The following is a 72089-nucleotide window of genomic DNA, read 5'->3' on the forward strand; positions in this document are numbered from 1 at the left end:
GCTCAAAGAGAACAGTTGAAAGACAAGCCTTCAGAGCCAGAATAAAAAATATTGAGGGTATCAAATCTGTTAGCACAGCTTAAAAGCAATCAAAAGACAATGACAATTTCAGCTAATCTGGAGAAGTCACAATCTGAGTGGAGCACATCAAGGGCACTTTTGCTAAAGTCCCATTCAATACGCCTGAGACAAATCTGCTGGTGATCCATATTCCTATGAACAACATCCCATGCTGGATCGCTTGCAAAGACTTTAGAATCTTGAAGCCGATGGTGGACAATTTGGTAATTAACACTCAGAAGCAACTATTGTTGCCCTACCAAACTTCTCTCATGGTGTATGAAATCGATCAGAGTAATCGCGACACAGTCACGATTGGACATGTCACCACAATTAAGGCCGAGTGGAACACCATCGTAAAAGCTATCAGCCAAATGATGCAAGTCCAAAATTCTACTCCAACCTTTGACTTGACTACTCATGAAGACAAAATTGGAACGATCACGATCCCAGACTAAAGGATATACAAAGGAGATGTTTTACCTAAAGAATCTGATTCTGAAACATCATGTACCGATAATGTCCATTCAACGAAGGAAGATCGATTCGTTGACGGTTCAGAATGCAGTTTTGGAAGGAGACAAAAAGAAAGCGCTCAACTCCAATAAGGCTTTGAGGGTCTTGCTCAATCAGAAGAAAGTTGTCTTTAACTCTCTCCGAGAAGTTCATAAAAGTATGAAGAAGTCCATTATGGACAAATAGTAGATATATCTTATCAAGATGGTAATCTGACTCTGAATCTAGAAGATTTGCCAAACCTTTTTGGTTCAATTAATTTTGATCTAGATGTTAAATCTGAGGCTGACACACTCGTAAATAAGGCATTAATGGAGTACCTAAAGACTCGAGATGATGATAATGATCTAGATGCTAAATCTAAGGTGTACACAACCACACTCATATATTAAGATTACCTAAAGACTCAAGATGATGATGATGCGGATGACGAAGACAAGGAGCAAGAGTAGGATGCGGGAGGTCTAAGCCATAGTGAAGGGGATGATGATGATGATAATAGTACACCCTCTCCTCTAGCACCTAGTTCGACAACGGGTGGTGTCAGCATACACAAATGAAAAGGGTGCAAAATCTAGGCATCAAACTAAGAATCAAGAGGATCAGACCTAGTAGTAGAATCAGCAAAGCACGCAACAAAGTGCTCAAGAGGTTCAGAAATTAGCAAAAGGTAAAAAAATTCTGATAGATTTGGATGTAGAGACAGATTTGGATTATTGTATTGAATTGTTGAGTTGAAACAAGCCCATGAGGAAGCAGAAGGCTACTCAAATCCAAGAATACTTGCATGGTGAAACTATCTACCGAGATTTAGAACGCTTTCAAATGCTTTATGTAGGGGCCATAAGAATGATACAGCAATGGCAATTGATAAGCTATCATGAACAAAACAATTGAAGATTATCACCTTATCCCAGTACCATTTAGTTGCTTGAGCTAGTTCCAGAATATATGCTCTCTTGATGATGTTGAAGTCAATCCCCAACAACAACAGTCTTGGGATTGCAAGTTGAAATTTTGCTAGGTAATCGACCATCGAATAGTTGCATGAAAGGTATTCAAGTTGAGATCAAAGCTATGTTGGTCAAGTTGCATATTGCCAAAATGTTTTGGATAGGTCAAAATGTTGCTAAAAAGCAATGCTGCCAGCAACAAAGGATCCAAAACCAGAATGAGCTTACAAGAGCAAGAGATGGCTTTGAAAAGTCTCTTTCATTTTTTTTTGAATTTTCATGAATTTATTGAGTTTCTACTTGATTCTCCTACTCTGTTGTAAGATTTGCCAATAAAGAATGAAGAATTGTCCAAAATTTTCCCTACTCTCTATCCCGAGTACAATGAACCAATTGATTAGCAAAATTACTTAAGGATGTTGATTAGCAAAAGTAATTAAGGATAGTTGACCAGCTCAAAGAGTGGTATGAGCACACCAAAGTAGATTAGGTCGCATGGAAGAATGTTCTCAACGACGCCAAACAGAGTGGCATTGTTTCTAGATTGAAGGATGATTTCCATCGTTTCAGAAGGAGGATGAATCAATGGTGAGATAGTTGACCAGCTCAAAGAGTGGTATGAGCACAACAAAGTAGATTGGGTCGCATGGAAGAATGTTCTCAACGACACCAAACAAAGTGGCATTGTTTCTAGATTGAAGGATGATTTCCATCGTTTCAAAAGGAGGATGAATTAATGGTGAGATCAAATCCGACAACAACTGATTCGACTAACTAACGCGCTCCTAACTATCAATTGAAGCTTCCAAAGTCCCAAAAAAGGAGCTGCCAATAAAGCAACATCAAAGCCACACTTTAAAGAGATGGTTGAGGTATTGTTTGAGGCATGTATCAAGGCAAATCAACCATTACCAGAAGGATGGATCCATGTTGTAACAAATTGGCCAGAGCTAAACTCACCAAGAAAAGGAGTACCTTGTATGATGTTCATACAAAGACCTCAAATGCTCTGACACCATACAATATGGAGATAATGACTCTTTGCAAGGAGTACATAAAGCAAGAAGCCATCTTTCGACTTATTCAAAAGGAGAATGTTGGTTCCAATGATCAAGGTACAGGTCAACCTCTAGCTCCACCTTATTCTATTCCTAAGCCCAAAAGGAAGGAGGCTCCAAATAAAAGGAAATGATGACACCCCAACCAATTCACAAGCATAGAGACTTGAGAGGACCAACCTCAACTAACAAGGGAAGGGAAGTGGGTGGATTTAGACCGTTCTCACATACAATAGCATACCTGAAAGTTTGGAAATATTCAAAAATTCAAAGAGGAAAAAAGAAAATACAGACATTGGGAAGAGACCCTAATCAACATTAAGAGCAATAGGAACTAGTGAGTAGGAACTAGTAATTACTGAGCCCAATTACCACCTTAATTGTACACGCACAATCAAACAAAGACCTAGTCCAACACCTATAAATAGGGCCCATTACTCATTCTGCAAGCTATCATTTTTGTGGTTGTCACTTGGGAGTCTAGTTCTATCCTCCTCCTCTTTTGACAATTACTTTGATGGTTGTACTCTTATTATTTGAGTATACATTCCAATCTCAATCTCTTGCTTCTATTTCCAATTCAATTATTGTCTGATCTTGTATCTGAAGTCTCTATGTGAAGTCTGCTTGATTGACACTTGACACTCCAACCTAGAATAGTTGCCAAAAGTGACCAGCTCATTCCATGGGAGACCTTGTTATTTTCATAGCCAACCAAATAAAGAAATCCCACTTCATATGGGGTAAGAAGAACCTCCGCATCAACACTACCTCTCTCGCAAGGCAAGGCCAACAAAGTAGGAAGTATAATTGGCAGCTCGTGGTTAGGTGTCTAGGTCAGTGTACACTTGGGCTCAGTTCAAAGCAACACTAAACTTCATCCCAACAAATTAGGGTTGAATGGTAGCTTAAAATTAATCATACCAAATTAATTGCTTATTAGCATCAGTCCATCTCAAGCATACCCAAAGATATTTTCGAAGTGCATAAGGTGCACACGACATTAAATATAGAAATAAAAACAAGGACGTGTATTTCCCAAACAAAATATGTATTCTAAAAGCTAACTAAGCCTCGACATTCATTGCCTCTTCCTGACAATTACCTAAATTGCTCTTAGAAAAGGAGCAAACTTTGCTGTTTTTCCTGAAAATTTTTAAGGCTAGGTGAAAACTCTTCTTGCTGTGTCTTATTCACACTGAAAATCACTTTCTGCTAGCACTTACAACATCTGCAATTTTCATATGCTCCTTCCACAGCTTGGACTGTCTACACTACAAGCAAAAATTACCAAAACTGAAAAGAGCACTTATTGGGCTCTTCACCAAAATGGTCCCAGAGGAAATCATGGAATTTGAGAAGGGAAACTCATCCTCTCCAACTTGAAGACAAACTGCCTTCTTGATACTTGTATGGGGGGGTCACGAGCTAAATGCGCACATGCTCAGTGAGATTTTTGTCACAAATAGCAACCCCTTCACTTTGGAAACCCTTTACCTTTCGACCCTACTCAAAAATAGAGATCTTAGCCCATCTCATGGCTTCCCTCACAACTTGACAGCACCGCATCAGCCCAAGACCGATCCCTCCCAATGTCAGAATTTCCTTCAATGTTTTATAGATGGACAGTCTATTTATTTGGCCCCTCCTTTCCATTGCTCGAGCTTTTGAAGCAAAACCAGTGACCTACTCTCTACCTCCGAGTCTGACGAACCCTGCGAGAGCGACTTGAGTAAACCTTCAGCTCCTGTTGCATGCAGTGCTTCAACTGCCACCTCTTTTGACACCAGAAAAAGCGAAACAAACAAAACATATAAGAAGGAAAGCCCAATGTTACAAATATGCCTTACAAAATGAAGAAGCCATACCACATTCACATAGTGATACAAGGGCTTTTACAGCTTCTCGACGAGTTTTATCATCAGGAGCAGACTCTAGCATCTTTGCCAGCTCAACGACTCCTCCAACTTCAACAAAATTTTTTCTCCTCCTATCTGTAAGCAAAATACGGTCTATAAGTAAGCTTTTCAAAAAATGAGGAAAAAAAATTCCCCCTCATATCTGTAAGCAAATTACAGTATGAGTGAGCCCTTAAAACTTAAGGTATGAATATAATATATTTATTTTTGAAAAAAAACTAGTGGATGTTTGCACAGTATTTTCAACAACATATTAACCATTTGTCGCAATCATAGTTATCCTCGAAGCACCGCTTCGCTTCATAAAGGGATCATTCGAGCGCACAAGAGCAACTGATTGCCAGATCAAGCTATCACCTGAAAACAGGCAATCAAAACTCCAACTCACAATGCAGCAGTTACATCTCACTGGCCATCATAGACAAGATAAGCTAGAAGGAAGCAGAGCAGATGAAAGAGTTTCTCCCTACCCATGATGGGAAACGCGTTGAAGCTGACATACGTGATCGTCACAGCTGCCAAAATTTTGAGCAGCCAGCCCGCTTTTCTCCTCAATTCTGATTCGATTGGCACATTTTCTGCGTCCAAACAGTCATAACAATATGTTTCTTCTGCTCTTCCAAAATATGTTAACTTATTTCTTTACTTGATAAATCAGCAGTACAAGAAGTACAGGTTAAATCTTTATATTGCATCCCCTCTTAACACTTTTAGCATAGCAAGATCCACAGCATCCGTGGCACAAAGGTAAGCTAGCCTCATCTATTCTTGCGAAGAACTATGCTAAGAACAGCGTTATAAGAAAGCATAATTCAAAAAGACATTAATTGAGGAGGAAAAAAGGAAACCCTTCCAAAAAACATAAGTAGAACACTTAAAAATGTGTGCCGAGTAACAGAAGCTGGTCTGTCTAATTAAAGAATACTAAAAACTTTGAGAATGATTCACAGCAGAAGCAATGTCACAGCAAGTTATGGCTAGTGAGTTCATGCCTGCTCTTTATGAATTTCAGAGGGTCTTTGAGTCTTACCATCCTCAGCTTCTGGTTGAGCAGAATAAAGTCTCTGCAACACAAAGTTGTGACCTCTCCAACGTGAAATCTGCATGAAACGAAAATTGTAAAATCTTAAGCTGATGACATTTGAAACACTTAAGTAATTTATGGAGTGTAGAGCATTGCTTCAAGCGGAGAAACTGTCAAGTGACAAATCCAACCCTATGTGTCCGTGGACAAGCTACAGCATGGCCAGGGTTCAGTTCAATCAAGTCAGTCTAGAATAGGAAGTGATCTGGCACTTTTGTGAGTCTGTTCGCAGACCGTGCATGTCCAGACACTTAGATTAGATGCATATCCTCTGGTTGCACACACCATGACCATCAGATTCCAGTCAGATCCCATCTGTAGCATTTTTACAGTGCATAGACCTATTTTCCCTATTTTTGACATTTTTCACTTATTATTTTTAAGTGACTTTTGTTCGAAACTGGGCAGGGCAATTTTGCTAAGATAATATATAAGCAAACCAAAGTTAGCGCTTTCTGGCAGAAGAGGCAGCAGGAGCACCTTGCTCAACAGGCAACTTCTCAGCAAGACCAACCCCCGCGACAACTCTGGCGTTTTCTCTCACCAGAAGGCCTAGCGTTTTTGCACCAGATCAGCCAGCGTTTTTGCACTTGCAGATTCCCGGCGACAATAGACAGCAGATCAGCCCTAGCATTAGCAGATTTCCCCGAAACAGTAGATCAGCCCTAGCGTTTTTGGTTTGCAGATCAACCTCAGCGTTTTTGCAGATCTTCATGACGGAATCAGCCCTAGACTCAGCGTTTTCAGTTTTCAGCAGTCAGTACCCGCAGTAGAACCCCCGAACCTCGCAGATCTCACCTTCCCGCAGCAGATCCTCGCCGCACGATCAGATCCCGCGAAGTTTGCAGTTTCAACCCGGAAAACACAGATTTCAGCATCTGCGTTTTCAGCGCGTCGTGTCGTATCCTCGTCATCGACATTGTCACCGACATAGAGTCAAAATTCAGCAGATAAAGGTTTGCAGATTTTAGCCCTTAGCATTTTCAGATTTCAGCCCGTCTCGTCGTCGTCCTCATCGTCCTCAACATCATCGGCGAGTCCAAGCATTGTAGAGATTTGTGCAATCATAAGTAGACCGCTCTCGCCATAGAGGGTGGGGCCTTCGGAGGAGGGTTTTGCGACGTCTCTGGTGTCGTATTCTCTTCTCTATCTCTCAGTCTCATACACTTTGATTCACAGTGTCATTCACTTTGTGTGTCCATTGCACTCTCTCACTAAAGGAACGGAAGGCTCTCCCTTCCGTAAGTAAAAGGAACCCTTGAGCACAATTCGGAGCACTCATCTTGAGCGAAGTTCAAACATTCATTCCGCTGCACCTTACATTGGTATCAGAGCTTTGGCAGTGTTCTGTATCACTCAAGGAAAGAACCACAAGAATCACAAGAATTTTTTTTGCTTGTTGCAATCGCACGAACCCAAGTTTGCTTGGGCGTGTCGATTCCTAATCGTGTTTTTGAAGAGTGACAGGAATCCCAGGAAAGAAGGGCTTGTCCAGCCTCCCCTTGTGTCTCTTTTCACTCATTGAGAGCGGACCGTGCACTTAGCGGCCGGCCAATCGACGTGAGGTGGGAAAAAACAACCTTAGTGTGAGCGCAAAGCCGCTAAGGGGTGCGCCCGCGGAAAAGAGCAGAACTCAGGTGAAGAGAAGATCCTTCTCTAACATAGATTGCAAGCGAAAGAAGAACCTCAAGAACTCAAGAACCTCAAGAACCCCAAGAACCCAAGAACCCAAGACCCATAAGAACCCAAGTTCCTCGTGAACTTAAGAACCCAAGACTTCAGTAGATGGTCATCACCCGAAGCGGTATGGCTACTTTGCATGAAGGTGGTGAGCATGGGAGTAGCGAAGAAGAATTTTCCCCACCGGGAGGTTTTTCTGACCCTCCCCCTTCCCTATCTACGCCAAGGATTCCACCAGATCTATGGAGGCTTGGTGCAAGACGATGATGGACATGATGACAACGTGGCACGAAGTAAGAATGGCAGTCATGGAGTGTGAGCGCAAGCAATTACGCTTGGAGGCCAAAGAATTTGATCGCAAGATGCAGAAAGAAAAACAGAATTGGATCGCAAGAACGTTGTTCATTCTTCCTCTCTCATTTCTAATGTGCAAGCGAAGATTGAAGAGATTCGGGAAAAGGAGACTCTCTTAGTCTCTTCTTCTCCCAAGCATGACACACAAGAACTGCACAATTATAATAAGCATGATGAATTGCAGGATAATGATGAGCATGATGATTTGGATGATAAGGATGAGTTTGCATGATGATCAAGATGTGATTTCTCACGAGCATGATGATTTGCATGAAGATGATGAGATTGTTCACAAGGATGATGCGTTAGTGGATACTTTTTCTAGCGAAGCTAACTTCGTTTCAGATTCGATCAATCACGAAGAATCGATCTTGACTTTCGAGTCGAGGTCCACAACAACCCCCCAAGCAGATTCGATCAAACACGACGAACAGATCTTGGCTCTCGAGCCTAGGTCCAAAGAACCCTTACAGGAAGTATTATGTGTTCGCATGATTAGTCAACACGCACTGTACGAGTGTTTCATTCGTGATCGTTTCTTGTATTTTAATCAGCGTCTTTATGTGATCCCTTGTCCTAGGCATGACATATTGTACGTTGAGCACGTTTCACTCATGAATGAGCACGAATGTATGCGGATTGTTCATGAAAAGTTGAAAAGTATGCATTCAAGGAAGTCACATTTCATGTCTCTTCCTTGGCACGACACAGTTGTAGAAAGAGCACATGAAAGTATGAGCACCAAGCATGGGCATTTCTGTTGTGCATTGCCACAGTTGATTGCTTTAGACCAAAAGAGAAAGATTCGATCTCATTGTTTGCGAGTGTGTGGTGAACTGTTTGGCACTCCGTTTCTTTGTTCATCTACATTGCATGCACAGTCTTTGCGAAAGACAAGATTTTTTCCAATCACTTTACATGGAATAGATATGTTAATTTTTTTGTGTTGGAAGTGGTTTCAGGAATTTTCAGCCATGGAGATTCTTGAAGCAGAAAGAAGCATGACTCTAGACGAAATTGAAGCATCGAAGGAGCCACAGAAGACTTTGTGTCGATTTCGGCACGGCCCAAAGAAGGAAGCGTTGCAGACCTTTATGAAGTTCAAGTACCGCACGACCCACACATCAGAGTGGGCCGGCGAAGAGTCCCTTCCAGGATTTAGGATGCTATTGGCGATCTCCCTCGACGCCATACAGTTCGGTACCAATACCTCACTTTGAAAAGGAGGGGATGTCAGTGACACATCCAACGAATATGAAAGAGATGTCATCATGGCTTTGCATCATTTGAGAATTACTAAGAAAGATACATTGGATGACTATTGCTAGAGGGTTTAGGATACTTATTTGCCAGTGTCTTCGTTTCGGAAGATTACTTTGAGGGACCAGATTGAGCAGTTTTGTTGTGGATTGCCAAAAGAGATTTGGGAGTATTGTCTAGAACAGAAGTTTGACTCCATTCAGAGACTTATGGGACATGCTAACCAAGGATTTGGAATGCATGCCAGGCTCCAGCTCATTAACTTATCCTATGGATAGGGTAGTACCCATCTCACCAAGGTAAGAGTCTTCCAGTGAAGAGAATGAATCAAGGGAACCGGATGACAACTCATCACAGGATTCTGGAGCAGAAAGAGAATCAGATGGTAGCGCATCCGAGGGTTCCGACGAACTAAGGGAACCAGATGCAAGTTCATCAAAGAATCCCGGAGAAGAAAGGGGATCACTTGATAGTGCGTCTCAAGGTTCCGATGATTGAGACCGACATTCCAATGAAGGTGCGCCCTCAACGTTGGCGATTGATACCATGTGATGCCTGAGCTCTGATACCATGTGAGTGCACGTGTGCAGAAGCGTGAGAGAGAGAGAGAGAGAGAGAGAGAGAGAGAGAGAGAGAGAGAGAGAGAGAGAGAGAGAGAGAGAGAGAGAGAGAGAGAGAGAGAGAGAGAGAGAGAGAGAGAGAGAGAGAGCGATCAGCCCCCCACCGACTCCCAGAGCAAGAGACCCAATACAACAACCAGATAGTGGTTACCCCCTTGGCCCTATAAATAGGTGCCCAAGGGGAGGTAGGGCAAGGCCTGATAAAATCCCCCACGACCCATTAAGAAAAGAAATATATAGGAAATATATGAGGGCGCCCGGACAAGGTGGACGGCCAAACAGTGCAGTCTAAATGCATATGCAAAGGGTGGCCAGCCCGGAGGCACAGTAGCCGTACATGTATGCCTTAGACCTGTGAAGCAGCATAGTGGTGTAAGTCTAACAAGGTTGCCACGAGTTGGTCGGGCAGTCGGCACTGAAATCTGAGCAGTAAAGTATGTCTAAGCTCAGTTCAAAGTCATTTAGGCCCCACGCAGCACTTTATAAGTTTGTGGGTACTAGGATATTTAACTCAAAAGAGGCAACCTGGACACATGGCGACACCAGAGCTCATCTGCACGCCACCTCAGGTCTAGGGGCGCCAAAATTTGAGAGAAGAGATCGATTGGGGTTGCTCCTTCTTCATTGAGTCATCCCCGTCGAAGAGTGGATCGTGTTATTGTAGGAAAATTCCACCAAGGGCAAAAAAAATTCCCATTGAGTCTTATGATCAGATATGTAAGACTTCAATAAATCCAGTACGATTGAATTTGCAATCTCAGATTGCCCATCTATCTGCCGGTGGAAAGATGATGAGAACTGCAATCGTGTGCCAATGTTCTCCCAAATAGCCTTCCAAAACAAACTCATGAAGCGGGAATCTCTGTCAGAGACTATTGTCTCAGACATGCCATGTAATCTAAATATCCGGGCAATGAACAATCTCGCGAAATGGTCCGGCTTGATTGTTTTCTTCACTGGAATGAAATGAGCTTGCTTGCTAAATCTGTCAATAACAATCTAGATACCATCGTGCCCACTCTGTGTCTTCCGGACATAAAAAATGAGATCCATTGCAATACTTTCCCAGGGGCGGGTGGAAATGGGTAAAGGCTGTAACAATCCCTGTGCTTTATGCCTGTCAAACTTGACCTTCTTGCATACCAAGCAACTGCGTACAAAATCGTCCACATCCTTCTTGAGTCTCGGCCAAAAGAAGTATCGCTCCACACCTTTCAAGGTGGTATCAATGCCGCGGTGACCCGTAAATGGTGGACAATGGCATTTGGTTAGAACACACAACATTGTTTTCTTCGTCATGTAAGGTGCAGCGGAAGTGAATGTTGAACTTTGCTCAAGATGAGTGTTCCGAACTGTGCTCAAGGGGTTCTTTTACTTACCGAAGGGAGAGCCTTCCGTTCCTTTAGTGAGAGAGTGCAAATGATCACAAACAAAGTGGTAAACATTGTGAATGAAGGTGTTGAAACTGAGAGATAGAGAGAGAAGAATATACACCAAAATGTTGTCAAACCCTCCTCCGAAGGCCCCACTCTCTATGGCGAGAGCGGTCTACTATTGATTGCACATGTCATGATTGTGACTATGTTAACAACAATACATCTACTCCTAGTTGCGAAGTGCCATGCCAAGGAGGACCCTGCGCTTGGATGGTCACACCCCTTCGCCCAAAGGACGTGTCTCTTCGCCAAAAGCCACACTCCTTCGACGACTGGTCACACCCCTTCGCTCTACGGCTGCGACTCTTCGCCCAATGGTTGCAGCTCTTCGCCGAAAGGATGTGTCTTTACGTCTAAAGTCATGTCTCTTCACCAAGAGACGTGTCTTTTCATTTGTGTCTATTCGTCTCCTATATAAGGAGCCCTTGTATCACACATTTCAATGAATCAAACATAGAGTCTTCTAAGTCTTGTCTCGAGTACAGTTCAAGTTTCTTAAGTCTTAATCATGAGTTTAAGTACTTAATTAAGGATTAGCACCTAGAATCCTCAGAGTGGTATCAGAGCAAAAAAAAATCCCGGGACCCTACGGTTGTGAGCCTCTCACCCTTGACGCTACACTCTACACCCCCTTCCCGGTGTTGTATGGAATCTGAAGAACGGTGGCCTACGCACACATCTCGACATGAGGTAACATAAATTACTTCTGTTCTCGTATAAAAAAACATAATACAATCAACCAGAAGCAGCAGCATGGCTGTGTGCATACGTGATTCTCGTGTTGTTGCATGGGTACAAGCAGAAGTGTGTGGCTTTTCAAGTGATAAGGTGTACCTGTGAGTACCCCTTCGTGTGAGTACCCCTTGGCGGACTTCCTGCACCGACGGGCTGAATTTTATGCGGGCTGCTTTGCACCTCTTCGCCGGTGTCTCTTCGTTGGTGACCCTCCGCATGCTACATCCAACCCAAAAGGCACCCTTCTCAAGGGGCATAATCAGCGCAGCCAGCCAACGATGGCAACCTTTCGTCAAAAATATGCTACGCAAGGCAATAAGCAGAGCTGCGTTAAATCTACTGCCCAACCAACATTTTTTTTTAAAAGTCCAGCGCTGAAGTTATTACACATTGGCCACCCCTTAAAATTTTAAGGGAATTGGCCGGGCGCCCAATAAATTTAAAAGGGTACCCATTGGGTACCAAACATTTTTAAAAAAAACACAAACTAAAAGACCAGCAGTGTAAAACAACAGATGGTGCAACTTATGCATTTAGCCCCTCCTCTCTCTCCCGCGTGGTGGAATTCCCCTTCTGGCGCTGTCAATTTGCTCGCATCGGCTTCACGCACGCGATGGATGGCGATCAATTTTGGATTCCCGTGCCCTATTACTCGTACATAGACGAGATTCCCGACGCAATTTTTCCGACGCACCCGCTCCCGGCACCAGAGGTAATTCTTATTTCGGATACTCCAGAGCCCGAACAATTGGCCTTACCCGCACCAGAGCTCATTATTATTCTAGAATCCGTTCCAGAAACCGTCCCAGAACCTGTTCATATAACTTACACGTGTTCGAGTTCCTTTTGAGGCGTAACCATGCCAAATTCTCAAAATGGAGGTGGTCAATCTGACGATGCCCTTACTCTTATCAAGGAGCAGATGGCCACACTTTCCATAAGTCTCGCTTCACTTCACATTCGCTTGGATGAGATGCACACGGAAAACACTTCTCGAAGTCGACCTATTGCTTCTCGGACTACCCATGCTGATTTGACACCTTCTTTCGAAGCTTCAGTGGACGAACCAAACGAACCAGATCCAACTGAAGAGGTAGACAATCGCGAACTTCAATTACTTTATAAAATTTTTAATGCTGCACAAAAGAAGCTTGATGTTAAACTGCCGGAATCGTATAATGGTCGCCGCGACAAGCGCATGCTGGACCAATGGCTATTCAAGATGGAGGTTTACTTATCAACACAGATTTGGTCGAGAGTAAAAAAGTTGCACTTGCTAGTTCTCTACTCAAGGACACAGCATTTCTTTGGTGGCAACGACGGGTTGTTGATGGTAAACACACACCTTCTTGGGATAAATTCCGGCGTGCTATTCGCAAGGCGTTCGAACCTGCCAATGCAAATTTTCATGCCCGGTCCTCTCTTTGCCGCCTGAGCCAGACAGGTTCCTTGGCCGCGTATATCACAGAGTTCCAAAGGCTAACTCTGGAGATAGAGACTCTTAGTCCCTCTGATAAACTTCATAGCTTTATCGACGGACTCGAACCCAACCTGAAGGATGATGTGCACAAATACAACCCTACCACCTTGGATGCTGCAATTGCCTATGTGGAGTGTCTTGGCGATAATTGGCGCCCTACACGGAATTTTCTCCCTGGTGGCAGATCTTCAAACAACGCTCGCTTTTCACAGCACGATCATAGAGACAGCTATAGCCATAGTCACCAACATCAGTCTCAGTTCAGACAGCAAGCAACGCAACCTTATTCAACTTCAAGGTTCTATTCTCAAGATCGACAATCTGAAAACAGATCTTCTATACATGTTCCTCCACTTGATCGTGGTAAAGGACGTGATTTTTCACAAGATCGGCATTCCAATACTTAACAAGGCTCTTCGTCAAATGGATCTTCGACTTCAAAGAAGGAAGGATTATGTACAATTTGCAGTGGTGACCATAGATGGTATCAATGTCCAAAGAGACCAAATCCGTCTAATTCAAAAAGAAATTCCAACCCGGAAACATCATCGAATTTTGAACAACCAGACTCTGCTAAGGATAAAGGAAAATATGTGGTCAATACGATTCGTGTCTCAGAGGATACGAGTATTCTTATGAAGCATGCTCAGTGCAATTCTTCAGTTTTGGAGCCTCTCTCAAAGCAAGTTTTGAGCCTTCTTGGAACCCTCAATGGTTGCTCCATCAATATTTTGGTGGACAGCGGATGCTCGAATAATTTCGTCAGCACTCAAATAGTTCGACGGCTTGGCTTACGAACTCAGAAGACATCTCACTTATATGATGTGGAATTAGCAGATGGATCAATTTTGACTTGTGATCAGACAGTTCGACAGTTGCAGTTCGAGATTCAAACTTATGCAGATCAATTGGATTTTGAAGTCATGCCTTTATCTTATTACGACATGATTCTTGGTCAGCATTGGTTATTCCAATATGATCCACATACCATCAATTTGTTCAAAGATGGACGTGAATTGACTTTACACGGGCTTTCTCATGCGGAAAGAGTGATTCAAGCGACATGATACAGTGGATTATGAAGAGAATATGATTTCCGATACAAATGCAAATATTATTATTGATGAATTTTTGTTTTCATTAACTTCTCCTGAATCAATTGATGAAGACAAAGATAAAGATATAGTTGCAGATTCCGAGTCTAAAGACGACTATGCTTTCTTTGATTCTTTACTGGATGATGATATGCCAATTGCACGTCGTGAAGTGACAGCTTTTGAAGATGATTATGAAGAATTTTGGGATTCATTATTGGAAGATTTTGAACCGTAAGGCTTACATCACACGAAGGATTTTGAAGATAACCTCTTGTTGTAATCAACCTGATTAAGCCAGATTCCTCTAGAAAGTCTTTGAACAATGCAATGATATGGGACTTAGCAGTCAAAGCAAAAAGGTTTCGCAAGAAGCAAAGGTTCAAGACAAAGGTTTCCGATAACTCAACGATTGAAGATTTTCGAAGATTCAATGCTTTTCCAGAGTTCTATCAACATCAGAAGTCATTTCTTTGACACGGGCTCTCATTTTAAATGGGAGGGAATGTCACGCTTGTGACTATGTTAACAGCAATACATCTACTCCTAGTTGCAAATACGCGAAGTGCCATGCCAAGGAGGGCCCCTGCGCATGGATGGTCACACCCTTCGCCCAAAGGACGTGTCTCTTCGCCAAAAGCCACACTCCTTCGACGACTGGTCACACCCCTTCGCTCTACGGGTGCGACTCTTCGCCCAATGGTTGCAGCTCTTCGCCGAAAGGATGTGTCTTTACGTCTAAAGTCATGTCTCTTCACCAAGAGACGTGTCTTTTCATTTGTGTCTATTCGTCTCCTATATAAGGAGCCCTTGTATCACACATTTCAATGAATCGAACACAGAGTCTTCTAAGTCTTGTCTCGAGTACAGTTTAAGTTTCTTAAGTCTTAATCATGAGTTATAAGTACTTAATTAAGGATTAGCACCTAGAATCCTCACAGCACAAATCTCTATATAATGCAATGGACTTGCTGACAATGTCAAGATGATGAGGACGACAACGAGACGGGCTAAAAACTGGAAACGCTTTGGGATGAAATCTGCAAATTTTGTATCTGCTGAATTCTGCCTCTATGTCAGTGACGACGGCGACGACAATGCGCTGAAAATGCAGATGTTGAAACCTGCGAATAGCGGGCTGAATGTGCAAACTCGGGTTGATCTGACCGTGCGGCGAGGATTTGCTGCGGGAAGGTGACATCTGTGAGGTTTGGGGATTGCGGTACGGAATCTAGATGCTGAAAACTGAAAACGTTGATGCAATCATGGGTTCTGTCACCGAGAATCTGCAAACACTAGAGGTAGTCTGCAATCGCAAAAACGCTGGGCTGATCTACTGTTTGATGCAAAAACGCTAGGGAGTCTGCTGTGATCTGTTGGCGCCAGGCATCATCTGCAACTGCAAAACGCTGGGCTCATCTGCAAATGCTGAAAACGCTGGCTGGTCTTTGGTGGCTGAAAACGCTAGGTTGCCTGCCGGGGGGTCTTGCTAAGAAGGTGCACAGTCGAACACTTGGTCCCGTGCACGGTTTGCGAACAGACTCACAAAAGTGCCAAAACACTTCCTAGGCTAACTGAACCCTTGTCATGAACTAGCTTGTCCACGTACACATAGGGTTATATGTGCACGTGGCATCCCCTAATTTTAAGGTGAGGTACTGGTACTGAACTGTATGGCGTCGAGGGGGATCGCCAACAGCTCTGGAATCCTGGAAAGGACTCTTCGCCGGCGCACTCTAACACGTGGGTCATGTGATACTTGAACTTCATAAAGGTCTACAACGCTTGCTTCTTTGGGCCGCGCCGAAAGAGAAGTCATATGTTGCTCCTTCAATGCTTCAACCTCGTCTATAGTCATGCGTCTACCTTCTTCAACAATCTCCAAGGATGAAAATTCCTGAAACCTCTTCCAACACAAAAACATGAACATACCCATTCCATGTAAAGTGACTAGAAAAATTCTAGTCTTCTTTAAAGACTGTGCATGCAATGTAGATGAACAAAGAGACAGAGTGTCAAACCGTTCATCAAACATACGCAAAAAATGGAATCGAAACTTATCTTTCTGATCTAAATCTATCAACTGTGGCAAATCACACCAAAGAAGAGACATGGAATGTGAATTCCTTGGGTGCAAACATTTCACCTTTTCATGAGTAATCCGCATACATCCGTGCTCATTCATGAGTGAATCGTGTTCATCGTACCATCTTATGAAAAGGGATCACATAAGGACGGTGACTAAAATACAGGAAACCATCACGCTCGTATAGCTGTGTAAAAACGCTGGTTTATCAAGATGAGTGCTCCGAACTGTGCTCAAGGGTTCCTTTTACTTCCGGAAGGGAGAGCCTTCCGTTTCTATAGTGAGAGAGTGCAATGATCACAATCAAAGTGAGAGACACTGTGAATGAAGGTACTGATGCTAAGAGATAGAGAGAGAAGAACCAAAAAAGTTGTCAAATCCTCCTCCAAGGGCCCCTCTCTCCCTGGCGAGAGAAGTCGATGCTATTGATTGCACAAATCTGGTACAAAGGTGTTGATGCAAGTGCTTGATGCTATGATGCAAAGACAATCTAAGTCGGTGACGATGGCGACGACAAGGCTGTCTTGTATGGCTGAAAACGCTACTGTCAGGCAGGGCTGAAAACGCTGGTATAGCTGTGTAATACCGCTGGTTTAACCTTGCTGAAATGCTGATGCAGATCTCTGAAAACACTGGTGTAGATGTGAGAAAAACACTGCTATTGTTGGCTGAAAAACGTTGGTTCTATATGTGGCCAGCAAGGCTGAAAACGCTGGCAGATCCGAGGTCTAAATCTGAAAATGAATGGTTGTCGTAGTGGCTGAAAACTGTTTGCTGCAAACCCGGCTACGGCAAACTCTCGCTGCGAGGATCTGCTACGGGTTCGGGCGGTTCATAGAGGCTAATGGCTGAATTCTGAAAACGCTAGTAGATCTGCTGAAATGCAAGAACGCTAGGGCTGATTCTGGGTTCTTGCTTGAGAAGGGATGCTAGAGGGCCTGCTGCAAGAGGATTGCCTGTGCTCTCTTTGCTTCTTCTGCTCTACTGAGTGACTGCCAGGTTTCTTTTATATTAACTTGGTAAAATTGCCCCACCCAATTTCCCACCAAAGTCACTTAATAATAATAAGTGAAAAATGGCTAAAATAGGGAAAATAGGTTCTGTGCACTATAAAATGCTCCTGATGGCTACTGACTGTAACACTGATGATCATGTTGTGTGCAACCAGAGGAAATGCAACTACTCTAAGTGTTCGGACATGCACGGCCTGCACACAGGCTCACAAAGGTGCAAGAACACTTCCTAAGACGACATGAACCCTGGACTTGAAGTAGCTTGTCCACAGATGAGTGCTCCAAAGTGTTCAAGGATTTCCTTTTACTTACAGAAGGGAGAGCCTTCCATTCCTTTAGTGAGAGAGCAAATGATCACAAACAAAGTGGTAAACACTATGAATGAAGGTGTTGAGACTGAGAGATAGAGAGAGAAGAATACGACACCAAAATGTTGTCTAACCCTCCTCCGCAAACCTTTATCTGCTGAATTCTTACTCTATGTCGGTGACGACGTCGATGGTGACGATGCGACGACGACGCGCTGAAAACGCAGATGCTGAAATCTGCGTTTTCCGGGCTGAATCTGCAAACTGCGCTGTATTTGACCGTGTGGCGAGGATCTGCTGCAGGAAGGTGAGATCTGCGAGGTTCAGGACTTCTACTGGGATGTTTGACTGCTGAAAATTGAAAAAGTTGATGCTTATTGAGGTTCCATCGCGATAAATCTGTGAAATGCTGAAGTGTTATGCTGATGCAAAAACGCTAGGGCTTTTGCTGGTTCTGCTGTCACCAGGGCTGATCTGCAATGTAAAACGCCAGGTTGATCTTGATCTGATGTCGCCAGGTTGCTGCAATGCAAACGCTGGACTTGTCTGCAATGCTGAAAAACGCTAGGTGGTTGATACAGAAAACGCTAGGTTGGCTGCTCCAAAAACGCTAGGTGTGGGGGGTCCTGCTAAGAAGGTGCCTGTTGAAGCGGCGTTCCTGCTGCCTCTTCTGCCAGAAAGTGCTAGCGCTGGGTTTTCTTATATGTTAACTTAGGCAATTTTCCCTACCCAATTTCCCAACAAAAGTCACTTAATAAATAAGTGAAAAATGGCTAAAATAGGAAAAATAGGTCTATGCACTGTAAAAATGCTACTGATGGGTTCTGACTGTAATCTGATGGTCATGCTGTGTGCAACCAGAGGATATGCATCTAATTAAGTGTCTGGACATACACGGTCTGCGAACAGACTCACAAAAGTGTCAGATCACTTCCTAATCTAATTGAACTGAACCCATGTCATGATGTCACGTGACACATCCAACCCTATGTGTCCATGGACAAGCTACAGCACAACCAGAGTTAAGTCAGTCAAGTCAGTCTAGAATAGGAAGCGATCTAGCAGTTCTGTGCGCCTGTTCGCAGACCGTGCATGTCCAGACACTTAGTGTAGATGCATATCCTCTGGTTACACACAGAATGACCATCAGATTCCAATCAGATCCCATCAGTAGCATTTTTACAGTGCATAGGCCTATTTTCCCTATTTTTCAGATTTTTCACTTATTATTTTTAAGTGACTTTTGTTGGAAAGTAGGTAGGGCAAATTTGCTAAGTTTGTATATAAGCAAACCAAAGCTAGCACTTTCTGGCAGAAGAGGCAGTAGGAACCCAGTTCAACAGGCACCTTCTCAGCAAGACCCCCAGCAAGCCTAGCGTTTTCTGCATCAGCAAGAGACGCGAGCGTTTTTGCATCCACAGACCAGCCTTGGCGTTTTTGCACTTGCAGATTTCCGGCAACATTAGAACAGGAGATCAGCATAGCATTTTGCATTGCAAGACAACCGGCAGCAAAGCAGAAGACAGAATTCAGCCTAGCGTTTTTGGATTAGCAAGACCGGCCAGCGTTTTGCAGATTCTTCGCGATTCTGCATCAAGAAGGACCAGCGTTTTCAGTTTTCAGCAATCAGACATCACAGTAGAACCCCCGAACCTCGCAGATCTCACCTTCCTGCAGCGGATCCTCGCCGCACGGTCAGATCCCGCAAAGTTCACAGTTTCAACCCGGAAAACGCAGATTTCAGCATCTACGTTTTCAGCGCGTCGTCGTCGCATCGACATCGTCACCGACACAGAGTCAAAATTCAGCAGATAAAGATTTGCAGATTTCAGCCCTTAGCGATTTCAGATTTCAGCCCGTCTTGTCGTCGACATCGTCGGCAAGTCCAAGCATTGTAGAGATTTGTGCAATCATCAGTAGACCGCTCTCGCCATAGAGAGTGGGGCCTTCGGAGGAGGGTTTTACAACGTCTCTGGTGTCAGTGTTCACCACTTTGTTTGTGTCCATTGCACTCTCTCACTCAAGGAACGGAAGGCTCTCCCTTCCATAAGAAAAAGGAACCTTTAGCACAGTTCGGAGCACTCATCTTGAGCAAAGTTCAACATTCACTTCCGCTGCACCTTACATTGGTATCAGAGCTTTGGCAGTGTTCTGTATCACTCAAGGAAAGAACCACTGAAATTTTTTTTGCTTGTTGAGGTCGCACGAACACAAGTTCCCTTGGGCTTGTCGATTCCTAATCGTATTTCTGAAGAGTGACAGGAATCCCAAGAAAGAAGGGCTTGTCCAGCCTTCCCTTGTGCCTCTTTTCACTCATTGAGAGCGGACCGTGCACTTAGCGGCCGGCCAATCGCGTGAGGTGGGACAAAGCAACCTTGGTGTGAGCGCAAGGCCACCAAGGGGTGCGCCCGTGGAAAAGAGTAGAACTCGGGTGAAGAGAAGATCCTTCTCTAACACAGATTGCAAGGGAAAGAATAACCTCAAGAACCTCAAGAACTCAAGACACCCAAGAACCCAAGTTCCTCGTGAACTTAAGAACTCAAGAACCCCAAGGACCCAAGTTCCTCGTGAACTTAAGAACCCAAGACCATAAGAACCCTCGACTTCAGTGGATGGTCATCACTCGAAGCGGAATGGATACTTCGCTTGGAGGTCATGAGCATGAGAGAGGCGAAGAAGAATTTCCCCACCAGGAGGTTTTTCCGACCCTCCCCCTTCCCCATCTACGCCAAGGATTGCACTAACTCCTATGAAGGAGATAACGCAGTTGTTTATGGACAACAAGTTCGAACGTGAAGCAAGAGAAGCAGAAAGAAAGGCCTACGAAGAAAGTATGGCAGCCATATATCGTGAATACGACGCAAAAATGGAAGCCATAGAGCGTGAGCACGAGCGCGAGAACAAAGAAAGACTAGCAAGATTTGATCGCGAGAACAGAGCAAGAATGCAAGAGATGTTGCGACTCTTTTCTCAAGTGCAGGCGCACTTTGCACAGAATCAGGAAAAGGAGACTCTTTCAGACTCTACTTCTCCAAAGCAAGACACACAGGAATGGCATGATGATAAGCATGATGATTTGGATGACAATGACAAGCATGATGATTTGCATGATCAAGATGTGATGTCTCACGAGCATTAATGATTTGTATGATCAAGATGTGATTGTTCACAAGGATGATGGTTTAGTTGATGCTTTTTCTAGCGAAGCTAACCTCGTTGCAGATTTGATCAATCACGAAGAATCGATCTTGGTTCTCGAGTCGAGGTCCACAGAACCCCCACAGGAAGATTCAATCAAACACGAAGAACCGATCTTGGCTCTCGAGCCTAGGTCCAAAGCACCCTTACAGGAAGTACCATGTGTTTGAATGAGTAGTCAGCACGGATTGTTTGAATGTTTCATTCATGGTCGTTTCCTGTATTTTAGTCGGCGTTTTTATGTGATCCCTTTTCCTAGGCATGACATATTGTACGTTGAGCACGTTTCACTCATGAATGAGCACGGATGTATGTGGATTATTCATGAAAAGTTGAAAAGTATTGCATTCAAGGAAGTCACATTCCATGTCTCTTCCTTGGCACGATACAGTTGTAGAAAGAGCACATGAAAGTATGAGCACCAAGCATGGACATTTTCATTGTGTTTTGCCACAGTTGATTGATTTAGATCAGCATGACAAGATTCGATCTCATTGTTTGCGTGTGTGTGGTGAACGGTTTGGCACTCCATCTCTTTGTTCATCTAAATTACATGCACAGTCTTTAAGGAAGACAAGATTTTTTCCAGTCACTTTACATGGAATAGGTATGTTCATGTTTTTGTGTTGGAAGTGGTTTCAGGAATTTTTAGCCTCGGAGATTCTTGACGATGGTAGACGCATGACTATAGACGAAGTGGAAGCATTGAAGATGACTTTGTGTCGCTTTTGGCGCGGCCCAAAGAAGCAAGCGTTGCAGACCTTTATGAAGTTCAAGTATTGCACGACCCACGCCTCAGCGTGGGCCGGCGAACAGTCCTTCCCAGGATTCCAGACCCTGTTGGCGATCTCCCTCGACACCATACAGTTTGGTACCACTACCTCACTTTGAAAAGGAGGGGATGTCACGTGACACATCCAACCCTATGTGTCCATGGACAAGCTACAGCACAACCAGGGTTCAGTCAGTCAAGTCAGTCTAGAATAGGAAGTGATCTGGCACTTTTGTGAGTCTGTTCGCAGACCGTGCATGTCCAGACACTTAGTGTAGATGCATATCCTCTGGTTGCACATAGCATGACCATCAGATTCCAGTCAGATCCCATCAGTAGCATTTTTACAGTGCATAGGCCTATTTTCCCTATTTTTGACATTTTTCACTTATTATTTTTAAGTGACTTCTGTTGGAAAGTAGGTAGGGCAATTTTGCTAAGTTTGTATATAAGCAAACCAGAGCTAGCACTTTCTGGCAGAAGAGGCAGCAGGAACCCAGCAAGCCTAGCGTTTTCTGCATCAGCAAGAGACCCGAGCGTTTTTGCATCCACAGACCAACCTTGGCGTTTTTGCACTTGCAGATTCCCGGCGACATTAGAACAGCAGATCAGCATAGCGTTTTGCATTGCAAGACAACCGGCAGCAGCAGAAGACAAAATTCAACCTAGCGTTTTTGGATCAGCAAGACCGGCCAGCGTTTTGCAGATTCTTCGCGACAAGGCATCAAGAAGGACCAGCGTTTTCAGTTTTCAGCAATCAGACATAGCAGTAGAACCCCCGAACCTCGCAGATCTCACCTTCCCGCAGCAGATCCTCGCCGCACGGTCACATCCCGCAAAGTTCGCAGTTTCAGCCCGAAAAATGCGGATTTCAGCATCTACGTTTTCAGCGCATCGTCGTCGCATCGACATCATCACCGACACAGAGTCAGAATTCAGCAGATAAAGATTTGCAAATTTCAGCCCTTAGCGATTTCAGATTTCAGCCCGTCTCGTCGTCGTCCTCATCGTCGTCGACATCGTCGGCAAGTCCAAGCATTGTAGAGATTTGTGCAATCATAAGTAGACCGCTCTCGCCATAGAGAGTGGGGCCTTCGGAGGAGGGTTTTACAACGTCTCTGGTGTCGTATTCTCTTCTCTCTCTATCTCTCAGTCTTAGCACCTTCATTCACAGTGTTCACCATTTTGTTTGTGTCCATTGCACTCTCACTAAAGGAACGGAAGGCTCTCCCTTCCATAAGAAAAAGGAACCTTGAGCACAGTTCGGAGCACTCATCTTGAGCAAAGTTCAACATTCACTACCGTTGTACCTTACACATGAAGTAGCTTGCCCACGTACACATAGGGTTAGATGTGCACGTGACAGATGTTGTCTAAGTTCTACCTCATCCTTGGAGAAGAATATAATGTCATAAAAGAAAGTGTCATGTGACACATCCAACCCTCTGTGTCCGTGGACAAGCTACAGCATGATCAGGGTTCAGTCAGTCCAGTTAGTCTAGATTAGAAGTGATCTGGCACTTTTGTGCAAAGTAGGTAGGGCAATTTGGGTAAGAAAATATATAAGCAAACCAAAGCTAGCACTATTTGGCAGAAGAGGCAACATGAGCCAAGCTCAGCAGGCAACTTCTCAGCAGACCAACATACCTGGCGTTTTTGTCATCAGCATGCCTAGCATTTTTGGGAGCCCATGACTAGCGTTTTCAGCAGATACCACCCACAACAATGCAGCGATTTTCAGCAATGAAGTATTTGCAGATTCAGCCCTAAAGAGGTAGCAGATTCAGCCCGGTAAGACCATCAGATTCAGCCTTTAGGAACCTCTGTTTTCAGCCTTAAACCTGCAGATTTTCAGCGACAAAGTCCCACAAAAACAGCCCCAAGAATCAGCGTTTTTGGACCCGCAGCGGATTTCAGCCCATAGCGTTTTTGGACAGCAGTAGAAAGATTGCAGATTTCAGCCCTTAGGTCAACTTCGTCATCATCGTCGACATAGCCTAGACTTGCATCAATCACTTGCATTCAGTTGTACCAGTTTGTGCAATCATAAGTAGACCACTCTCGCCAACGAGAGTGGGGCCTTCGGAGGAGGGTTTTATAACGTCTTTGGTGTCGTATTATCTTCTCTCTCTATCTCTCAGTCTCATACACTTGCACGCACAGTGTCCATTCACTTTGTTTGTGATCATAGCATTCCCTCAATAGGAACGGAAGGCTCTCCCTTCCATAAGAACAAAAGGAACCTTGAGCACAGTTCGGAGCACTCATCTTGAGCAAAGCGCAAACATTCATTCCGCTGCACCTAACAGAAAGTGCCAACAAAAGATCTGTACTCTTTGAAAATCCTGTCCATCATTCGGTTAAAAGTCGCTGGAGCATTGGTAAGGCCAAAAGGCATCACCAAAAATTCATATAAACCGAAGCTCTTCCGAAAAGCTGTCTTGTAGACATCTCCTGCGCAATTCGGATCTGATGATATCCGCTTTTCAAATCGATCCTGTTGAAACAAGAGGATCCTTGTAGTCGGTCAAGAATATCATCGATCCTCGGAATCGGAAATCTGTTCTTCATGGTGATTTTATTGAGAGCTCTATAATCAATGCGCATTCTCCAAGATCCGTCTTTCTTTAAAACCAACAACACCGGAGAGCAGTAGGGTGAAGTACTCGACTGAATAAGACCCTTTTCCAAAAGGTCTTTCACTTGGTTCATGATCTCTTCATTCTAGGCTCAGCTTACACGGTAAGGTGGCCGGTTCGGTGGTGTGCTTCCAAGTATCAGATCAATAGTATGATCCTCAGGACGAGATGGTGGCAACTCGCCTAGCAGGCCCTTAGAAAAGCAATCGGGATTCGGCATGAGTGTGAAGAAAATATTGGCGTTCTTTTTCGAGATCAAAACATATTCGACCTTCAATCATCATTCAGTTCTCTCCAGAAAATTCGAGTAAAGAAACTGAATTTCATCAAGTACAATCTCTTTGCCCTTCATTTGTCAAAGTCGTTTTCTCAGCTTCGATAGTCAACCATGGCGTTGTTCTTGTGGTACCAAGGGATCTCGAGGAGGACGTCACAACCTTCCTAAGGGCATTACGTAGAAGTCCCCGTGCCCTAAATACCCCTGACATTGCAAACGAAGTTTGCCAATGATCGATGTAGTGGCAACATCCCGCCCGAGTGCTGCTAGAACTGCCTTCGCCTGTGGCCTCAGCCTGTCGGACGTAATTCCAAGTCGAGCCACCAATTTAAGAAGTTGGCCTTGGCTCCTCCATCAAAGAAAAAAAAATGAGGGCTTCCTGATCTTTCACTTTGCTCTAAGTGCGGCAAAATTTTGTACTTTCGTTCATCTAATTCGGTTCGGGCCCCACGCAATGTGGTACCAGTTTTGCTTTCAACTACCTTTTGTGCTACGTTCCTCTGTTGCTCTACCTATCTTCAGTCTGTTCTTGCTGTGCCTTTTTGGGACACTTTGCGGAGATGTGTCCAAATTCCTCGCAACCAAAACACTTCCCCTCTTTGAGATAGATAGCCCTTTCTTTAAGAGTCAGTCGGGGACGTGTATCTTTCTTTTCTCTGTCTTGGGAACTCTTTCTCTTTCTACTTTCATGTGAGAGGTCTGTTGGGTTCTCTAAGCCAAGATCTCATCAGTGGGGTAAGTCAAATTTCCCGAGTGTATCGCAAAACCCCGTTTCGCATGACCCATCAATTCTTGAATAGAATTCGACTTTTGTTCCAGGCAGTAGTCTCGGATCTCTGTAGGGAGTCCGCAGCAAAACCGCTCAATCTGTTCCTTAAAAGACACCTTCATAAATGAAGAGGTTGGTAGAAAAGAGTTCCAAAATCTCTCGCAATAAGCATCCAAAGAATCTCCCTTGGTCATCCGAAGATGATTCCAAGCGGTTCGTATATCTCGTACGTACTCCCGAGTCAGTCAAGAAGAAAATAAAGAGCCTTTTGAATTTTAACCATGTAACTGGAGCTTCCTTCCTCAGAAGAAGAGTGGACCACCATGTTCGAGCATCTTGGAACCCACACATATGCCAATCTGCAGTTGACGTTTGTACCCCTTTTTGGTAAACTTGTCCGAATTTTTTTTTGCCCAAATCTTCATTCTTTTCTTCAGTTCCCACGCCGGATTTTCAACTTTTCTTTGCCTTCCCACTGAGAGATGTCATCTCTACCAAATTCTTCACGAGAACCCATGTGTAATCTGGGATTCTTTATGGCTTTATGCCCTGTAAGACAGAGCCACGAAGACAAGAGCGCGCCCGATGCGCCATGTATGAAGGGTGGGAGTGGCTAATAAGTCCGGGGTCGGGGCACGAAGATTCTTTCCCAAAAGCTGTGCGCGCTGCAAAAAGGATCGGATCCTCCATAGAAGAAGAATTTTTATGTGCTCTGATACCACTGTAACAAACTTGGACACCCCAAGTCAAGATTCTACTACGACAACAGAGATTCGCTTCAAAACAGTTCACACTTCACAATTAAGTCGACACGGCCCAGCGTAGTTCCGTGCCTAGAGATATTGGCCCCAAAGACTGGCGCCCCTTTCGGTATTTCTTTTTGTATTAATCTGTGTTCAAAGTACAAGAGAGTGGGTAGGTGCTCACTCTCAGACTCCCTGAGAAGTGAAGCCCTGCCCACTTATTTAAAGGTACAAGGGATGCCCAAAAGCAAAGCCCCAAAAGCATTCAACTTTAAAGCAACTGTCCAAAAATCAGTCAGCATTGAAAAAGAGGATTTCCGTACAGCTGCCACGTCAGTCTGTCAGCGGATTTTGCGCCCAAAAATCCAGGCTGCCACGTGTCTGCCGTTCAATGAGTGTCCGAGTCTGCTGTGTGTGTATCTGGGACAATGCCACGCCTACGTGACAACCCCTCCCAACTTACTAGGGTTGGCAGAGGGGCCCAAAACCTCTTAAAGAAAAGCAGAGCCCCCAAATTGCATAGAAGTGCTGACGTGGCAAATTCTTCGAGCGTCCCCAAAATTCGTTGAAAAGTGCTCGCGTGGCAATCCGTACAGACAAGCCCGCGTTTTATGCTAGGGACAGAGGACGCTAGCTTTTCGGAGTACTCGAAAGTGATCGATCATTGTGAGACACATCCATATCTCATGTGGAAAAGCAAATAAGCAAAAATGCACTTCAAGTTGTCCTCAAAGATGTACCTTTAATCAAAGACTTTCCCTCACACGTAAAGTTGAGTCTTCCGTACAAAACTCAAGAGTTATTAAATTGAATTCCTTTACTCCAAAACTTCCTCAAGATAACAACACGTCCATTAAGGAGCGGCAACAAGAAAATATTGTTACCTTGTTCTATTGTTCTCATCCCACTCCACGGATTACATTCTTCATAGACTGGAGGGTAAAATCTAAGCTTGCATTGCTAAGTCCATCCGCTACAGAGTATATTGCGAATACATCTTCATGTTTCTACGAAGTTCAGGTGAAAGTCCTTCTTCAAAGTTCTTCATCACAAGGGGAGATGTCACAAACTATTGACGTGTCAAAGCCCTGAAGAAGGGAGCCAACTTGCAGATGTCGGCCGAGGGAACCCGATCACCGTAAAAAGCAGCAAAAAGGGCATGTTTTGACTATTTTTGAGGGGTTTACGTTTGATTGTGAAATTTGTTACCGGGGAACGCGTTCCGTAGGCCCTAGAAGGCCGGAACGCCGTTCCCTCCCCATCTGGCAAGCTGGAACGCCCCGGAACGTTTTGCCGTTCCGGGTGACCACCTGATACCGGAATGGCTCCGGAACGGCCAACTCTCAAAAATGGGAAGAAATAGGCAGTTTTTTGCAAATTTGCAGTGAACATTAGGTGTTTTTTTAGTGTGCAAGGACTCAAAAATTAAAATGCACCCCCTCACACCCATTCCCTTCTCAAGCATTATTTGGGTGTTTTTTATGCCTCCCGTTCCGCGCAGTTCCCGTTCCGGACCCCTGGCCGTTCCCCCGTTCCGCGAGGGTCCCCGTCGCCGTTCCCGTTCCGCGTTCCGAGTAACTCTGGCCTAAACCCTAAGAAGAACAAGTAACAAAAGAAGTCCTACCAACTTATGGGGACCCCGTCCGATGGGGCCCCAAGTGACATAAAGGATTAAAATAAAGCAAGACCACACACACAAGGAAGGAATTGCGTGGAAATGATGACGTGACAGATTTCTGAAAATTACGTTGATTGATGATGTGGCAGGCTGTACGGATTTTCATAAATTACGCTGGCAGCTTTTTGGCTTTGCTTTTGGACCAGAAGCTTTTCAATTTTGAAGGCTTTTCACTGGAACTGCTTTTTAGGCCAAGGGCCTTTAAATATGAGGTTAGGGCTCATTCTCTGGCATGCTTGTTGGCGAAGGTGCAGAGTCTGGAGTACCGGCTTGTACGTGCTCCGACCCTGGACTTACTAGCCACTCCCACCCTTACTTCATCACGCATCAGGCGCGCTCCCGTCTTCACCAGCTCATGTCTTACAGGGCATAAGCCATAAAGATCACTTGCAAGAGAAGGTCTTGAGTCACTTTTTTTTTTCAAAAGCAGTGCCATGCAGATGTTGATGTTTATAACTACCAAGCAGCACACTTCCAAGGACTTGGCAAGCTTGCAAGAAAATTTTGCCCGAAGCTGTATGGTTTCTGACATCTTTCTTCGGAGTGCAACTTCTGGCAGAGTGGGGTATCCTGAAATGCTTGCCATGGAAACCCTAGCAAATTACAACTTGAAATTTCTCGACATCTCCTAGTAGATGTCTCTTCACGAGCAGATGACCTTGGAGGTTTTGTGCAATTGCTATCTTGGGACTACCATTGCCGCCAAAGAAACACTGTCTGTCCAACAGCTGATGGACAATGCTGTGCTCAGCTACGACCTTATGGAATGAATCTAACCCTAATTTTTGGTGCAGGTTTCAGGATGGAAAGTCGGTCGACTTTTCGAGCTCGATCGATGTCGAGATTACTTTTAAGTTTGAATTTTGCTTGAGTAACTTGTTTGGTGATCCTGTTTGAAATTTGTTTGAAATGGATGGTATCTGTTTTGAACCTGCCTTAATGCTGATTTGAAATGTTTGACTCTGGTTTTAATACTGGTTTAATGATTGGTGATTTTACTCCCGGGTGGAGCAGCGAAAAAATAATGTTTGAGAGGCTTGTTCATACTCATGGCCCGGACCCTTGTGGTTATTTGCGGAGGGAGTATTGAATGATTGAAAAGTGTTGTTACTCATGGCCCGGACCTGCATGGTTATTTACAGGGGGAGTATTAAGAAGTCTGAGTATTGGTTACTCTCAGCACCTCCAAACGACGCAGGCTGCGGTCAAGGGGGCGTTTGGTTGTAAAAGGCCTCTATATCTCATGGCCCGGACCTTTTTAGTTTATTTGCGGGAGGAGTGATGAGGGATCGTTGAACAGCTCATAGCCCGGACCTAGATGGTTATTTGCGGGGGGAGTGTTCATCGGCGGCTTTATGTTTCTATGTCTTGTAACATGCATATGTGAGCATTTGTGTTGCATTGTGCAAACCACTGAATATTCCTAATTGGATGAGATTGACGGGGTATATAATTTTAGTGCATCAAGACACCCGTGGAATCTGGGTGTGATGGCTAATTTTACTACGATATTCAGCCTGAATATCAAGAGTTCCGATCTGGACGAAAGGAGAAGCTAACTCCTTGATCAAAAGAGCCGAAAGGAGAAGCTAACTCCTTAACAAAAAGAGAAAATTGATTGTCCCTCGGAATGACCTTCGAAAATTTTTGAGCTAACTTGCAGATATGCTGTAACCGCGGACGATTACACTCTTTCAAGAAGGGGAGATGTCACAGACTGCTGACGTGTCAAAGCCCTGAAGAAGGGAGCCAACTTGCAAATGTCGGCCGAGGGGCCTAAACCCTAAGAAGAACAAGTAACAGAAGAAGAAGTCCTACCAACTTATGGGGACCCCGTCCGATGGGACCCCAAGTGACATAAAGGATTAAAATAAAGCAAGACCACACACACACACAAGGAAGGAATTGCATGGATCTGATGACGTGGCAGATTTTCGAAAATTACGCAGACTTATGACGTGGCAGGTTGTACGGATTTCCGCGCTTTGCGTTGGCTGATGACGTGGCAACTCTACGGATTTTCGTAAATTACGATGTCAACTTTTTGGCTTTGCTTTGGCTTTTGAGTTTTGAAGGCTTTTCATTGTAACTGCTTTTTAGGCCAAGGGCCTTTAAATATGAGGTTAGGACTCATTCTCTGACATGCTTCCTGGAGAAGGTGCAGAGTCTAGAGTACCGGCTTATACTGTGTTAATGCAATATAAAGAAATACCGAAAGGGGCGTCAAGGTTTGGGGCCAATATTCTCTGGGGTAGAATTCCGCCACTCCGTGTCGCGTGTCGTCTCTCTCTCTCTCTTTCTCTCTCTCTCTCAGTTCAGTTGTTATTGAAGTGTTAAAAGTCTGTTCAGTCTGTTCTTTTCTATTGGCACGTGGTGCCCGTCTGTGACATTCAAGGATGGAGCCACCATGGAAAGAGTGAACCAATACATGATCATGTAATCCGAAACTCGCTCTTGCTCCTTTTGGGCTAAAACCAAGCCCAATCTTCTCCGATGATTTCCTCAGAGTGTAGAGGGAAAAATTTCTCAGAAAACTTCGCTTGGAATTGAATCTAAGTCTTTTCTTCGAGTTCCTTGTAAAGCTTTGGTATACCACCAAGTACTCGCAGTACCCTTTAGATGCCTACTCACATACCTCACCTACTACTCTTCTGTGAGATTGCTGCCGGCAAAGACAATTTCAAACTATCAAATGAGAGAGCCTTTGGATCATTTCCGCTTTTGTCGAAAGTATCAACCTTGACTGGAATGTTCTCGGGTCGAGAGACCTTCATGTCCTTCCCGGAATAGCAGGACTTCTTGGCTATGGTTCTAGACTTGATGTTCATGGGGACTCTAAAAGAGTGAGGTGAAACTGGGGATGATAAATAAAGTTCTTTCAAACTTCTCTGAATGGAAACAAAAGAGTTCAACTCACTTGTGGGTTCTAAAGGATCTTGAGCATTCCCCTCCTCGAATTCTGTAGGTTCTTGAGCACCTTGCTCTTGTCGCCATCTCAGAGAATCCCATGTCTTGTCAATTTTCTACAGGGATTAAAAAATTTCCAACTTTGTGAGCTTTCCTTGCAAGTCTTGAAGCTACTCGTGCTTGCTTCTCTCTTGGCTTGTCATGGCTTCTTTCCATATCTCCTAGAGTCATCCTCCTTTACAAAGAAAGAGAAAAGACCTTGCTCTGATACCACTATCACAAACAAGAGTATAACAATATAAAATATACTTTCGTAAATAACAAGAGTATCTGCCAATGGGTTAGTACTAGCAAAAGTACTAAAGAAAGCAAGAACAAAGCCCGGACGAGTAGAGGAGTATCCCCACATAAAAGAAGTAGCACCCTATGTGGTGCCCATCATTGTGTCCTAGTTTTAATGCTGCCTTTATCTACATTACTTGCAGCAAAGCCATGTCTTACCAATAGGAGCTTTCACTTGACAAGAGACTCTTACACAATATTCAACCTTCACTCTTTGTGAGAAAGTCTCCAAGACTCTTCTATCACATCGTACATCTTTCTCCCCAATGATTGTAGCTTCAAAAGGCCATTACAGTGTACTTATGCACACTTTAATGGCTGTTATTTACAAAGTCGTAGGTTTTTTCACATCTACGGGCAATGTAAAAACTTACAAAAAGCAAAAAGTTTATAAACACGTTCAAACGTGGGTTTCTAAAACTTACAAATGAGCAAAGCTAGCTTAGGGTAGATTAGCTTGTATGCCCGGCACAAAGGAGACAATAGTTACCCGGAACGTGGAATAGGAACGACGACGGGATCCCCGCGGCGGAACGGGGGAACGATGAGGGGTCCGGAACGGGAACGGCGCAGAACGGGAGGCATAAAACACCCAAATAATGCAATTTTAAGCTCTGTGTGATTGAATATTAGTAGTGTCACAATCCTTTGACTCTAATACTCACAAAAAACTTGATTTGAAGACCATTCAACCTTACTATGGCGAACGTGTGTCGTATAGACTTGAGAGCTTGAGGGGGGAGCGACGCGGGAGAGAGAGAGAGAGAGAGAGAGAGAGAGAGAGAGAGAGAGAGAGAGAGAGAGAGAGAGAGAGAGAGAGCTTAAAAGTTGAGAGAGAGGGAGACGAGAGAGAGCTTGAGAGAGAGGGGGAGGGAGAGAGCCTTGTCGACTCTAAAGTCTAGAGTCTAAACTAATGAGGCTAGAGCTTGAGAGTCAAGACTCGAGACTCGAAAGGGTAGAGCTTGAGCTTTGACCCTTGAAAGCTTGTGTGCACTGTGAAGGTAAAGGGTGGGGGGAAGGGCATTTAATAAGGGGGAGCCTCACAAGATAAAGCTCATAAATCTGAAAATCTGCCATTCCCAGCTGTTCCGGGCTGGCCGTTCCAGTACCAAATCCTTGTCCGGAACGTCTGGCCGTTTCGGGCCGTTCCGGGCCATGAAAACCCTCCGGAACGCCGTTTCGGCGTTGCCAGCCCACAGAGGGGCGTTCCCTGGTAACTATCTTGTATGCATGGCATCAAAGGAGAAAATGGCTGCTACATACTTAAGCCTCATATCCATGACTCTGTCATTCATGAGGCATGTCCTTTGTGCTTGATCCTTAATAATCAGTGCCTCAATTGCACAAGGGGTGACCTCACAATTGTACAAAAGCTAACGCAGCTACCCAAGCAGCTCGAGCTTTTCCATGACCTTTCGACAATGCTTTTTGTAGCCACATTGCTTGTTCCTGCCCAAGGAAAATTGAGTCTCTTTTCAGCTGTTCGTTATAATTAAGTATCTTGATGACGCTCCAATGATTTTGAGCACTCCAAATCTATTGCCAAATGAAACTTCGAGCTCAACCACAAACTGGTTCAAGCCTCACTTGGAAACAGAAAATTTATAAAAAAAAGGTGAGATGATGAGCTACTAAAATTTGGACAGCAAGATTTATTATCATTATGACATTCCCAACAGAGTATAGAATGTCTCTTTATAAAAATCAGAAATCCATCTTGATACGAAGAAAACAAAAGATGCAGAAGAAAATAAGAAATAACAGAATGGAAAAGTACACGAGTAACAAAAGCAAATGCTGCCCCACAAACATGATCGATGGTTCCCAGAATAGAAGCTTACCTTGTCCGTACTAGAAAACTGAGAAAACTGCATGCTCTGGAGAAAATTGCTTCCGGATTCTTGGCACCATGGAGAACGAGCAGTAATTGCTTCATGCAATGCCTTGCTGTGGCAGGCAGTAACCAACAAACGGCTCACGGTGCGCCTCATGTTCCCTGGACGATAAGTGTCGGCACCTCTCCCCCCCTCTCTCTCTCTCTCTCTCAGCCTACCCACCTCAGCCACGCAGGATGAGAGCGCACGCTTCACCGACTAGGTACTCTCGCTCGCAACCCAGCCTTGCAGGCTGAGAGCGCGATGAACAGAGGTTTGACTCTGCTAAGATGTTCGTCAATATTCATCGTAGACTGCCCCCTAATAAATTAAGGGAAGATGAAGCAAAGTAAGTTTAAATACGTGCCAACAGTGATCAATCCCATAGAATTTTTATTGTGTTTTAATACTAAAAAAATAATATTTATTATCTATTTAACATAATATGGCGGAGGGGAGTGACCTTTACACATGGCACAAGCTGCAAGATGAAGGCTAAATGCCAAAACTGAGGGAAGCTCATGTGCGCACGATAAATAAAGAAAGAGAGAGAGAGAGAGAGAGAGAGAGGCACCCAGAGAGCTCTGCGAGCCGAATGAGAAAGGTAGAGAAAGAGCTCTGTGAGCTCTGTAGCCTCTTGCGTTGCGAGCTGAATAAGAGAGCCGGGTATATAGAGAAAGCAATGTGGCCTGCTGCGCTGCGAGCTGAGAGAGAGAGAGAGAGCGAGCTCGAAGTCAACAATGTGCATGAAGCTCACATCCACTGCGAGGTCAACAGTCAATGCATGAACATGGTAGATGCAAAGAGGAAGAATGATAAGGTTGGCTCCAAGCTACGACGCAAGCTGCTCTCTCTCTCTCTCTCTCTCTCTCTCTCTCTCAGAAGGAGGCTGATTTCTGTTACTTAAAAAGGCCCCTCAAAACGCCCAAATGGTGCCGAGGGCAAATACATCTTTGATTACGAAGCTGGCCCCAAGACACTGTATTCAACCGACCTTTGTGACCTCAGGTATGCCATTTTTCTATCATGTTGTGTGTGTGTGTGCGCGCACGCGCGCCCCGCGTGCATGGACCACCTTCTCGTCACCAACCTCTCACCGCATGAGTCCGATCATATTCACAACTGTTGAATAAACACAGCTTTGTCAGAAACACTGGAGAGAGAGAGAGAGAGAGAGAGAGAGAGAGAGAGAGAGAGAGAGAGAGAGAGAGAGAGAGATGGAGATGCAATGAGGTGCAGAGTCAAGTTCTATTTCGCAATCCATGGCTATGCCAGAGAGCTCAAGGGCAAGGTGGTTGTGGTGACTACCTCCACGCAGGGCATTGGCTACGCCGTTGCCCACCAGCTTAGTCTTGAAAGAGATTTTGTTGTCATCTCCTCTCGAAGGCAGAAAAATGTTGATGATGTTCTACAATCACAGAAAAAGTTGGGTATTGATGTGTTGGGGATGGCATGTCATGTCAAGAATGCCGATCACAGGAAGAATCTTATCAAGTAAATTTGGGTGATTGATTAGACAAGTTTTGGGATATCAATGGTAAGGCGATCATTCTTCTCATATAGGAGGCAGCTTCACACTTAGCAGAAGGTGGTTCGGTAATTCTTATCCCTTCTATAATTGTCTACAATCTTCAAGGACATCTTGCAATGTATGGTGTCACAAAGGCTGCCTTATTTAGTTCTAACCAAGGCCCTCGCCTCAGAGCTTGCACCCAATGTCCGAGTCAATTGTGTCGCTCCTGGCTTTGTGCACACACACCTCTCGGATTTCATATTTCAACACGAAGCGACGAAAGAGGAAATGAAATCGCACACTTTGATAAATAGATTTGGTAAGGCTGATGATATGGCTGCAGTTGTAGCCTTCTTAGTTTCGGATGATGGGGCGTATATTACTAGCGAAGTTCTACCAATCAGTGGCGGTATACCATCTAGGTTGTAAATCGTTCAGGAATTCATTGCTACATGCAGAGTTGCTGTAAACCGAGTGTTCAGAAAAAATCTCAATTTGATAAGTTCTTTGAAAGAGAGAGAGAGAGAGAGAGAGAGAGAGAGAGAGAGAGAGAGAGATCCGAGGTCACCAGGTGCAGTAAATCAAAGTAGGCACGGACAGGGATGCAAGCAGACTCAGCCGCCTTTCACATGGCGCGCCGCGCAACCAGCAAGCATCCATGGCTCAGGCAGGCCTGAGTGTGCACGCCTCGAGATGCGGATAGGTTTAAGTGCGCACGCCTCAATTGCAGGTTGAGATGCATATCCATGCTGCCACGGTCAACTGTTGAACCCTCAAGTTTTGGCCACGCCCACAACTAGAGGCCCAATAAAGTCCTGAAGCTAGAGGATGTGCCATGCACACTTCACCCAGCCCAAGAGGAGTTCCCTATTTGAATTTTGACGTGTGTTGCATCCTTCTTCCCTTGCCCTTAAAGATTATGTTCTTTTCAACTAACCTACTATCACGAATATGAGCATGTATCCTACTCCCTTCAAGATGCAAGTGTATGTGATTGCATCTCAAAGACACCCTCACTTTCCATCCATTAATAACAACCCAGAGCTTCTTGGCCCTGCCCAAGCTGGGCATATCCCGCAATCAGTCCATTCCAAGAGACGATATCCAGGAATGAAAGCTTCTCAAGCACTTTTTGATTTTTGTGGAGTGCACCACATTTGGCATACATGGACCAAGGTAGTGCCAAGCACCTTTCGTGATTTCTCTTGCCCATATCAGAGTCTTGTATAATGCCAGATGCCTTAAGGGGTGCAAGTGTATGCATTGCATTTGGAGAGATAACCTGGTTAAAAAGGGAAACTTACTACTTCATATGCGGCATCCCCAAGCAAGGCATGAAACCAATGCTTATGCTATATGTATGCTATTTGCTCCCAACTTTGACACCTACGTGGCAATATGTTAGTATGAATGCAAAGTTCTCTGCAATACTCAGAGCGCAACAAGTCCTGGATGAGCTTTGAATCCACAATTGTTGTCTCATGAAGTGCATTAATTGCGGGATATGCCTAACTTGGAGACGGTCTGGACTGTTTTTGGTGGATGCGAAGCGAAGGTTGCAATCACATACACTTGCATCTTGAAGAAAAGGGTCTCGGTAGCCTGGCAAGAAGCTCTGGGCTGTTTTCGGCGAATGCAAAGCGAGGGATTCTCCCCATATGCAATCATATATGCTTGCATCTTGAAGGCAAGGGTGGGTTAGGGTCAGGAATTTTGGGTTGTTTCCAGCAGGTGCAGAGAGAGGGCATCTCTCCAAGTGCATTGGGCAAGGTCAAGAAGCTCTAGGCTGTTTTCGTGGGATGCGAAGCGAGGTGTCTCCCGAGATGCAATAACATGCGCTTGACTCTTGAAAAGAACACATACTTAGGCAACACGTTAGTGATTATTTATGCAAAGTGTGTTGCACTTTTCAGAGCATAACAAGTCCTGGACGATCTTGGAATCCGCAATTGTTGTCTCATGGAATGTAGTGATTGCAGGATATGCCCAACTTGGAGACGGTCTAGATTGTTTTGGGCGGATGCGAAGCGAGGGGTTGCAATCACGTATGCTTGCATCTTGAAGGTAAGGGTCCAGGCAGGGCCAAGAAGCTCTCGGCTGTTTTCAACGAATGTGAAGCGAGGGTGTCTCCCCAAATGCAATCACATACGCTTGCATCTTGAAGACAAGGGTGGATCAAGTTCAGGAATTTTGGGATGTTTTCAACTGATGTAAAGAGAGGGAATCTCTCCAAATGCAACCACATACGTGCTTGCACCTTGAAGGCATCTGGCATTACTAAGACTCTCATATGGGCAAAATAAATCACGATGATATTGTTAGTCAAAGATTGTTGAAAGGTGCTTGGCATTGCCTTGGTTGACGTGTATATGCCAAATGGGGTGCACTCCATAAAGCTCAAAAAGTGCTTGAGAAGCTTTCATTCCTGCATGTCGTCTCTTGGAATGCACTGATTGCGGGATATGGCGAGCTTGGGTAGAGCCAAGAAGCTCTGGGCTGTTTTTGGCGGATGCGAAGCGAGGGTGTCTCTCGAGATGCAATCATGATATTCATAATAGTACGTTACTTGAAAAGAACACATACTTGGGCAATATTTTAGCCAGTATGTATGGAAAGTGCGTTGCACTTCTTAGAGCACAAGTCTTGGATGAGCTTCGAATCTGCAAATGTCTTCTCATGGAGTGCATTTATTGCATAATATTTCCAATAGGGTCAGGGTAAGGAAGCTCTTGGCTGTTTTCAATAGATACAAAGAGAGGGTGTCTCCAGAGATGCAATCACATACCCTTGCATCTTGAAGGGAGTAGGATACATGCTGATATTCGTACTAGTAGGTTAATTGAAAAGAATACATACTTAGGTAGTAATTTTGTCACCATGTACGCAAAGTGCGTTGGACTTCTTAGAGCACAACAAGTCCTAGATGAGCTTCGAATCCGCAATTGTTGTCTCACGGAGTGCACAGATTGCGGGATATGCCCAACTTGGAGACTATCTCGGCTATTTATGGCGGATCTGAAGCAAGGGTTGCAATCACATACGCTTGCATCTTGAAGGCAAGGGTCCGGGCAGGGGCAAGAAGCTGTGGTCTGTTTTCGGCGCGGGATATGCCCAACTTGGAAAGGGCCAAGACGGTCTGGGTTGTTTTTGGCGGAATCACATACACTTGCATCTTGAAGGCAAGGGCCAGTGCAGGGCCAAGAAGGTTTGGTCTGTTTTTGGTGAATGCGAAGTGAGGGTATCTCCCCAGATGCAATCACATACGCTTGCATCTTGAAGACAAGGGTGGATCAGGGTCAGGAATTTTGGGATGTTTCCAGCTGATGCAAAGAGAGGGCCTCTCCATGTGCAACCACGTACGTGCTTGCACCTTGAAGGCATCTGTTAGACTTGATATGGGTAAAACAAATCACGATGATATTGTTAGTCAGGGATTGTCGAAAGGTGCTTGGCAGTTCCTTGGTTGACATGTATATGCCAAATGGGGTGCACTCCATAAAGCTCAAAAAGTGCTTGAGAAGCTTTCATTCTTGCATGTCGTCTCTTGGGATGCACTGATTGTAGGATATGCCAGAACTTGGGCAGAGCCAAGAAGCTTTGGGCTGTTTTTGGCGGATACAAAGCGAGGGTGTCTCCCGAGATGCAATCACATACACTTGCATCTTGAAGTAGGTTAATTGAAAAGAATACATACTTAGACAATATTTTAGTCAGCATGTATGCAAAGTGCGTTGCACTTCTTAGAGCACAACAAGTCCTAGATGAGCTTCGAATCCGCAATTGTTGTCTCACGGAGTGTACAGATTGCGGGATATGCCCAGCTTGCAGATTGTCTCGGCTGTTTTTGGCGGATGTGAAGCATACGCTTGCATCTTGAAGGCAAGGGTCTGGGCAGGGGCAAGAAGCTGTGGTCTGTTTTTGGCGCGGGATATGCCCAACTTAGAAAGGGCCAAGATGGTCTGGGTTGTTTTTGGCAGAATCACATACACTTGCATCTTGAAGGCAAGGGTCAGTGTAGGGCCACGAAGCTCTGGGTTGTTTTGGCGAATGCGAAGCGAGGGTGTCTCCCCAGATGCAATCACATACGCTTGCATCTTGAAGGCAAGGGTGGATGAGGGTCATGAATTTGGGATGTTTTCAGCTGATGTAAAGAGAGGGCATCTCTCCAAGTGCAACCACGTACGTGCTTGCACCTTGAAGGCATCTGTTAGACTTGATATGGGTAAAAGCAATCACGATGATATCGTTAGTCAGGGATTGTTGAAATGTGCTTGGCACTTCCTTGGTTGACATGTATATGCCAAATGGGGTGCACTCCATAAAGCTCAAAAAGTGCTTGAGAAGCTTTCATTCTTGCATGTCGTCTCTTGGAATGCACGTATTGCGGGATATGGCGAGCTTGGGCAGAGCCAAGAAGCTCTGGGCTGTTTTTGGCGGATGCGAAGCGAGGGTGTCTCTCGAGATGCAATCATGATATTCATAATAGTACGTTACTTGAAAAGAACACATACTTGGGCAATATTTTAGCCAGTATGTATGCAAAGTGCGTTGCACTTTTTAGAGCACAAGTCTTGGATAAGCTTCGAATCTGCAATTGTCTTCTCATGGAGTGCATTTATTGCATAATATGTCCAATAGGGTCAGGGTAAGGAAGCTCTTGGCTTTTTTCAATAGATACAAAGAGAGGGTGTCTCCCGAGATGCAATCACATACCCTTGCATCTTGAAGGGAGTAGGATACATGCTGATATTCGTACTAGTAGGTTAATTGAAAAGAATACATACTTAGGTAGTATTTTTGTCACCATGTACGCAAAGTGCGTTGCACTTCTTAGAGCACAACAAGTCCTAGATGAGCTTCGAATCCGCAATTGTTGTCTCACGGAGTGCACAGATTGCGGGATATGCCCAACTTGGAGACTGTCTCGGCTGTTTTTGGCGGATGTGAAGCAAGGGTTGCAATCACATACGCTTGCATCTTGAAGGCAAGGGTCCGGGCAGGGGCAAGAAGCTGTGGTCTGTTTTTGGCGTGGGATACGCCCAACTTGGAAAGGGCCAAGACGGTCTGGGTTGTTTTTGGCGGAATCACATACACTTGCATCTTGAAGGCAAGGGCCAGTGCAGGGCCAAGAAGCTCTGGGCTGTTTTTGGTGAATGCGAAGTGAGGGTGTCTCCCCAGATGCAATCACATACGCTTGCATCTTGAAGACAAGGGTAGATCAGGGTCAGGAATTTTGGGATGTTTTCAGCTGATGCAAAGAGAGGGCATCTCTCCAAGTGCAACCACGTACGTGCTTGCACCTTGAAGGCATCTGTTAGACTTGATATGGGTAAAAGAAATCACGATGATATTGTTAGTCAGGGATTGTCGAAAGGTGCTTGGCACTTCCTTGGTTGACATGTATATGCCAAATGGGGTGCACTCCATAAAGCTCAAAAAGTGCTTGAGAAGCTTTCATTCTTGCATGTCGTCTCTTGGAATGCACGAATTGTAGGATATGCCAGAACTTGGGCAGAGCCAAGAAGCTTTGGGCTGTTTTTGGCGGACGCAAAGCGAGGGTGTCTCCCGAGATGCAATCACATACCCTTGCATCTTGAAGTAGGGTAATTGAAAAGAATACATACTTAGACAATATTTTCGTCAGCATGTATGCAAAGTGCGTTGCACTTCTTAGAGCACAACAAGTCCTAGATGAGCTTTGAATCTGCAATTGTTGTCTCACGGAGTGCACAGATTGCTGGATATGCCCAGCTTGGATATTGTCTCGGCTGTTTTTCGCGGATGTGAAGCATACGCTTGCATCTTGAAGGAAAGGGTCTGGGCAGGGGCAAGAAGCTGTGGTCTGTTTTTGGCGCGGGATATGCCCAACTTGGAAAAAGCCAAGACGGTCTGGGTTGTTTTTGGCGGAATCACTTACACTTGCATCTTGAAGGCAAGGGTCAGTGCAGGGCCAAGAAGCTCTGGGTTGTTTTTGGCGAATGCGAAGCGAGGGTGTCTCCCCAGATGCAATCACATACGCTTGTATCTTGAAGGCAAGGGTGGATGAGGGTCATGAATTTGGGATGTTTTCAGCTGATGCAAGGAGAGGGCATCTCTCCAAGTGCAACCACGTACGTGCTTGCACCTTGAAGGCATCTGTTAGACTTGATATGGGTAAAAGAAATCACGATGATATTGTTAGTCAGGGATTGTTGAAAGGTGCTTGGCACTTCCTTGGTTGACATGTATATGCCAAATGCGGTGCACTCCATAAAGCTCAAGAAGTGCTTGAGAAGCTTTCATTCTTGCATGTCGTCTCTTGGAATGCACTGATTGTAGGATATGCTAGAACTTGCGCAGAGCCAAGAAGTTTTGGGCTGTTTTTGGCGGATGCAAAGCGAGGGTGTCTCCCGAGATGCAATCACATACACTTGCATCTTGAAGTAGGTTAATTGAAAAGAATACATACTTAGACAATATTTTAGTCAGCATGTATGCAAAGTGCGTTGCACTTCTTAGAGCACAACAAGTCCTAGATGAGCTTCGAATCCGCAATTGTTGTCTCACGGAGTGCACAGATTGTGGGATATGCCCAACTTGGAGATTGTCTCGGCTGTTTTTCGCGGATGTGAAGCATACGTTTGCATCTTGAAGGCAAGGGTCTGGGTAGGGGCAAGAATCTGTGGTCTGTTTTTGGCGCGGGATATGCCCAACTTGGAAAGGGCCAAGATGGTCTACGTTTTTTTTGGCGGGATCACATACACTTGCATCTTGAAGGCAAGGGTCAGTGCAGGGCCAAGAAGCTTTGGGCTGTTTTTGGCGAATGCGAAGCGAGGGAGTCTCCCCAGATGCAATCACATACGCTTGCATCTTGAAGGCAAGGGTGGATCAGGGTCATGAATTTGGGATGTTTTCAGCTGATGCAAAGAGAGGGCATCTCTCCAAGTGCAACCACGTACGTGCTTGCACCTTGAAGGCATCTGTTAGACTTGATATGGGTAAAAGAAATCACGATGATATTGTTAGTCAGGGATTGTGGAAAGGTGCTTGGCACTTCTTTGGTTGACATGTATATGCCAAATGGGGTGCACTCCATAAAGCTCAAAAAGTGCTTGAGAAGCTTTCATTCTTGCATGTCGTCTCTTGGAATGCACTGATTGTAGGATATGCCAGAACTTGGGCAGAGCCAAGAAGCTTTGGGCTGTTTTTGGCGGATGCAAAGCGAGGGTGTCTCCCGAGATGCAATCACATACCCTTGCATCTTGAAGTAGGTGAATTGAAAAGAATACATACTTAGACAATATTTTAGTCATCATGTATGCAAAGTGCGTTGCACTTCTTAGAGCAGAACAAGTCCTAGATGAGCTTTGAATCTGCAATTGTTGTCTCACGGAGTGCACAGATTGCTGGATATGCCCAGCTTGGAGATTGTCTCGGCTGTTTTTCGCGGATGTGAAGCATATGCTTGCATCTTGAAGGCAAGGGTCTGGGCAGGGGCAAGAAGCTGTGGTCTGTTTTTGGCGCGGTATATGCCCAACTTGGAAAGGGCCAAGACGGTCTGGGTTGTTTTTGGCGGGATCACTTACACTTGCATCTTGAAGGCAAGGGTCAGTGCAGGGCCAAGAAGCTCTGGGTTGTTTTTGGCGAATGCGAAGCGAGGGTGTCTCCCCAGATGCAATCACATACGCTTGCATCTTGAAGGCAAGGGTGGATCAGGGTCATGAATTTGGGATGTTTTCAGCTGATGCAAGGAGAGGGCATCTCTCCAAGTGCAACCACGTACGTGCTTGCACCTTGAAGGCATCTGTTAGACTTGATATGGGTAAAAGAAATCACGATGATATTGTTAGTCAGGGATTGTCGAAAGGTGCTTGGCACTTCCTTGGTTGACATGTATATGCCAAATGGGGTGCACTCCATAAAGCTCAAAAAGTGCTTGAGAAGCTTTCATTCTTGCATGTCGTCTCTTGGAATGCACTAATCGTAGGAAATGCCAGAACTTGGGCAGAGCCAAGAACCTTTGGGCTGTTTTTGGGGCATGCAAAGCGAGGGTGTCTCCCGAGATGCAATCACTTACCCTTGCATCTTGAAGTAGGTTAATTGAAACGAATACATACTTAGACAATATTTTAGTCAGCATGTATGCAAAGTGCGTTGCACTTCTTAGAGCACAACAAGTCCTAGATGAGCTTTGAATCCGCAATTATTGTCGCACGGAGTGCACAGATTGCGGGATATACCCAGCTTGGAGATTGTCTCGGCTGTTTTCCGCGGATGTGAAGCATACGCTTGCATCTTGAAGGCAAGGGTCTAGGCAGGGGCAAGAAGCTGTGGTCTGTTTTTGGCGCGGGATATGCCCAACTTGGAAAGGGCCAAGACGGTAGGGGTTGTTTTTGGTGGAATTACATACACTTGCATCTTGAAGGCAAGGGTCAGTGCAGGGCCATGAAGCTCTGGGTTGTTTTTGGCGAATGCGAAGCGAGGGTGTCTCCCCAGATGTAATCACATACGCTTGCATCTTGAAGGCAAGGGTGGATCAGGGTCATGAATTTGGGATGTTTTCAGCTGATGCAAGGAGAGGGCATCTCTCCAAGTGCAACCACGTACGTGCTTGCACCTTGAAGGCATCTGTTAGACTTGATATGGGTAAAAGAAATCACGATGATATTGTTAGTCAGGGATTGTCGAAAGGTGCTTGGCACTTCCTTGGTTGACATGTATATGCCAAATGGGGTGCACTCCATAAAGCTCAAAAAGTGCTTGAGAAGCTTTCATTCTTGCATGTCGTCTCTTGGAATGCACTAATCGTAGGAAATGCCAGAACTTGGGCAGAGCCAAGAACCTTTGGGCTGTTTTTGGGGCATGCAAAGCGAGGGTGTCTCCCGAGATGCAATCACTTACCCTTGCATCTTGAAGTAGGTTAATTGAAAAGAATACATACATAGACAATATTTTAGTCAGCATGTATGCAAAGTGCGTTGCACTTCTTAGAGCACAACAAGTCCTAGATGAGCTTCGAATCCGTAAATGTTGTCTCACAGAGTGCACAGATTGCGGGATATGCCTAGCTTGGAGATTGTCTCGACTGTTTTTCGCGGATGTGAAGCATACGCTTGCATCTTGAAGGCAAGGGTCTGGGTAGAGGCAAGAAGCTGTGGTCTGTTTTTGGCGCGGGATATGCCCAACTTGGAAAGGGCCAAGACGGTATGTGTTGTTTTTGGCGGAATCACATACACTTGCATCTTGAAGGCAAGGGTTAGTGCAGGGCCAAGAAGCTCTGGGTTGTTTTGGCGAATGCGAAGCGAGGGTGTCTCCCCAGATGCAATCACATACGCTTGCATCTTGAAGACAAGGGTGGATCAGGGTCATGAATTTGGGATGTTTTCAGCTGATGCAAGGAGAGGGCATCTCTCCAAGTGCAACCACGTACGTGCTTGCACCTTGAAGGCATCTGTTAGACTTGATATGGGTAAAAGAAATCACGATGATATTGTTAGTCAGGGATTGTTGAAAGGTGCTTGGCACTTCCTTGGTTGACATGTATATGCCAAATGGGGTGCACTCCATAAAGCTCAAAAAGTGCTTGAGAAGCTTTCATTCTTGCATGTCGTCTCTTGGAATGCACTGATTGTAGGATATGCCAGAACTTGCGCAGAGCCAAGAGGCTTTGGGCTGTTTTTGGCGGATGCAAAGCAAGGGTGTCTCCCGAGATACAATCACATACACTTGCATCTTGAAGTAGGTTAATTGAAAAGAATACATACTTAGACAATATTTTAGTCAGCATGTATGCAAAGTGCGTTGCACTTCTTAGAGCACAACAAGTCCTAGATGAGCTTCGAATCCGCAATTGTTGTCTCACGGAGTGCACAGATTGTGGGATATGCCCAACTTGGAGATTGTCTCGGCTGTTTTTCGCGGATGTGAAGCATACGCTTGCATCTTGAAGGCAAGGGTCTGGGCAGGGGCAAGAAGCTGTGGTCTGTTTTTGGCGCAGGATATGCCCAACTTGGAAAGGGCCAAGATGGTCTACGTTTTTTTTGGCGGGATCACATACACTTGCATCTTGAAGGCAAGTGTCAGTGCAAGGCCACGAAGCTTTGGGCTGTTTTTGGCGAATGCGAAGCGAGGGTGTCTCCCCAGATGCAATCACTTACGCTTGCATCTTGAAGGCAAGGGTGGATGAGGGTCATGAATTTGGGATGTTTTCAGCTGATGCAAAGAGAGGGCATCTCTCCAAGTGCAACCACGTACGTGCTTGCACCTTGAAGGCATCTCTTAGACTTGATATGGGTAAAAGAAATCATGATGATATTGTTAGTCAGGGATTGTTGAAGGGTGCTTGGCACTTCCTTGGTTGACATGTATATGCCAAATGGGGTGCACTCCATAAAGCTCAAAAAGTGCTTGAGAAGCTTTCATTCTTGCATGTCGTCTCTTGGAATGCACGAATTGTCGGATATGCCAGAACTTGGGCAGAGCCAAGAACCTTTGGGCTGTTTTTGGCGGATGCAAAGCGAGGGTGTCTCCCGAGATGCAATCACATACCCTTGCATCTTGAAGTAGGTTAATTGAAAAGAATACATACTTAGACAATATTTTAGTCAGCATGTATGCAAAGTGCGTTGCACTTCTTAGAGCACAACAAGTCCTAGATGAGCTTTGAATCCGCAATTGTTGTCGCACGGAGTGCAGAGATTGCGGGATATACCCAGCTTGGAGATTGTCTCGGCTGTTTTTCGCGGATGTGAAGCATACGCTTGCATCTTGAAGGCAAGGGTCTGGGCAGGGGCAAGAAGCTGTGGTCTGTTTTTGGCACGGGATATGCCCAACTTGGAAAGGGCCAAGACGGTATGGGTTGTTTTTGGTGGAATCACATACACTTGCATCTTGAAGGCAAGGGTCAATGCAGGGCCAAGAAGCTCTGGGTTGTTTTTGGCGAATGCGAAGCGAGGGTGTCTCCCCAGATGCAATCACATACGCTTGCATCTTGAAGGCAAGGGTGGATGAGGGTCATGAATTTGGGATGTTTTCAGCTGATGCAAAGAGAGGGCATCTCTCCAAGTGCAACCACGTACGTGCTTGCACCTTGAAGGCATCTGTTAGACTTGATATGGGTAAAAGAAATCACGATGATATTGTTAGTCAGGGATTGTTGAAAGGTGCTTGGCACTTCCTTGGTTGACATGTATATGCCAAATGGGGTGCACTCCATAAAGCTCAAAAAGTGCTTGAGAAGCTTTCATTCTTGCATGTCGTCTCTTGGAATGCACTAATCGTAGGAAATTCCAGAACTTGGGCAGAGCCAAGAGCCTTTGGGCTGTTTTTGGGGGATGCAAAGCGAGGGTGTCTCCCGAGATGCAATGACATACCCTTGCATCTTGAAGTAGGTTAATTGAAAAGAATACACACATAGACAATATTTTAGTCAGCATGTATGCAAAGTGCGTTGCACTTCTTAGAGCACAACAAGTCCTAGATGAGCTTCGAATCTGCAATTGTTGTCTCACGGAGTGCACAGATTGCGGGATATGCCTAGCTTGGAGATTGTCTCGGCTGTTTTTCGCGGATGTGATGCATACGCTTGCATCTTGAAGGAAAGGGTCTAGGCAGGGGCAAGAAGCTGTGGTCTGTTTTTGGCGCGGGATATGCCCAACTTGGAAAGGGCCAAGACGGTATGTGTTGTTTTTGGCAGAATCACATACACTTGCATCTTGAAGGCAAGGGTTAGTGCAGGGCCAAGAAGCTCTGGGTTGTTTTGGCGAATGCGAAGCGAGGGTGTCTCCCCAGATGCAATCACATACGCTTGCATCTTGACGGCAAGGGTGGATGAGGGTCATGAATTTGGGATGTTTTCAGCTGATGCAAAGAGAGGGCATCTCTCCAAGTGCAACCACGTACGTGCTTGCACCTTGAAGGCATCTGTTAGACTTGATATGGGTAAAAGAAATCACGATTATATTGTTAGTCAGGGATTGTTGAAAGGTGCTTGGAAAGGTGCTTGGCACTTCCTTGGTTGACATGTATATGCCAAATGCGGTGCACTCCATAAAGCTCAAAAAGTGCTTGAGAAGCTTTCATTCTTGCATGTCGTCTCTTGGAATGCACTGATTGTAGGATATGCCAGAACTTGGGCAGAGCCAAGAAGCTTTTGGCTGTTTTTGGCGGATGCAAAGCGAGGGTGTCTCCCGAGATGCAATCACATACACTTGCATCTTGAAGTAGGTTAATTGAAAAGAATACATACTTAGAAAATATTTTAGTTTGCATGTATGCAAAGTGCGTTGCACTTCTTAGAGCACAACAAGTCCTAGATGAGCTTCGAATCCACAATTGTTGTCTCACGGAGTGCACAGATTGTGGGATATGCCCAACTTGGAGATTGTCTCGGCTGTTTTTCGCGGATGTGAAGCATACGCTTGCATCTTGAAGGCAAGGGTCTAGGCAGGGGCAAGAAGCTGTGGTCTGTTTTTGGCGCGGGATATGCCCAACTTGGAAAGGGCCAAGATGGTCTACGTTTTTTTTGGCGGGATCACATACACTTGCATCTTGTCGGCAAGGGTCAGTGCAGGCACAAGAAGCTTTGGGCTGTTTTTGGTGAATGCGAAGCGAGGGTGTCTCCCCAAATGCAATCACATACGCTTGCATCTTGAAGGCAAGGGTGGATCAGGGTCATGAATTTGGGATGTTTTCAGCTGATGCAAAGAGAGGGCATCTCTCCAAGTGCAACCACGTACGTGCTTGCACCTTGAAGGCATCTTTTAGACTTGATATGGGTAAAAGAAATCACGATGATATTGTTAGTCAGGGATTGTTGAAAGGTGCTTGGCACTTCCTTGGTTGACATGTATATGCCAAATGGGGTGCACTCCATAAAGCTCAAAAAGTGCTTGAGAAGCTTTTATTCTTGCATGTCGTCTCTTGGAATGCACTGATTGTAGGATATGCCAGAACTTGGGCAGAGCCAAGAAGCTTTGGGCTGTTTTTGGCGGATGCAAAGCGAGGGTGTCTCCTGAGATGCAATCACATACACTTGCATCTTGAAGTAGGTTAATTGAAAAGAATACATACTTAGACAATATTTTAGTCAGCATGTATGCAAAGTGCGTTGCACTTCTTAGAGCACAACAAGTCCTAGATGAGCTTCGAGTCCGCAATTGTTGTCTCACGGAGTGCACAAATTGCGGGATATGCCCAACTTGGAGATTGTCTCAGCTGTTTTTCGCGGATGTGAAGCATACGCTTGCATCTTGAAGGCAAGGTCTGGGCAGGGGCAAGAAGCTGTGGTCTATTTTTGGCGCGGGATATGCCCAACTTGGAAAGGGCCAAGACGGTCTACGTTTTTTTTGGCGGGATCACATACACTTGCATCTTGAAGGCAAGGGTCAATGCAGGGCCAAGAAGCTTTGGGCTGTTTTTGGCGAATGCGAAGCGAGGGTGTCTCCCCAGATGCAATCACATACGCTTGCATCTTGAAGGCAAGGGTGGATTAGGGTCATGAATTTGGGATGTTTTCAGCTGATGCAAAGAGAGGGCATCTCTCCAAGTGCAACCACGTACGTGCTTGCACCTTGAAGGCATCTGTTAGACTTGATATGGGCAAAAGAAATCACGATGATATTGTTAGTCAGGGATTGTTGAAAGGCGCTTGGCACTGCCTTGGTTGACGTGTATATGCCAAATGGGGTGCACTCCATAAAGCTCAAAAAGTGCTTGAGAAGCTTTCATTCTTGCATGTCGTCTCTTGGAATGCACTCATTGCAGGATATGTCGAACTTGGGCAGAGCCAAGAAGCTTTGGGTTGTTTTTGGCGGATGCAAAGCGAGTGTGTCTCCCGAGATGCAATCACATACCCTTGCATCTTGAAGGGAGTAGGATACATGCTGGTATTTGTAATAGTAGGTTACTCTAAAAGAACACATATTGAGGCATTTTAGTCAATATGTATGCAAAGTGCACTGCACTTCTTAGAGCACAACAAGTCTTGGACGAGGTTCAAATTTGTAATTGTTTTCTCATGGAGTGCATTTATTGTGGGATATGTCCAATAGGGTCAGGTTAATTAAGAAGCTTTTGGCTGTTTCAACAGATACAAAGAGAGGGCGATGCACTTCTCAGAGCGCAACAGGTCCTTGACAAGCTTCCTGCGTGCAATGTTGTCTCATGGAGTGCATTGATTGCAGGATGGACAATATGTATGTCAAGTGTGGTGCATTTCTTAAAGCGCAACAAGTCCTCCACAAGGTTCCTATCCGCATTTTTTTCTCATGGAGTACACCGATTGCAGGGATATGTCCAATGGAGCTAGGCTCCCCAAATATAGTGCACTTTCATAAAGCACAAAAAGTGCTTGAGAATCTTCTTGTCTGGGATGTTGTCTCTTTGGAATGCACTGGGTGTCGTCTTTTGGAAAGCATTAATTGTCGGATATACCCAAATTGGCCAAGAAGCTCTGGGCCGTTTTCACCGGATGTAAAGCGAGGGTGTCTCTCTAGATGCAATCAGTAGAGCAGCGCCAAGAAAGCAAAGCAATTTAGTGCAGAATGGAATTTTGCATATTAAAATGGGCTACAAAATAAAATAGACAGATTGGGAGAAAGGACGCGACCATTGTCTATGGGCAAGAGAGGAAGGCATCGAGCACATCTCTCTCTCTCTCTCTCTCTCTCTCTCTCTCTCTCTCTCTCTCTCTCACAATGTAGGGCTTATGTAGATAGTGTTGGCATGCCTAAGCACCGCCAGAGGTTTACCGTTGTACTGATAGTAAGAGCGAGCGAGACCCGTCGTAGGCGGGTCGCGCGAGCTAGTACATATATAATCACAAATAGTTTATGTGTTACAAAGGGTCCCATTTAAATAATGTGAAAGGTGCACAATGCACATCAACATTTTGAAAAAAAAATGAGAGAAGTAAAATAAAAAATTAAAACAAAAAACTATTTTATTGATTTTTTATTAAAAAAGATAAATTCAATAAACATAAAAAATAAAAAATAAAAATTTAATGACTTATAAAATTCTTAAATCAAAGGACCCTTTATCAACACTTTATGTCATGAATACATTTTTCAATCCAAAATGGTAAATGCAACTTTAGAAAATAGCATTTCAAAGACCATGATTTATTTTCGTTTACAAAACTTTTAAGCCTCTTTGGAGACACTTGTCAAGCAATAAAAATTGAACGATCTTCACCCATAGTGCATTAAGACCTTTACCAAGCCCAAAAAACACGCAGATGCATGCAGCATTCTCACACATACATACATGTCCACGAACACACATGTCTATATGTATGCACAAACAAACACACATACATACATAAATAACCAAAAATCAGTCACACACACACAGACATACACACACACTTCCACATATACAGCCATCATCAAGCACTACAATACACTAAAGGCCATGGGAAGCTTCGATAGGAAACTGAGAAGTTTGAGCCATGGCCTTTGAAGCATACGACGACACAGACACAAAGCTTGAAGCTAATTTGACGAAAATGAACAATGCCAACAAGAGGAAAATCCATAACAATATCAATGCATGATTGTGACCTACTTGCGAAGCTCATGATGATGGATAAAAAGAGGGAGAAATGGAGAAAGGAGGAGGAGGAGTAATACAATGAGGAGAAGGAGTTGATGAAGGACGAACTCAACAACCTCAAGACCAAAGTAGCATCTCTATGAGACGACTCCTACGAGAGGACAAGGGAGATAATAGAGACAAAAAAGCAATCTATTAAGGAGGATCTCGCAAAGGCTACTAATGAAAGCCTTGAGGGAAAAATGTAAACAACCTGAAAAAGGTAGATTCTCCAAAAAGAGGTGAAGGAGGAAGCCCAAAATTAGGAGTTGTACCTAGAGCACACCGCAATAAAGAAAGAAAATATTAGCCATGTGTGTCACAAACATGAGGAGAATGGTGACTCTACTCCCTCAAGTGATAAAACAATGTTATCCATGAATCTTGGCTATTGACAAAGGGTCTCACCTTTCTGCCAAGGCATGCAGGGTGGGAAGACATACTACAGAGAAGAGAGCTCTCATAGTGCATTGCGAGATGAGGAGGCATGCACTAATTTTATGAGGAAGGGTGTTATCCTTCATGGCTGGAGGGAGCTCTAATTTCTTTCGATAACGACCTCAACCCAACGCAGATAGCAACGTAAACTCTGCATGTTAACAATCTTCTAGAAAAGGAAAGAGGGCGAAAGGACTTATCCAAAGATGGTGGAGTCATTATTGATTGCTTATAGAAATCCATGTCCTATTCGACATAGGCTAGTCACAGTACACTGATACACATTACAGTCTCAAGTTGCAATAGCTTAGTATGGGCATATCTTAGATGATTCAAGCATAAGATGGAGAGTACGTATAAACTTAATTGACAAAAGCACATTAGAGCCAAAGGGAGACTACCTCATGCAAAAAGGTATTAATGGGAGTTCACCTATAGGAGATCCATGAGATAGGGCACCCTTGAGAGGCTTGGAGCCTCATGCAAAAAGGTATTAATGGGATTCCACCTACAGGAGAACCATGAGATAGGGCACCTTGAGAGGTTTGGGGGTGATAGCATAATGAATTCCACGAATCAACACAAAACCATCTTCAAATCTTCAATCCGAGGCTGTATTCACTTGGGTGCGGACCCCTTGATGATCAGAGAACTTGACAACAGTTGAGGACCGGATTTATGTGGAGCTGTCCCCCCTCCAATAAACTTTTGTATTATAGATTCTTTCATAAAGAGAGACTTGGTACAATACAATCTTTGTGTTCCTTGTGACCTTGGTGACGCTATGAAGATGGAAAGCTTCATGCATCACGAGCATAACATAAACTATGTAAAAGCATTAACCATCCTCGGCCTCAGTCCCAAGGCCTCAAATACCTTCGAAGGTGGAGAGAGCTAGTGGGGAATGAGGGTAGGGAAGAGGAAGAAGAAGTAACATACGAGAAAGAGATAGTAGCTTCTCAACAAGCTTGGAGAAGGAGATGGAGTTCTTGCACTTTCACCAAGTGAGAAATTGTGAAAAATGAGTGTGTGAGAGGGTGTATACCCCCAAGCACACCCCTTGCTTTCTTTGGTCGACCCCTCCTTGTATGCTCAAGCTTAAAGCTCATTGGACCCCTCTAAGCCTAGGCAATCACATGCACAATGCATTTCAAGCAACATGGGTAGCATTAGGACATAGCATTAGGACAAGTGTCCTCCTTACCTCTTTTAGAGAGAGAGAGAGCTTGAAAATATCTAGATATTTGTTGAATTGAACTAGAAGCTCATTGGACCCCTCTTTAGCCTAGCTAATAGGATTCAAGCACACCATGTGGCTAAGCATGGGGAGAGCTTGACATGTGTCCATGTGCCCCTTGAGAAAGGGGGTGCCCTTTGGGTGAGCGGAAGGTTAAGTCAAAGATTCCTCTAACTTTGGGGGATTCCCCTCATCTGTAGGGTCTCTTTTTGACTCAATCACCTTACCCTCCCATGCATGGGAAGCTTCTCAAGCACCTTACTCATTAAGCATGACAAGCACCTCAAGCACCTTAGTCAGTAAGCACGACAAGCACCTCAAGCACCTTACTCATCAAGCATGACAACACTACAAGAGGTACTTCACATTAGCGACGCTTGCAGTGCAACGCTCAAAAGTGAAAATTCACGGCGTTGCTAGTTCATTTATAATATAACGACGACTATAGCGACGCGGACAGGGGTAAAAAATAAATCGAGAGCGCCCAAAAACGTAGATCTCAGACCTGAGTTTTCGACACTCAAGCAAAGAGATAACCCGCGCTCTCCTCTCTCTCTCTCTCTCTCTCTCTCTCTCTCTCTCTCTCTTTCTTCTCCACACACACACACACACACACACACACACACACACACGAGGAGAGGAAGGAGAGTCAGGTATGATCCTTCCCTCTCCTCTCTCTCATGTTCCCTTCCCCTCTTTCTCTCTCTCTCCCTCTCTTTCACACACACACACGTGCGCACGCGCGCACACACACACATTGTGGTTTTGAGAGAGAGAGAGAGAGAGAGAGAGAGAGAGAGAGAGAGAGAGAGAGAGCACATGCATAAACAAAAAACACACACACACACACATTGAGAGAGGAAGAGAGAGAGAGAGAGAGAGAGAGAGAGAGAGAGAGAGAGAGAGCACATGCATAAACAAAAAACACACACACACACATTGAGAGAGGAAGAGAGAGAGAGAGAGAGAGAGAGAGAGAGAATAAAAAACCAAAGAGAGAGAGAGAGGGGGAGAAAACGAAAGGGAGAGGTAAGGGGAGAAAACAAAGAGAGAAAGAGATTAGCTTAAAATTTTAATTAGATTAGGTTAGATTACATTTAGATTTATGTTTATGTTGAGTTTAAAATTAGGTTAGATTTAAATTTACACTAGATTAGATTTAGGTTTATTTAAGTTAGATTAGAATAGATTTAAGTTTATTTTGAGTTAGATTAGATTTACGTTTATTTACGTTAGATTTAGATTTACGTTAGATTAGATTAGATTTAGCTTTATTTTGAGTTTAAGATTATGTTAGATTTAGATTTACGTTAGATTAAATTTAGGTTTATTTAGGTTAGATTAGATTAGATTTAAGTTTATTTTGAGTTAGATTTACATTAGATTAGATTTAGGTTTATTTACGTTAGATTAGATTAGATTTAGGTTTATTTTGAGTTTAAGATTAAATTAGATCTAGATTTATGTTCGATGGACTAGCTTTTTTTAAGATTTAGGTTAGGTTTTAGTGCATGTCAATGAAGGTGCGCTTTGCCCAAAGAGCAAACACTAGTTACACAACAGTATGTATATTCCCATCAAAATCTGACACCTATTAACTCACACACTAGCCATACAAGTAGCCGCGAATCACCACATGTTCAATTAGGTTAGATTTAAAATTAGATTTTGGATTGAGTTTTTATATTAGAGTCTACCTTCAAAATTATGATAGAAAAATTAGAGTTAAACGAACAGTGATCCCTCTCTTTCTCTCTACGGATGCGACCTTAAGCTGGAAAGCTTTCAACGGCATGATACTGAGATTGGAGGCCAACATGTAATGTGTTAAGTAATCCCTCGAACAAAGATCTACTGTGAAAAGATGTTAAGATGCTGTGAAATGCTACAGCTAGAGAAGAGGCAAAGGGATTTTGTCCACTACATGCACTATCATGTAGACATAGGTGTGTAGATTTCTTGTACCCACAAATATAGGCATTGACCAATAAAGACGACATTATAACCCGGTGGTTCTGATCTCTGTGCACCTCTAGACCGAGGTGTGTGGGGATTGGACTCATGATCAATTACTTGCTCGATCCAATGCACATATTCAAGAATGTGGGTAATTTGCTATGGGACCATCTGACCGGCAAGAAAGATACTTTGGGAGCCAGGGTTGACCTTAGAAATGTGGATCGTATGGAGCAATATTGGCCGCAGACAACATCTGATGGATCAATAAACCTCCCTAAAGCGCCATGGATCCTCAATGGAGCCCAAGAACGCAAAGTAAAAGAGACCATTCGATCTGTGCGGACCCCCATTGGTGTAATGCACTCGCTCTGAACGTGTTTTACGAAAGAAGAAAAGCTTACCGGTTTGAAGTCACGCGATTGGCATAAAATGTGTCAGATATGTTCATAGTGGAATATATCATAGTGGGTAACAAATTCGTGTGTGGACTTTAATATCATTGTTGCACGTGTTTTGCAGTTTATTTTACCGGTGGCCATTGAGGGATATTTGTCTCTTGACGTTCGTAACACAATCTACAAACTTGCGAAGTTGGTGCAATGGATCTCACAAAAGGAGATCAACGTAGACTCCATACCATTCGCCAAACTAAACACTGCGGAGGTTGTGTGCATGTTTGAGAAACACTTTCCTACTACCGTGCTAACCATTCAGGTGCATCTTCTTGTTCACATAGTTGATGAGGTGTAAATAGCTGGCACAGTACATTCCAGATGGATGTTCTTTTTAGAACGTTTCATGAAAATGCTCAAGGGATATGTGCGTCAGAAGGCACGTTCGGAGGGTAGCATGGCAGAAGGTTGGATGGTATCAAAGTCCCTAGTGTACATTGGAGAGTGGCTAGACGGATTTGATAAAGCCCGGGACACGCTTTGGAAAACCATAGATGATGAGCGCATATCTGGGATTGTCATGTGCAATCTCGGTGTTGAGAAGAAGATGATGGAAGATCTAGAGGCTAAAATCAACCGATTCACAATCTAGTGATGCAAAAGTGGATTTCACAATATGAGGATGCAAAGCAAGAGCGACAAAGGGCACAAATCGAGTGGAGACGGGGAAGATGGGGGTACGGACGTCAGGTGTCTCCACTGGAGTCTGGGCCCCGAAGCGAGAGTGTCGACTGGAGTGACTCTCGGAGGAGTAGCTAGTGGTGTGTAGCTGCTAGGAACGGTCGTCAGCCGCGCAAAACCTGGTGTAGATGGCGATGCCGTGGTTGGTGTGGGGGCGGGCAAAGAAGGGGAGGGTAAAGAGCCTCATCAAATACGAGGCGGTGTCGAGGCATCGACGGCGGCATCCCCACAACAACCACCACCGCCACCGCTAGAGCGTCGGTGCATAGACGAGTGTGAAGATCGTCTCATCGACACCAAAGCTTCGGAGCGTGCTGAATGCTCCGAAACAGAGGGAGATGCTAAAGGAGTAGGAACGCGTGATGGTGCTCCAGAGCGATGACACTCCACGTACCACTGTCTTTTCTGGGGTGACAAAGAAGAAAGAAACTCATCATCATCCATACCTGCATTAAACCCACGAATGGAGAAGAAAACATGGACAAGTAGAGAGAGAGAGAGAGAGAGAGAGAGAGAGAGAGAGAGAGAGAGAGAGAGAGAGAGGACTCATAAAGGGGGAGGGATTCCTGTGTAGAGAGATTTCGTTGAATTTTTGTGAATTTGTAAAAGCACTGCGCACAGAGTGCGATGGAGACTGAAGCTGCAATCGCGAAGGTCTGCTCAATATAGATGCTGCTCGTCCCACCGCTAGATCTAATTGATCGGGTGAAAGAGACACTAAGGAGCACTACTACTGCTTCTCAGCGTCTCTTTCACCCGATCAATTAGATTTAGTGGTGGGGCAAGCAACTTCTATGAGCAGACCTTTGCGATGCAGCTTCAGTCTCCATCGCACCCGGAGCGCAGTGCTTTTACAAATTCACAAAAATTCAATGAAATCTCTCTACACAGGAATCCCTCCCCCTTTATGAGTTCTCTCTCTCTCTCTCTCTCTCTCTCTCTCTCTCTCTCTTTACTTGTCCATGTTTTCTTCTCCATTCATTCAATATTAAGATTAATGTTCGTGTGTTTAATGAAGGTATGGATGATGATGAGTTTCTTTCTTCTTTGTCACCCCAGCAGAGATAGTGGTAGGTGGAGCATCATCGCTCTGGGGCAGCATCACGCGTTCCTACTCCTTTAGCGTCTCCCTCTGTTTCGGAGCATTCAACGCGCTCCGAAGCTTCGTTGTCGACGAGACGATCTTCACACTCGTCTAGGCACCGACGCTCTAGTGGTGGCGGCGACGGTTGTTGTGGGGATGCCCCCACCGATGCCTCGACACCACCTCGTGTTCGACGAGGCTCTTTACCCTCCCCTTCTTTGCCCGCCCCCACACCAGCCACGGCATCGCCATCTACACCAGGTTTTGCGCGGCTGACGGTCGTTCATAGCAGCTACACACCACTAGCTACTCCTCCGGGAGTCACTCCTGTCCGACACTCCTCGCTTCGAGGCCCAGACTCCAGTGGAGACACTTGACGTCCATACCTCCATCGACACGCCGCTAGAGAACCCTATTGGGTCACCCAGGTTCACGCGTAACCGACGAGAGGGCTTGCCTTACTCCGTCGACTTCAACGACGGCATCATCTTGGATGATGAAGGCAAGAAGGTGATCTCGCACATGCGTGGTCTTTGCTCTCAGGTGTTTAGACACTACATACTAAACACCTGGAGTGAAGTACCAAGTGATTTAAAAGACAGAGTCATCAGCATGCTGCGTGACGAGTTTCTCGTTTCAACACGGGATGACCGCTTCAATGAAGACCTCATGAAGGTTCGAATGCACGAATACTACAAGCACAAGCGTTTCGAAGAGCAAAAAGCAATTAAGCATGGGTGGAACAGATCAGATTGGCTGGCCAAAGAAGATTGGAAGAATTCGAAGAAAGCAGCGCACGAGAATCCCGACAAGTGGAAGCAACAAAAGGAGGCAGCCAAAGCGCGAGTAGAGACAGGGAGCTCGCACCACTTGGGGAGCGACGGGTGGGCATCATTAGGTTTGCATTGCTCTTTAGGTTTGATATTTTAGGGTTTAGGGGTTTTTAAATTTTAACATAATGGATACTTTGTATGTTTTGACAGTGGTCGATGACAAGACATGACCCCACACCGTACGAGCACGAGTATGTAGGCAGGAAGAGCTTAAACGCCCTGATGGACATTTTGAGTTCTCGCGGCGGCATGGTTAGTATTAGGGTTTACTCTTTTCTATTTTTTGTATTGTTTTATAAATTATATGTTTATACTTACAAAAAGCTGTCTTTTTTTTTTTTTAACAGAATCCGATAGATACGCCGCTTGGAAGCGATGAGACGTCTGATTAGACGACGTCACTCTAGCCGTAGCTAGATAGCATTAGTTTCCTTTTGTCATAGCATATATATCATGAGATGACGTTTATACGTCTTTTTGTAACTATTGGAAAACCATGTATATTTTTTCAATAATGATAATGGTGTTGTAACTATTACATTTGCAAAGTTTAACAATCAAGTGATTTTGCCTATGATGTGTACAATTGTCATTGATTTACTTTCATCAATTTACTTTTGTCAGTTTTGTATCTTTATTCTGCAAACAATGCTATGGATGATGGAGTTAATGGTTATATTGTCTTGTGGGTGATTACTTTGGGTCTATATCTAAGCTTGCACTTTCTTTCAAAGGTGAATATGGGCTTATCTTGGATTCATTTAGGTTTACTCAATTATTGAAACATTCAATATGGGTGATGGATGAATGTCCTGCCACCATTTTTTTTTTCTCTCGGGCATCGCTATGACCGTCGCTATATAAGGCTCTGCAGCGTCGCTATAAACATCACTATAGGTGGCTTGTAAACGTCGCTATGATCATCACTATAGGCTTCGCTATATAGCGACGCCTATAGCGACACATATAACGACACTCATAGCGACGTTCCCATATCGATGCTGTTAGCGATGGTCTTAGCGACGTCGGGGAGTATAAAAACCCAATGTATTTTCGTCGCTAACAATGTCAGAAGTGCACACAACCTCTTGTAGTGCAAACACCTCAAACATGACAAGCACCTCAAGCACCTTAGTTAGCAAGCATGACAAGCATCTCAAGGTTGGGCCGGGTTCTCATCTGAAGCACAGTCTTAGATTGCCTAAGGTCTAAGGAATTTTAACACTAACCTTTGGAGGTCTTTAATGAAGCTAACCCTAAGGTCTTTAAGCTCCATTAGATGCACGTTCCTCTTTGATAGACTATCTCCTTTTGGACCGCTATTGTGATGTAATCATCTCTCCTTTTGGTCCCCTGCTGAGATAAGTCTAGAAGCACTTATTGCACATTGCTCTTTGGTAGACCATCTCCTTTTGGATCCCTATTGAGATGCAACCATTTCTCCTTTCGGTCCCCTGCTGAGATGGGTCTAGAAGCACATATCTATATCTTAGCTCTTGTTCCCCTTTTATCTTCCCATATTAAAAGATCAGTTTAATATGAGAAAATCATTTGGTAAAGTTAGATATTATATTTTATGACATTACCTCTTCTCTTGAAATCATAGTCGTCCTCGACTATGAGGTAGAGAAGATAAAGCCTAGTCATTAGTCCATGTTTCTTAGCGGGTAGAGGATCCCTTTTTACCCTCCGACATCATTCCATAATGGATGAGTAATCCATTTGGTGCTTGGGAGACTTAGTTGCCGCAAGCATGTTTGCTCTTGAGTCCATATCATATTTCCAAAGTAGAGTGACAAATTCTACTTGGTGTTTGAGAGACGTTGTCATCACAAACATGATTCTAAGCATGCATACTATTTAAATTTGTGCACAATAAAAAGAGAACTAGTCTTATAAGACAAAAACATTGTTCAGTTAAAATGCATTTTCATTTGCTTACTCTAGTGTAGCATTGTAAGCATTGACAAGGTTCATATTATCCTTAAGCTAGATTCCTTGCATCCATCAAGCATCTTTAAAAGGATAATTCTTAAACTTAACAAGATATCATTGGATAATCTTACCATTTCTTAATACCTTGTCTTCATGTGGTAGGATGGACTCAGATTGAAGTACTTTTTCTTGATCTTCGATTTTTGGAGGGTCTGCAACTATTGCTTCTTTTTGTGGCGCTCCTTTGTAAGGCTTAAGTAGGCTCCCATGGGAAACATTATGCATGAGCCAATGGTCGGGAAACTTTAATTGATAAGCCATCTCATTGATTGGCTTAAGAATTTAAAAAGGACCATAGTATCTTTTTGCTAGTTTAGCATAATACTCTTGGTGGCCCATAGGATTCTTGCCCATAGTATGCCTTAGACGAGCCTTGAGAAACTTTAGCAAGACCTAATAAATTTCCTTAAAGGATAAGGCTCTTTTGTGCTTATTAGCACATCAGCCCTTTTTGCCTTTGCTATGAGATGGATATAACTTGTTTAATCTTTGGAAAAAATTCTTGTGAGTCTCGGCTATATTCATCAGCAATGAAGATCTTCCCATGTACTTTAAGTAGTAAGGGACTTTTGGATATTTTCTCTTTATCGTCGAAAGGTACTTTCCCCATAGAAGTATGTACATTGTCATTGTACGCATACTCTATAAGAGGTAGGTACTTCTCTCTCACTGAGAACGGTGATCTACTTCTATGACATAGGCTTTTAGTAGATCAAGTTATTTCACTTTGGTCATCCGTTTGTGGATGATAGGCCAAAAGAGAAATTTAATCTAATTCCTAGATTCTCAAAGAGACCCTTCCAAAAATTACTGGTCATTCTAGGATCTTTGTCCGACACTATGGATGTTGCCAAACCATGATACTTGAAAATTTGAGATCTGAAGAGGGTTGCTATTTGATGTGCCTTAATAGTCTTTTTGGCAGGCATTGAGTGTGTTTTCTTGCTAAGCCTGCCGACTGAAACGATCCAAGTTGATCCCCTCGATCAAATTTTGACTTTTGGCATACCATGCATTTTGAAACATACTCTTCATGGTATGTTTACTTTTCATGGTAGGCCAGCATAATTACATTTTTACTCCTCAAAGAGTAGATTATGAATTCCTTCTTTTCCCCGCATAATGAGAAGCATGGGATTCATACATGACTTTCTTATTGTATGGGCGAGTAACACATATCCTATTGCCGTTTGGAAGATAACCATCCTCCAAGGTGAATGATTCTTTTTTCTTCCCTAATGCAAAGGTTGTAATTACGTACTTAAAATCTCGGTCAATAGCATACTCATCTATCATAAATAGATCATTGTGAGTTGCTAAAGACACCACATTTACCCTTGGCCGTTGTGAAAGTGCATCGACCACTTGATTGTGCTTGCCAGCAATGTGAGCAATATGAAATTTAAATCGAGAATTTTTTTTTTGCCCACCTTATTTATTTGTTAGAGAGCTTGGTTTGCACCATGAAGTTCTTGAGGCTTTGTGATCCATTCGTAGGATGAATGGAGCCTGCAAGAGATATTGTATCCACGTGTCTAGAGCATATAGAACGGCTAGTAGCTCTTTTTCATATTTGCCCAATACTCGCTTATTAGAGTTGATTCTTCAACTCTCATGAGCTATGGCATGCCCTTTTGGACGAAAAACAGCTCCAAGGCAATCACCACAAGCATCACATTGGACCTCAAATGGCTTTGAGAGATCTAGTAGTATGAACACACGTTGAGGAATAAGCTTCTCCTTAAGCTTCTTGCTATTTTGCAGTCCATGAATACTTAATGTTCTTTTTTGTTAAGGCATGTAATGGGCCTACTATTAGCGAGATTTTTTTAATGAAGTTTCTATAGTATGCATGCATACATATAAAGCTTCGTAGCTCCTGTAGATTCCTTGGATTAGGCCATCCTTTTATTACCTCTAACTTTGTTGGATCCATACGGGTGTCATCTTTAGAGATAATGTGACCTAAATATTGAATCTCTTGTAGGAAAATTCACTTTTCTTTTGATTAATGAAAAGATTATTCTCTCTCACGATTTGAAAGATTATTTGGAGGTGTCGCTTGTACTCCTCAAGAGAATTTGAGTGGCCTGAAGATTTTTGTCCATCATGAGTTTGAATGCGGCTGGAGCATTTGTCAAGCCAAAACTTGTAACTTATCAAATAGATCTTCTACTCGCCGTATGGGAATTTTTAAAAAAATTTATAGTGATCCTATTTAATGCTCTATAGTCAGCACACATGTGATATGTGCCATCTTTCTTTTGCACTAAACGTACTGGTGAATAGAATGGAGAGGAGCTAGGCCTCACCATCTCTTTTTCCACCAATTCATGCACTTGCCTCATAATCTCCTCTTGTTGAGCTTGTGAAATTGAATAAGGAGGTTTATTAGGCGGTGAGCTTCATAGTAGAAGCTCTATTGCATGGTCATCATCCCCTTGTTTTGGAGGTAGCTCACTAGGGATGTCATCAATGAAAACATCTTGGAATCCATATAGGAAATTAAACAACTCTAATTCCTCTTGATGCCCTTTATTGCTACTTGTGAAAACATTAGAATCATTTACAGATTCTCTAACAAAAGTCATATACGCAAAAATAGAGCTTTTCATTGACTTATAAAAAGCAAGCGTATTTACAAGGGATATGGTGTTCCCCGACTCATTAGCATCTATGTAATTACTCTTTTCCCTAGGTGAAGTAGATTCTCCTTTCAGGGAACTTCATGTTGGCAACCATGCTGTTGAACCATGCTTCCCCAACGATAACATCATCATGTTTGAGAGGGAAGATGAAAAAATCCTCTTTGTCCACATAGCTTTGGACATGAAGCCTCAATTTTCCAATTAAGGTAGTAATTGAGACGTCTTGTCCCTTGATAGCTCCATCGGCTTTCAATGCATCTCCCATCTTGTGGGCTTGTATGCCTAGCTTGGTTGGTCAATTCCGTGGATATGAACTTGTGAGTTGATGAACCAGGGTCAAACAAAATAAAGGCATCATGCTCTTCCATCTTTCCCCAAGCATCGAAAAGGAGAAATCCTTGGCAATGAACATCCTCTTTTGGAGCTTCAACCATAGAGGCTCTAAGCGGCTCATTGTGCACATTTTTTTGGGGGCAAGCACGATAGCCTTGTCCTTGCTCCCCACCCTTGAAGCACCGCTTATCTTTGCGATAATGCTCTAGCTCCTCGGGAGAAATTCGATTCTTGCCTTTGTAGACTCCTTTCTCCTTAGCTTTATTGTTGTTGATAGAGTTACCTTGAAAAGAATTTTGAGCATTCTTCTTCCCCTTTGCTTCATTTCGATCTTTGTTTTCCATGGGCTTGGCATTCCTTTTAGCCCCTTGTTGGAAATTGATGGGCGAAGCAACCATAGTGTGGTGGATTACTTCCGTGATAGAACCAGGCCATTGGGAGTTGACATACTCGGCCATTTCTTCAGGTAATCTCGCACATAATTGCTGCTTTTGCTCAGTGAAGTCTTTTTTTTGAAAGCACGTAGCCTTGAGATGTAAATCCCAAAACTTGTCCACATATTTGTGGATAGACTCGTTGGAGAGCAGCTTCAAACTTTGCCATTCGGTAAGCACTTTGTCCTTTGCATCACTTGCAAGGAATTGCTTCATGATGGAAACTCGTAGAGTTTTCCATGTCTTTGGGGCTTTGTCGTTGCCACGAAGGCTAGCCCACACCATTGGCAAGTAGATTTTGGGAAGTGCATAGCTTGGAGGACTCCCTGAAGCCCTCGTCTCCAAAGGCCGCATCAAATTGTTGGATGAAGGCCAATACTTTGTCGGCAGCACCAAAGGTGCCATTATAGGGATACTCTTTTCTTCCTCTTTGAATTTCTTGAGCTTTTGGGACCTTCTCCACGTAGGGTAGGATTTGTGATGTCCTCTCCTCTTATAGTCTCTAGGAGAATAGCTATTGCTTTCGTCGAAAGAGGAGGAAGGTGAAGAGGGTGACCTCTTTCTTACCCTTTTCTTCCTTTGTTTCCTCTCTTCCCTTTCGGAGTGATGAGGAGAAGGACTGTGGGTTGACCGTTTCCCCTTGGGAGGAGTTGGCGACCATCTAGACCTCAATCTTTGTGGAGCCACATCTTCAGAGGAACTCACTGATTTTCTTCTTTCTCGTTCTTTGGATCTCTTATGGGAGAGAGACTTATTTTGGGAGTCTCATCAAGAGGCCTCCTAAGCTCTCTCTTCTCTTGGAGAGGAAAGGAAATCCCACAAACACGAAGTTGTTCAGTGACTTCGGCTTGCAAAGCGAGGTTACCCATAGCTTGTTACAACCTAGTAACAAGATAATTAACAAACATGGGGGCATCATCATTAGCACTTCATGTGCAAAATCAAAGTTGTCAATATTCATTCTACTCTCTTGGTTATTGTCATCCATGCTAATTAAACTTATGTATAAATTACTTTGTGCTTTAGTACCCTAAAAAACCTTAGTCGCTACTCTTCTTTACCTCTGAAAATTAGTTCTCAAGCAGCCACACCCGTGGTTTAGACACTATTGATTGCAAAGACTAGTGGAGAGGGTCTAACATTGCTCACTTGATTATAGTTCCTATTGAGCTTGCTAGTAGCTCAATAATGGCTAAGCCAAAGGCAAGCCCCGAGAGACTCCATTATTAAGACTATAGTTCCCAAACTAAGTCCTTCTCAGCCAAGATAATAGATCCCTGTCCCACTTACCCTATTGCAATAAATAGGCCCAACCTTTCATTGAAAACTTAAGGACCTCTCTTCTTAAGCAAGAAAAGAGAAACCAATAGCTCTGATACCAATGCAATGGCCTATGAACTTTGAGAATAGCGGAATTAGGAGAATTAAAAAGAGCATTTTTGTGAGACTACTTTGAGAACATAGAGGGTGAAATTAATTAGGGGTAGCAACATAACCATCATACTTAATTAACTTGGCATGAACAATTTTTGCAAGAGAGAGAATCAGAGAGCTTGACAACAGTTGAGGATCAGATTTATTGGAGCCGGTCTTCCCTCCAATAGGCTTTTGTATTATAGATTCTCCCATCAAGAGAGACTTGGTACAGTACAATCTTTGTGTTCCTTGTGACCTAGGTGATACAATGAAGATGGAAAGCTTCATGCATCACGAGCATAACATAAACTATGTAAAATCATTTACCATGTTTGAATCTAGTGGTGTTTCTCCCCTCCAATCTGTTAGCAATGATATCAAGGCTTCGGTAACAAAATTTCATTAATTAATGAAGGCAAAGTTGAATCATGCAACTTGAATTCACAAAATCAATTTTTTAATTAACGCTAATCAAATCTAGAATCGATAAATTTTTCTAGGATTGCACTTATTGACCATCGAAAATGATATGGTAAATTATTCCCTATTTTCCTTTGATCTTGTGAAGAAGACGAAGCGACGGTTAAAGAAGAAGAGAAGCTAATCAAAAAGAAGATTCAATTAAATTCAAGAAGCTTTGAGTCACCTCTAAATTGGTTCTAGGGAAGAAATTGATTATGGCTAGCTTAAGAGAATCAAAAGAGAAAATTTCAAGGTCGTAAAGGCAAGCCCAAAAGACCTAGACTTGTAGTCAAGGAGCCTCAAACGTAAGTCCTCAACCTCAGGAAGGAGCTCCAATATTCAATGTTCCAAGTCTCCAACTCAAACATTCAACTCAAGAGAGGACAACAAGTCAACCAAAGTCATGGGAATTGCCTCTTGCACACAAAAAGCCCTCACTGTTGATCTCGTCAAAGTTGTCCCGAAGAGACAAAATTTTCAAGGTAGCATGCCCAAAAGACCTCAAAGTTGAAGTCTATAGATAGTGGTAACCTAGCCTAGAAGCGACTTCTACATAGTGGAGTTACCAGTCATTACTAGTCGCGGTAACTATACAGTCACACAGTCAATCGGAACCTAGTATGGGTGCCTATGAATAGGACCCGTTACTTTTATTTTAGGGATCTTGTCTATTGGTTGGTCTTTGGCAGAGCTTGATTGTATTATCCATGAGTCATTACAACTCTTGTATTGTCTTATAATTGATCACTCAATGTAACATCAATTGTACTTTTGAACTCCTAAATTTAAACATCTAATTTTGAGTTGTCTGAGTTCCTATTATCTATTCTTTCACTGTAGTTCAACTGAGTTTCTCATCTGATTATCTGAAGTCTGATTATATTCCTTCCATTTGATCATGTATCTGACATATAACTCTGAAGTTCTAAATCCTTAGAACCCAAAATAGTTGTCAAGTGACCAACTCGTTCCATTTAATTGAACAAAATTCAATCACCTATTTGCAATGGCACCACATCAAAACGATAGCTACGTTAGAATCAAAATTCAATCACCTGTTTGCAATGGCACCACATCATTCAACACGAGGAAGGAGAGGGACTACGATGTTTGTTAAAGACAAGGACCACATCAACATAATAGCTAAACAACTGGAGCAAGGCTCTAATGAAGAAAGGTGCTATCATGATGAGGAGACTGATGCCAATCCATGGAGAAAAGGGAGCGAGGAGCATCGGGTTTCTCAGGATTCAGTACATTCAAGAAGATGCCCTTCAAAGAGAGGTGAAAGATGTCCTTGTTCACATGGGTCTCAACATTCAAATTAGAGGGGAAAAGCAAAGGTTCGAATGGATGTTTGAAATGCTAGTAGACATAGTAGAACATGATTATACACAAAAACAGGGACAAAAAATGAGCCTCACATGGTCATAGAAACTGATAATAACTAGAAGACAGATGGGAGGCAGACATAGATCATCATAGCAAAGCACAAATATCAAGAAAGGAAACTAGATCACAAGGAGAAGTCTAAACATAGAGAAAAAGAATCATATCATCATAGATCAAATTTTGTGAATGATCCAATGATCTGAACATCATGTTTTTTCCCTCAAAAGGCAGAAGGAAGGATGGTCCAGATGTCCACATACAAGCCTTTGAACAACATGATGATCTAAAGGATATCGTTGAAGATAAATGTGCATAGTACTTTCCACAAAAACTGAAGGATGTCACCAAGAAATGGCACTTCATTACCCATCATATAAGCCCCGAACTTATAGTAAGCTAAAGAAAGCATTCTTGCTGAAGTACAACAAAAACTGCATGGAGGTGGACATCCTTTGTGAATTGGATAAAATCAAACAGGGTAAGCTATCTGAGGCGGTCCGAGGCGGGCAACAAGAGAGGCGACCTCTAAACACCCCTCAAGGCTCCCGTGCTGCTCAATTGGGGCTGGGGCAACCACAAGCACAACAAAACAACAAACCCATAGCCAAACCCAAACAAGATAGGGGCACCACCTAGTTATGGTATGCGAACTAGGACGCAAGAGGTTTTTTCACAACCAAGAAGATACACCACAAAAACACACACACAAGCAACCTCACACCAAGACACACACAAAATGGAACGAGAGAGAGCTAGAGCAAAGGGAAGAGAGAGAGGAATGGATCTTGCGTAATACCTTATTTGTGACTTGCAAATGGAGATGGTTTGTTATATTGCTATCGTAGAGCTTGTACAAAAACTCACTCAATGCTTAGTGAATGCTAAACATTGCCAACACACACACACACACACACACACACACACACACACACACACACACACACACAGTCTTAGGGTGTGGGAGACCTCTCACCACAATACCCTCTTACAATGGACACAAAATTGGCAATGAAAACACACTAAAACACTTTCTAAAGCAAGATCAAACGATAGAACTCAAAATACACGAGTCACCTTGAATTCACTAAACCGTATCGCACAAGTGGAAGGAAGAAGATTTGAACGTTGAAACACGCATTTGATGCACCAAACCTCAATTTATGGATGATGGAGGAACATATACAATAGTGGTTTTGAGATTTTGAACTCACGCTCTCTCACTTGCAATGTGTAGCTTGAAAGCTTCTCACACACCAAGAGTGAAGCTCACAAAGTGGTTGCTACACCTAAGTCTCTCCTCACACATAGAGTGTTGGGGTGCTATGTGAGATATTGGAGGGTCTTTTACAAGAAGGAGAGGGGCCTATTTATAGGTTGGAGACCCCTCATTAAGATTATTGAAAATCCTAATTTTCAAGATAACAAATCAGGATTATGATTTTTTTTGAATATCAAAACATTGCGGGCCTTCTTTGTCTGCTTGAGTCATGGATGTGGGCTCAAAAGAGAGCATTATTGATGGTAGATAAGGTGAAAGTAGAGTTTTAAGGAAGGGGGGATGGAGAGAGAGAGAGAGAGAGAGAGAGAGAGAGAGAGAGAGAGTTACTATGCACATGTTTTGAGGTGAGGCGTCTTTTTTGGTTAGGTCAATGGCTATTTTTGTGTTAGTATGTTAGTGGTTAGTGTTAGTAATCACTAGAAAGTTAATGATGTATTTACAATGGGTAGAATGGGGTGGATGGTTGAAGTAAGATGGTTGAATGAAGTGAGGAAAGAGGTGAGAGAAGACTATGGGCTACTTGTGAGAAAAGTGGGCAGACTGGGGTCCACTCAAAACATCATAGCTCACCGGTGGTTACTCCAAAAATCACCAAAATGTTTGAGGTGATTATTCAGCTTTTGTTTCACATTTTCTCTTTTGACCACCGCTCTAAATTCGGAGTGGAGATGGGTGCCAAAAATCTCACCAAAAAGCCTGTTTTTTATGCCTGCAAAAGTCTTTTAGTGGCCCCCTCCTTTGTTGAATTTGTACAATGCATCCAAGAGTGATCCCCTCCTTTGTCATATCATAATACAAAGCATCCAAGTTGCCCTTTACACATGCATGAAGGAGGATTATTGGTGAATAAAGCAATATATACATGGTGGGACTAGTGTATAGACTATTCATGGATTTTAGCTCAATGAGCACATGGTGTTAGAATAATGAGTAAAATAAAAAATAAAAATATGGAGAAATTATGGATATGGAAAGATATTAGAATCATATGATATGGTTCCTCTTTGTATTATTTTGTGTGAAAGAGGAAAAGGTATGCAAGTAAATAATATAATAAACGTGACTAAGAGGGTAGAAATCAATTTTTGTTTTCACGAGGGTGAGGGTGAAAATGTGGGGGTGATTTGTATAAAAGAAAAATATGAGGTTAGAGTATGTACACATTGGCAAAAAATATACTTATGGTGTAAGAGGATGAAAGAAGGCATATACACGTTTAATAAAACACACACCTAAGTATAAATATTTAAATAAAATACCAAAATAATTATAAAAATGCCTATATTTAGGCCATATATACAATGCAATATTTACACACAAATGGACCATAATATATTTTATTTTTTTTATTTTATATATATTTTTGGCTCAACTAGCCCAGTGACTAGCTAGCTGAGGGTTTTAAGAAGATATGGGAAAATCCCCCTAACTCACACACGCTTATGTACAATGAAAAGGTAAAAATAGCCACACTGTTTAGGTGGTTTTGGTAGGGTGGAGTAACTCACTATGGCAATTACGGAGAGCCGAAAAACGGCTATCATTAGCTCTCCCCCAAGATGATGGTATATTCATGTACCATCATAGAGCATCTTTTCCAAAGAGAGTGCTTCAGAGTCCTTGACGAGATCTTCATTGTTTGGCCTCTCAGAATTTTGGGTGGAGTTACACTCATGCTTCATGTAACAATACTTACATGAGACATTGGCCTTTTGACAGATCTTTGGTAGATCCTTTGGTAGAAGGCGACTCAAATAGGGCTTCAAGCGATACCCGTTTACCTTCCTAGAGTGCTCTTTACCATTCAAGTCCAAAAGTTGATAGTAACTTGAATTGAAAGCCTTCTTAACTATGTATGACCCTTGCCATCTAGTTTCAAACTTGGCATCAAAACGATTGTCAAGTCGATTGTCATACCTTAGCACAAGATCTCCTTCATTGATGCCTTTGTCCTTTAGTTTCTTGTCAAGCTTCTCCTTCGCCTGCGTAGCTTTCCTCTTGTAGCACTCGTATGCTGCTTCTCTTTTCCACTCAAGCTCCACTAGCGTAAGAAGTCGATCCATCCATACCTCTTGATCATCTTGTGCACCTTTGCCATGAAGTCGCATTGTTGGAATGTTGAGCTCGATAGGCTGCAAAGCCTCTTGACCATAAACCAAATGAAATGGTGTAAACTCCGTGGCTTCCCTATATGTGGTTCGATATGCCCACAAGGCACCATCCAAAAAGTCATCCCACAACTTTGTCTTGTTTCTCACCATATTTCTAATGATGCTTGCAATGACACCATTAGGTTTTTCTACCAGACCATTTGACTGGGGATAGTAGGGTATACTGTGACGATGTAGAATGTGAAGTTCTTCACAAACTTTTGTGAGAAAGCCCTTTCTAAACCCTGGACCATTATCAGAAACAATCTCCAAAGGTGTGCCAAATCTACAACAAATCTGAGTGTAGACAAATTTGCTCACTGTCCTCTCATTTACCTTTGCCACACTTTGTGCTTCCACCCACCTAGTCATGTAGTCCACAGCCACTAGAATGTAGAGTTTACCATTCTTTGTTCTAGGCAGAGCACCCATAGCATCAATGCCCCATTTTTCAAAGGGTCCATTTGCAAGTACTATTTGCCTCGGGCCATGCACCAACCTTCTATTTCCATTTATTTGACAATTGTGACAGCTTTTACACCAATGTTGAACATCCACATGCAAACTTGGCCAAACATACCCCGTAAGCAAAATCTTCTTCATAGTTAATTCTTGGGCAAAATGGCCACCACATGCCTCTTCATGCAATCCTTTTAGAATGGTTGGAATTTCCTCGATAGTTGGTACTCTTCTGCACACTTGATCCTTCCCTCTTTGATAGAGGGAACCTTCTAGGAAGAGATAGAAACTTGCCTTCTTCATGAGTCTCCTTTTTTGAGCTTAAATGAAGTCTTGTGGAAACTCGCCCTCCAAAATGTAGCCAATAATGGGAGCCAATGACTCCAATCCCCGGTATCTCGGTTGCTTGACAGCTGCTGCCACCATGATGACCTGCACTTCTTTCTCGACACATGTAACTGCTTGTTGTGCAAGTAAATCGGCATCTTCATTTTGTTTCCTAGGAATATGATATATTTGCACTTCTTCAAACTGATTGAACATCCTAAGAATGAAATGAACTTTTGTCCTTAAGCTTTCATTCTTGCATGCCCAAATGCCTAAAATCTGTTGTTGATTCTTCATGGAGCTCCTCTTGGCGTTGCTCCTTCATGTCGAAGACAACCTTCTTATGATTGTCGTTCCTGCAAATTAATTTTCCACTTTCCCAATCCTGCAAAGATCGCATTTTCATTAGCCATGGTCTTCCTAGGATAAATGGATAACCACTCCCCTTGGTTGACATAACATAAAAATCCACCGCCTTCTTAATGCCAAAGGCCTTTACGAAGACATTTTTACAAATGTCTACACACCTAGCCTTGCTATTGTTTGCCATCTTGACTTTAATTTCAGGTGTCTCATGGATGTGCATGCCTAGTCTTTGCATGAGCCCCTCTGTCATGATGCAAATTTGTGCACCCCCATCCACTAGACCTCTCCTAACCAATCTTCCTTTGATGTAACAATCTAGCACAGGTGTAATATCCTTGTTCATTTCAGCATGTGCAATTTTTACAACAGGAACACTCTCTTTTACCTTTCTCATAGTGCTAACTGCCTTTGTTAAATCCCTCCTAACTTGTGGGCATAATGCAAGAAACTGAGGCCATGAGATATCGGACCCTTACCTCGCATGTCTTCCAACAGGTTGTATAGAGCCATACCATGTCCAAGAGGGAAGTCTTGGAGATTGATACGACGTCGAGTACTCTTAGCTTCCTTGGTCTCCTTTGCCTTCTTGCCTCGTCCATGGTCACTCTGTGATGTGCACCTTCTTTCTCTTTACCTTTTCCTCGGCCACGCTTAATTCCATTTGCTTCCATGTCAACCTCATTTGAGTTTGTCACCTCTACCACATGCACATTTGGATCTGGCAAAGGTGGAACTCCTTCTACCCCTTGTGGAGGTGGTCTTGCTCCATTTGGCCTTTGTAGAAGCCGTGGTTGCTGACTAGTTCCTTCACCTGCATTCATCACTGGCTAATTCAAGTTAGGTCTCCCTGGCTCCCCACGGGGCCAAGGACAATTATACATCCCATGTCCAGACTCTCCGCAATTCCAACATTGCAAGACTCTCCTAGGCCGTAGTGGCTCTCGCTCTTCTGACTTCTTTGCTTGTCCCTTGGGACCTACAGTTTGTGCAAGGTGAATTGACAGGCTGCTTAAAGATTCATTAACTTCTCAATCACTTCCGCCGTTACCTCAGGAAGCTCCCTAGACGTTGATGCTTGTGACTTACCTTTGGGTCTAAGACCGTCTATTGGAACCTCTCCCCTTAAGCACTTGAGTTTCCTATATTTCTCAGCAGCCCTAGTTTCAGCTGCATCAAAGGTAGCAGGTGCGCCCGCCTCAACTTTTAGCTTAAGGTCAGGAAAGAGTCCGACTATGAACCTCTCCTTCTTTAGAAATTCTGCACCATCACCAGGGTTAGCAACATTTCGTATCCATAGAGCCCAAAGACGTAGAAACTCTTGCTTGTACAAGTAGTAGTCATCTAAGTCTTTTTGCTTATGAGAAACAATGTCTTGCCATAGCTTTTGAGTGTTATGGGGATCAAAGAAGTATCTCTTGAAATGATTGACAACTTCCGTGTAATTACCTTTAACTTCCTCAGGCAAAGAGTCAAACCAAGTGCTAGCATCTTTCCGAAGGACCACCTCAAACATCTCTACACGTTCTTGATCAGTTACTATCCTCTTGATACGACAAGACATCTTGAAATTTGCCAAAAATAATTCTGCATCCTCTCCAGGCTCTCCAAAGAAAAGAGGATATCCGGACATTTGGCGTTGGGCCTCCATTCAAAGTGAACACGTTTTTTTTTTTCTTTAAAGATTTACACAGTAATATTTTCTAACTTGAAATCTATTATACAGCAAAATAAAAATATTCACATCAAATGATCTATGATAATCAATAAGAGGCAAGATGACAGGGTTTGGTGATGCCAGAATTTCTCCTACTCTTTGGGCACCAAACATGAACACCATACGTTGTTGAAAATGGATTTTTCTACTAATTGCAATGTTTATTCTAATGTGTGGAGTGAAATGAAAGGGGAAAACTTCTATTTCTGGGCCATTATCCATTGTCCATGCATGACCTAATGCTTAAAACAAAACAAAAATATAAACGTCCAAACTAAGGTCGTACCTAATGAGAGGCCAAATAAAAGGATTTACTGAAGCGTTTATCTCGGCCAACCTAAGAGGACCTAAAATTCTACGAATTACACGTTGAAATTGCAACTTAGTACTAACAATTATGTGTACCTTTTGCCTTGCAATGGGAATGAAAGGATCATACAAATTCTCGTGATTCATGCAAACTACTTGACTATGCTAAAGACTGATTCT

General features: G+C 43.7%; 1 protein-coding gene, 1 long non-coding RNA gene and 1 pseudogene across 2 annotated transcripts; 2 read left to right on the plus strand and 1 right to left on the minus strand.

Annotated features, from left to right (window-relative positions):
* Positions 1-3597: 3597 nt before the first annotated feature.
* Positions 3598-33150, minus strand: LOC147418903 (ARM repeat superfamily protein). The gene is made up of 6 exons (XM_086505513.1): positions 32823-33150; positions 5537-5606; positions 4977-5084; positions 4765-4863; positions 4456-4581; positions 3598-4364 (listed from the first exon to the last, which is right to left on the minus strand). Exons 1-6 carry the CDS (start codon positions 32970-32972, stop codon positions 4222-4224), a joined length of 696 nt encoding a protein of 231 aa, XP_086361639.1. The 5' UTR covers positions 32973-33150; the 3' UTR covers positions 3598-4221.
* Positions 33151-33326: 176 nt separating this feature from the next.
* Positions 33327-57100, plus strand: LOC147418904 (uncharacterized). Its single transcript, XR_015187100.1, has 3 exons — positions 33327-33863; positions 56776-56877; positions 56973-57100. It is a non-coding gene; the product is annotated as an uncharacterized LOC147418904 (long non-coding RNA).
* LOC147418905 (tropinone reductase-like 3 pseudogene) lies at positions 34084-35377 on the plus strand (annotated as a pseudogene).
* Positions 57101-72089: the final 14989 nt, after the last annotated feature.

This window comes from Adiantum capillus-veneris, chromosome 29, assembly GCF_014529385.1.
Source record: "Adiantum capillus-veneris isolate H3 chromosome 29, ASM1452938v2, whole genome shotgun sequence".
NCBI lineage: Eukaryota > Viridiplantae > Streptophyta > Polypodiopsida > Polypodiales > Pteridaceae > Adiantum > Adiantum capillus-veneris.

Excerpts from the sequence above, each read along its gene's own strand:
- LOC147418903 (XM_086505513.1), bottom strand. The coding sequence starts at position 32,972 with ATGAGGCGCACCGTGAGCCGTTTGTTGGTTACTGCCTGCCACAGCAAG. Across the intron at positions 5,085-5,536 it reads TCAACCAGAAGCTGAGGATG|AAAATGTGCCAATCGAATCA; the intron begins GTAAGACTCAAA and ends GTTTGGACGCAG. Across the intron at positions 4,864-4,976 it reads CAACGCGTTTCCCATCATGG|GTGATAGCTTGATCTGGCAA; the intron begins GTAGGGAGAAAC and ends GCCTGTTTTCAG.